Below are 60948 nucleotides of genomic sequence, written 5' to 3'. Positions count from 1 at the left end.
GTACCGGGATATTTTGAGTTTTAAATACCTAAATGACAGTTTTTCTCACTACTCTTTTCCGTTCTATGCTTCAGCTCATGAACTGATCCTGATACTCCTAGCCCAAGAAAGGGACTATCCCAGGGATAGAAGAGGCCAACGTACGCGTGGTGAAATTATTGTTGGCGTCGAATTCATTTTGTTTTGCTTTGTTTTGTTTGTTTTTGTTTTTGTTTTTTGTTTGTTTGTTTTGTTTTTTTTTTTTCAGTCAGTACAGCTACAATCGAGATTCTCATCCCGCATGCCGCCAAACCTACCTTTGACCAACATTGTGCTTGTCAGATTTTCTTTCTTTCTTCCTTTTTTTTCTGCAAACGTCCATAAGAGGGTCCTAAATATATGGTTCTCTACATCGACGCCACGAATCGAAGAAAAGTCGGAAAAATACATGAGAAAATAAGAGAAAAAGAAGACAAGTATCTTACCGCTGGATATTCGTTCTGCCGACCACGGGCTCTGGAAACGGAAATGGACTTTGAACGGCTTAGCAGCCGCTCATCTGTTTGTGACGTCAACGGCACAACGCAAGTAGCTGAAGCTTTCGTTCGAACACGCTGGCAATAGAGGCAAGAAAGATTCTTTGCCTGTATACTTTGCCAGAATGTTGCGTTGTGGATGTCTTAGGTTGTCCCAGGGTGTTGCTAATCTGCCTAAAGGAAAGGCTAGTCAAAGTTTCACGAACTGCTTAAACATTAACCGGTAAGCTTTTAGTGAAAACTTTGGTTGTTATGTAAAGTTTCGATCGAAGTTTTCTGTTTCCGTTCCTGTTAGAATTAGGATTCTGTAAGAAAAAATAGCGAGACCAAGACCAGCTTGAATCGATTATTACATGTATTTGTTGTGTTTAGACCATGTAGAAGACTAGAATTTATCTAAACTAAATGAATTACAAGCGAAACACTTTGTTTACAAGTAAGCTTAAAGCAAATCGTCATAGGTCTTACATAACTTAAATTGCTAAATGCATATGTGAAACTTAATAAGTCTTGATAAGTAGGAGAAGGCGAACTTTTTTCTCTATATAAATGCTGTAACAGCTGATTAATCTTCCGAGAATTACGAACAGTTTTACAATTACGGACAGAATCATCAAGTACGTAAGCTTACATGTATTGTGCGGCAACAGTGGAAAGCTACCTCGATCATGGACACACTCGATGAGTTGGTTTGTTTTTGTCATCCTTTTCTTGCTCCTAATTCCCAACTGTATGAATAGAAATAGTTACTTAAGTGAATTACGACACAGAAACTATTTTTTTTTAACGAAACTAGGCGAAAGGGCCGTTTACGTAATAACCTTATAAATATTTGTGCGAAAAGTAAACTAATTTATACCAATGGTAGAGGTGCGAAATTGAATAAATTAAGATTAAGATAGCTGTTCAATGTTCATGTTCATTCCAATGAGGTGTCAAACACTGGTAATGAGTTCAGTGTCTGTTCAAAGCCTAAACAAATACTTTTGCGCGAATGGAGTCTGACTGTGTGTTAAGGCTCGGTTTCTTCTTGCGAATCCACAACATTTCGTGGATCAAGCAATTGAACTTTCCCTGACATTTCTTTAGGATCTTAAAGTTGTTAGTCAGGTCACCAACTGTATCAACTCGGTGTTCATTTTGAAGGACGTTTCAGTGTCATCCTGGCACCATTTTCAAGTTAAAAAATATTTGTGCGTAAATATTTTAAGATCCTAAAGAAATGTCAGGGAAAGTTCAATTGCTTGATCCACGAAATGTTGTGGATTCGCAAGAAGAAACCGAGCCTTAACACACAGTCAGACTCCATTCGCGCAAAAGTATTTGTTTAGGCTTTGAACAGACACTGAACTCATTACCAGTGTTTGACACCTCATTGGAATGAACATGAACATTGAACAGCTATCTTAATCTTAATTTATTCAATTTCGCACCTCTACCATTGGTATAACCTTATAAATGTAATATTTAATCTGTGTACCTGATGATTGAGGAATGTCTTGTATCCAGTTATATACATCATTTAGTTAGGATCAAAATAATGGATAATTTCTATGTGTATATGTATGTGTATCGTACTGTGCTTTTTGTTACATTGAATCAGACCAAAAACAAACAAACAAACAAACAAAGCAATTCAGTGCCTGAAACAGACAAGGCCAGACATGGCTAGGGCCTGTACATTTGGGCCTGGGCAACCGGGCCAGCCTGGAGGTAACCATGGCCACCTAGTCATAGCTGTCCTCATAAATACTTACATGTGTACATGTACCCCAGGGGAAGGGTAGGTCTGTGCGAAAACTCAGTGGGGAAGACGATAAATAGAGTCCATAAATTCCTTGAACTAATTTTCAAGTCATGTGATCCCCTGATGAGTGGACATAACAACTCGTCTTAATTACTGTCATGTACTTGTCATGTGGAATTTTAATTAAAGTGAAATTTTACTAATTAAGACATGTTATGTTGGTGAACATTACCAGGGCTGTTTTTAAGGGCCGTAACCCATAACACCTGTTACGGCTGAGTATGCTTGATTTTCCCTTGATGCTAGGGGTGAAATCGCCTGTTGTTGATAGAATTCAACCACAAAGTGACAAGTTTGCTACGGGTGCAGAGAACGAGGCCACAGGTGACTCAAAACTTAATGACGGCCCTGATTACCCGTATTAACCTGCAACTTATGTGTGCATTGTTACGTACAGCTGTATATATCTTTTATTTTATTATGTAGGGCTGCAGTCCTCAATAGTTCACCAAGATTTACAAGGCATGGCTATGCTACAGATGCCCAGGTGTGTACATGGATACAGTAATTCTACAGTACAATGTGTGGTTACACAAAACATCCATACTCCCCCCCCCCCCCCCTCCCATCCCCACAGAAGGGTTTTTTCCAAGACCCTTCCCCACCCCTCTGGAAATGCCAATTAAGCTTCATACATTTCGTAAAATTTTTTGGTCTTTTTGATCCCCCCCCACCCCACCAAATATATGGATGCTTTCTGGAATAGAACATAATTTTGATACTTGAAACTCGCAATCTCAAAAGAAAAATGTTAGATGTACATTGTACAATCATGTATCTTCTTTATATCTGTTGTCTGTCATCTTTCTTCTAGTCCACAGAGTCAAAATCCTTTGTCATGGGTTTATTTAAAGGAAATCTTAATGTACATCAAGTGTTTCCATTTCCAGAAGGTATGCAATTTAACCATTTTTGTCCTTTTTCTAGGTACACGTATAAATGTACAATTAAGTCAGAACACACTTGTTTATTTTATGTATATAACAGAGGCATAAAGAAATTTGTGTGTTATGTGTTGAAATCTAGTGTCCTGTACTTTCACTGCAGTACATGACAGTTGCACAAGTGGTCTCTGTGTGAATATAATGACATTAGATTGAATTAACAATAATATTATTTCATGAGTGCACATTGGATATGAGATGGTAGATAGCCTATATGAGGTTCATAGTGTCAAGTCAACCATGTCATATCCAACAAGTGTTAGTGGAATAATTTTAAATTAAAGATACCCCCCAATATAATTGTGTGATTACATGAAACATTTTCCCCTACAGTATTAGATTCAGACCAAGAAAGTACATTACGATCATATGTGGATCCTGTGAGCAAGTTTTTTGAGGTTGGTGTCCTTTTTTTCAATTTTGTCGATCATAATCTTTTTTAGCTAAGTTGCAAGAGCATTGCCATGAATTTACAGAGAAACCCAAAAATGCTCCAGGTGTGCAAACTTCTCTCAGACTTTGCTTCTGTTTAGTACATGCCTAACATAACAAATTTCAGTTTTAAAATAGATACATACATCATTTCTGTACATGTAATAATAAAACACATTGTAAATGTATTTAGACTTAATTAAATAGGTTTCAATATATATATTTTCCTATTTATTGGACTTCATTTTGTTATGTTGTACATAAAATAATTTAACCATTTTTCCATCCAAAGTTAAACTTTAACTTCATTTTTTGCTATCGGACAATATAAAATGCGGGTTAAAACAGTAGAAAAACATTCTGCAAAAAAATTGCATGGCTGCCTAGCATGGCAGTCACTTACGGTATTCCATTTTTAATTAGTACACTGTAGTTGCAAAATACATTAAAATCAAGGGGTACAATTGTTTTAATTTCTTGTTCTAGGAATGCAATGACCCAGCCAAAAATGATGCAGATGAAAAAGTCGCAGATGATACTTTAGAAGGCCTTAAAGAGATGGGTGCCTTTGGCCTGCAGGTTTGTTATTATTTCATAAAATTCAATGTATTTTCATTTTATACATTCATGAATTGTCCATAAAATTATACTTGTACGTGTACAGCTTGTGAATGTATAAATTGAATTAAATATGGTGAGGAATACAGTCACATTTAATGTTGACACAATGCACTTATATTAATTAAACAGTTATTGGTTGTCAGTAAAAGTGTTTGAGTGTTAGCATTTTGTCGTTTTGATTAATGTGTGGGGGGTCGGGCAGAGGATCTGCCGGGACCCTGGTGCCTGGAGCTCTATAGAAGTCGTGAGAAGAAAGTATGTTTGGAAGTGGGAACTTGGGAAAAGGAAACTGCAAAATTGTTTTGACGCTCTTGTCCTAGAAGGAGCATCAAGAAGTGGAATGAATAGCATGTTGGAGTAAGAGTTACTTGAAGCATGCCCATGTGTATGTTGAATTATTTTGCTTCTGTCATCTTATTATGTGTAGGTGTCAACAGACCTTGGTGGACTTGGTCTTACCAACACTCAGGTACTAGACAGTCATTTCATTATAATTACATGTAAATTACTGAATACATGTACATGTAACTCCCAATTAGAGACCTCCTGTAAGGTGTCACTTACATTGTACATGTAGTCATTGACATTACTTATTATGAGTCATCGTGTGATGGTTAAATATAATTAATATTTTGTTAGGAGAGTTTAATTTGATAATGGAGATTGTCAAAGGACAAATAGGTTTTGAAGCGGCCCACAATGAATCTAAAGATGTCCAGCTTCATTACATGTACACATTGTGTGGCTTCCTTGCAGATTTTTGGCTCCCCTCATACTCAGACTGTACATGTACACTGTAATATTTAGATCAGGTGAAAGTAATTTGTATCATTGTTGTCTTCAATTTTAAATTTGTGCTTTGTTGATATGACTTCAGTATGCCCGTCTGGTTGAGATCGTTGGTGCCCATGATCTAGCTATAGGAATAGTTCTGGGTGCTCATCAGTCCATTGGATTTAAAGGAATTCTACTTTATGGAAACAAGGTCAGTAGATTGCAAGAAAGCACACACATAGGGGTAACTCAGTGATGTATTAGCAACCCATCCAGGGAGAGTAGATCTATAGTAATATTCCTAGTCCGTAAGTTCTAGAGAAGCCAGGATAAGCTCTGGTACATGATTGTAGTATAGACCAGTTTGCCTGATGTAGATTAATCTTAGTACTTTTAATAAATAGAATGATGTAGTTTTGAAGTGAGGCAGTTTCAATGGTTCTTTTCTTTTCTTTTTTCTTTTTTAAGGAGCAAAAAGAGAAGTACTTGCCATTGGTAAGCCATGGATTTCTTTTCATTTATAGATAGGACCCTGCACACACTCTGATTGGTCAAAAACCCTTGTTTTATCAGAGTATAAAACATAGAAAAAGCATGTTTTATTGTTTTTCGCCACATTACCTCTATATCATAAAGAAAATGAAGAAGCCTAAGCCACACACTACACTGTGATAAAATACTCTGGACATTATATTGAGAACACTCAAGAAATGTAGAAAACACTTGCCTGAGGCTTGTGTTTTCTACATTTCCCTCATGTTCTCGAATGCCTGTGGTGCTTTATCACAGTGTAATACATGATTTAGGCTTCCTTATTTGTTAAATAAAACATTATTATAAGATATTATGAGAATTGAAAGTCCCATGCATATACATGCCGATAAAATTACCCTGTGGAACTACCGGTATTCATAACTATTATTTACAACTTAGTAGTGAGACTCAATGAGGTGCCAAGACCCTTTGTTTTAAAATATTGATGCCAAGGCTTTCAATTAACAATTTTGGAAAATCTTGGACTACAATGTAATATACTTGTTTTATTTTGCACAGCTTGCACCAGCAGAAAAGATGGCAGCATTTTGTTTAACTGAACCATCCAGTGGATCTGATGCGGGGGTATGAACACAAATGTGAAATGTTGTCTATTTCATTTATAAAGAATTCAAGGAATTTTCTCATCACAATCCTGAGAAAAACCTCTTGGGGAGTTTGACATCCAACACCACCCCTACCCCATGTGTCTGAAAGACCAAGGGCTACATGTACACTTGTACCTTGAGTTAATAAGTGTTAATTTTATTTTGTAGTCCATACGCACCCGAGCTGAGCTAAGCAGTGATGGGAAACATTATATTTTAAATGGAGGCAAGCTATGGTGTGTAAATTGTGTTGTATGGTACTTAAAGTATAAAGCAGCTTACTAGTTGACTAACCTTCTACAAGATTTTTAATGTTTGCAATGGGATACTTGATGAATGCTTTCATATAAATGCGCAGTCAAGCGGCTGAAGCAACCTTCAATGCCAGTATTTTTTAATAATGAAATAATACATACATGTCTATTATTATTATTATAATTATTACTATTACTATTACTATTACTATTACTATTACTATTACTATTACTATTACTATTACTATTACTATTACTATTACTATTACTATTACTATTACTATTACTATTACTATTACTGTACTATTACTATTACTATTACTATTACTATTACTATTACTATTACTATTATTATTACTACTATTATTATTATTATTATTATTATTATTATTATTATTATGCTTTTCTAAAATCAACAGTTTCTATTGCATATACATGAACCCACAGTGCGTGACTTTTAGGAGTGATAATATAATAATTACCTGACTTGTATGAGCAGTGTATGTACTAATTGTATATGCGTAAAGCGCACTTACTTTAGCTAACTAGGGAAAATGTAAATTCTACAATTGGTGTACAATTACTATTTTCAAGTTCATAGACAATAGCAATTGTACGCTTGTTGTAGAATTATAGTCACATACAACCAAAGCTACATGGACTAATTAACTAAAGTGCAAGTTTTACAATAATTAATCTATTAATATAAAATACATCATACTGAGAGTTTTTTTAGACTGTGTGTAATAATTGTACATGTAGGTACGTAAAGTGCACCTACTTGTAGCTAACTGGGGAAAATGTAAATTCTACAATTAGTTTACAAAATTTTACTGTTTTCATGTTTAAGGGAAATAGCATTATATATTCAAGTATTATAACATTGTAGAATCACACAGTCATATATTTAACCAATGCTATGTATAATGTCCAACAGCAACTGTACTTATCAGAAGTGTATTTTCACAACTAGTCACAATTACCAATTTTAATTTTGATTTTAAATAGTAACTGTGAACATATTGTAGAATTATAATTATTATTAATTTAACAGATGTATCCATTTGGAAAGTGTAATCTTGGATATTGTGAACCTAATTATCACATGAAATTGGCCGCCAAGTAATTTAATAGTAAGCTAACATAATGGAATGGTAATTTTACAGTTGCTGTCCAATTATTATTACTGTAAATCCTAAAAATAGCTCTTGGGGCACTTATTTGAGGGAGGGGCTTAACCGAAGGAGGGGTGGCTTATTTAGTTTTTCCCAAATTGTGGTAAGGATCCTGTTTCAATGTAATATAACCCCTTTAGTGGGTCTATACCTGCTGCAGAAGGTTGGTTGGGCTTTAGGCAATGAATCAGCACATCTTCACTGCCATCCCTTTTGACGGTCAATTTGCAGTGCTTGATCGAGTCAATAATCACTTGCTTGTGATTGAACACAACCAAAACTGTACAAATGTACATCCTTTAGTGTCTCAATACTCTTCCATAAAACAGGGAGAAGGGAGGGGGTTGCTTCTTGGGGAGAGGCACTTTTTTTTTTTACATTTTGGTTGATAGGAATTGTGCACACACAATTCTTACATGTATTTTGGGGGAGGTGCTAATTTGAGGGTTTACAGTTTATTCAAAATTTAATTGTTAACTAGGAGTAATTGTAGATTAGGGGGTGCGTTTGATACGTTGTGTGGCCGCAGTCCACTGGGGAATGTTGCAGTCTCCTGTTGCCCACTACACTGTAATTTGCCATTTATTGTAATTTCTTGCATGTTGTACTGATAGTATAATGTATGTCTTCCTCTCTTTTATAGGATCAGTAATGGGGGAGTAGCAGACATTTTTACAGTCTTTGCCAAGGTATAAAATATTCTGCTGCATACGCTGTAGAGAATTTTTTTCAAGATCTGGAACAAATTGAACCTTTTCTCTATCTCTTTCTTGCTTGTACTCTTCGAATCCATCGATTTACCAATTTTAGACTGTGGTTTTGTGCATACCTATTCATGTATATGTAACACAAGGCTTAACCTTGCAAAATATTAAATTTACAGTGTACTTGTGTCACATGTTAGGCTAGTATGTACATCTACAGAGTCTGGTCGTAATTCTTGAAAAGGTTTTGTAATTTGCAAACTAGTTTTCTGGATTTAGAAAGACCATGAAAAGTGCATTTTCTGGCAAAGTCTGGGGGGGAAAATGGAAATTTTTTCCGTTAAGTCCTTAACTGCTATTGTACAGTTGAATTTCAGTAAATTTTGTTTTAGCCAATGTTTAGTGAAATACCAGAATCTCATGAACTGGCACAGAGACCAAAATAATAGAAATAAATCAGTGAATCTGTTGCACAGTTTCTCAAATCAGCCAGCTGGTACATGTAGTTGGCCTGTCAGTTGGTCGATCAATCGATCAATCAACAGACCAATCAATCAATCATCCGACCAATCAATCAGTAAATGGACCAATTGTGCACTGAGTCAGTCAGTAAGTCAGTCAGTCAGTCAGTCAATCAATCAATTAATCATGTATTACTAAGTAAAATTAGGAAAATATTAATGATCTTGCATTGGTTCTCTTGAAGACGCCAGTGAAAGACCCAAACACAGGGGAAACGAAAGACAAAGTGACTGCATTTATTGTAGAGAGAGGCTTTGGAGGAGTAACAAGGTATAACTATATTTGAAAACTCTCTCAAATTTTTAGAGAATTTCCAAATATCACTCATAGTGTAAATCCTAAATATTATAACTGCACTTAGCCTACAATACAATATAATGCAATGATATGCAATGTCACACCAGCTAATTCACAGGTATTCCACATAAATGAAAAGTAAATTTGAAAGTAAATTTTGAAAAGTTTAAGTAAGGTAATGAAATACAATCTACTGGTAAAATAATCACACATTTTGCTAAGAAGTGAAAATGATAATCTTCATGTATGTACAATCAATAATATAACAACAAGTAAAAAGTTAGGTTAAAAGGTCCAAAAATTCAATTTCTTTATACTGTTTTTGAAGGCCTTAAAAGTTCTGATAGTTCTGTCTGACTCCGGTAGCAGGTTCCACAGCTTTGGCGCCAGCTAACGCCACGATTTCAGTCCGTAGGTTGTGGTGTTGACCTTAGGCAGTTTTAAAATGTCGGTTCCCCTCGGATCATATTTAGTGTTTCTAAAAGCTAGTAACTTTTTTATGCTTTTAGGGGCATGATCGTAATTAACAGCTCTTAAAACTGTACAAACTATTTTTGCGAGTTGTTGATTAGTCAATGACGGTAATTTGCTGTGATTTTATGTCATTTACAGTGGTCCCCCTGAGAAGAAAATGGGAATCAAGGCCTCTAACACTGCAGAGGTGTGACCTTGAACCATTAATTTATTTTTTGTTTGTCTGTCTTGTTGCTTGTTTTTTTTTTTGGTTAAAATATTGTATTGATTTAAGTGATATATACAATAATAAATAATTATTCCATGAGCCCACGTCTGATACAAGGTAATAAATAACAAACAAGGCATGTAGCACCTCGCATCCAAGTCAATTTCAGGACAATAGTCAATTCAGTTGACAGGATGATATGAACACTTCAGTTTGATCAAAACAAAGAAAGCGAGCCAGACAGAGTCTTCAAACAGAAATATTCATTGCATAATTACCTCCATAATTGTCTACATTCTTGAAAAATGTGACATTGATAATGTGCCTGTTTTTTGATCCTCCCATGAAATGTTTATTGTGTTTTTTCATCCTCCAGTAGCTTTTGTTAAAATGCTACAGGCTCTTTTGTTTAAATATTTCCTATCAAACTCTAGGTACGTACAGTTGAGTTAACTAATTAAAGTTTGTCATTTTCTGTAGTGTTGCCTGTTACTCCCTGTATTTTAGTGTTAGAAAGCTTATGAAATTAGCCTGTTGACAGGCTCTTGGGGAAGGTGGAAGAAAAAAATTTGGCAAGTGAAGCAAGCGTGAAAAAAAAAGAAGAACTCTGTTAAGCTCGCCGATTTTTTTTCCGCAATCGCTGGGAGCCTGTTTGCCATCTATTACCAAATGCCACTTTTAGCCCAGAGCTTTCCTTACTGGTGGAAAATTTTAAATTAAGTGACACTTGCCGCACGTACTTCCATAATTATGCTGTCAAACACAGGATGGTACTTGTATAATGGCTGGTAACTGAGATTAGGTGAACCAGTCAGAAAACTAGAAATCTGAGGCTTAGAATTACATACATTTATGTACATGTAAATAATGGTACAGTTGTTGAACAAAATTGGTAATGCACCAGGCTGACTTTTGGGAACATACATCTCTCTTTAAATTTAGTTGTAAATACCAATTGTGAATTATTCTATACAATTGTATTATACCAACACAGCTTTCCTTTAATAGCGGAAAATTATAAACTAAGCAACACTTGCCACACTTATTTTCCACATACGGTCAAACACAGGTATAATGACTGGCAATCGAGACTATTTGAGCCAATCAGAAAGCTAGAATTGCTTTATCCGAGGCTTAGAATTACTCATGTTAGAAATAAGCCCTTATGTAGTGTAGTACAGTTGTAGAATAAAATAGGTAACACCTCTAGCTAACTGCTGAAAACATACATTGTGCAGTAATTTACAATTGTTATTTACAATGTAATTGAAGATGGCAATTGTAAATTTACTGTATAATTGTATAATGTTCAAGCCATGGAGATGGTGTTCAGTTGTGTTCTTGGACCAGACAGTTTACTCTCACAGTGCCTCTCTTCACTCAGGTGTATAAATGGGTTCTGCCCAATTACTGTAAATGCTGGGGGATAATCTTTCAATGGACTAGCATCCCATCCAGGGGGGAAGTAGAAATACCCCTAGTCACTTCATGCTACTGAAAAATCGACTTAAATTTGTCACTTTGTTCAAGTACATGTAACATACACTGCATTGCTTAGTTTTATTTTGCAATAAACGTGTCTGATACCCATATCCATTCGACAGGTGAATTTTGACAATGTCAAAGTACCCATGGAAAATATACTTGGAAGTAAGTTGCATAAAGGAGTAGTTCTTCTACGAATTAGGTAGAAAAAGTAAACGCTGGTCGATCGATTTTGATTTTGTGGAATGCGTTTGATGTTAAAAGAAAAATCAATCTTACCTCAATACCTATTGATTCTTCACAACTAAACAACATAATCCGCTGACTCTCAAACACAAAATCCTTGCTTGGTTAGCGACTTAAGTATTGATGTTTATTTATCGCAGTTTAATGGTAAACTACAACAATTATTGTAATGGTTAAAAAAGCCATAAGGATGATTTGTAAAAGAGTTACGCGACCCCATAAAAAAGACAAATCACCTCATGTAATATGATTATGATGTGTTTGTTTCGCAGATGTCGGCGATGGTTTTAAGATTGCCATGCACATTCTTAACAACGGAAGATTTGGAATGGCTGCTGCTCTGTCTGGGACCATGAAGGGACTTATCATGAAGGCTGTAAGTAGCTCTTAAACTCAAGGAAACATACGCAAAGCGTTCGTTCATCACGGCATGCATGAAAGCCTTAAAACATTTAACCACTGACTAAAGGCTGAGGTAGAAAAACGTCAAGGGCACAATCAAGGTTAGTTTAATATGGCGGGCGGTGGATTTGGTCACAAACTCACACATGTTCTCTTGAGTCAAGCTGTCATTACAGATACATCATCTATAAGAATACTTTCTGGAGTTGAGTTTGACTTAAAAATGGTCAAGATTGGGTATGATCGTGATTCACTATTCTAAAACAGTCATTCCTCACAAGAACAACAGTTATCAACAACAGCAGCAACAACAACAACAACAACAACAACAACAACAGCCACAGCAGCAGCAATAAAACAAAGAACTTCTCCCCTCCCCCCCCCCCCCCCCCTTTCCGAGCCAGTGCCAGTTTCATTGGCATGTCTTACACAAGGGGTGAATGAAAATTGAAGGTCAGTGTGAACTTGTAGAATGATTGTCATTTGTTTTGTGCCTATGTCAGGCTGACCATGCTGCTAACAGAGTACAGTTTGGCAGTAAACTGGAGACGTTCGGAGTTATTCAAGAAAAGTTGGCTCGGATGGCAATGTGCCAGTATGTTACTGAGGTAAAAGCTAAAATAGTATTCAAACCATACCGTATATTCTCCATTAACCCCCTCCATCCTTTTTGTAACAAATTCTCCCCCTTGGTACGTTTAAGTGTGACCCTTCCCACATTGAATGTCAGAGTTATGAGTGCATTTTTTTTCTTTTGTTTTTGTTGGTTTGTTTGTTTGTTTTTTGCCCTGTCAATTGGCGTAATGTAGTATTCACAAATTTTTGGGAGATCTTACTGGTACTTGTACTGAAAGGGAATCAAATACATCGCCTTATTTATTTATTTATTTATTTATTTATTTATTTATTTATTTATTTATTTTATTTTTATTATTTTTTTATTTCTTTACAATACTAATCTTACTTACTTTAATAACACTACTGTAGCTACGACAGCAACAATTCTTAAATACTAATGCTACCTACAGTGTTGCTATTACCTTACAAGTTCACAGTAGTGTGAATTACTTAGTATACCGTAACACGAATTATATAGTACTAATGCTACTTACACTACTAACATAACTTACGATACTAGCATAACATTCATCGCCTTACCACGTGTAGATAGATAGGTGAGAATGATAGCTAACATGGATAGACGTGATAAAAGGTACACGGAATTCATTGATAGTTCCTCATTCTCTGAAGGCTAACCGTTCTTTCTCTTTCCAGTCGATGGCGTATATGCTTAGTGCCAACATGGATCAGGGAGCCACAGATTTTCAGCTTGAAGCGGCCATCAGTAAAATTTATGCATCAGTAAGTTTAACTTGTACTCCAAAAGTACTGGTCAGTTGCTTACGAGTGTCATGCGGTGACGGAAAAATATACAATTATACAGTAAATTTACAATTGCCATTGTCAATTGATTTGAACATGCAATTGTAAATTATTGTAAAATGTATGTTTCCAGAAGTCAGCTAGGCGCCTTCCCTATATTATTGTTGTCATGTGCAGATGAGTGATAGTCAACCATGTATCATTGGATTTGAAGAGGGGGTATGAACGAGTGGTCCCTAGAGCACTTCATGTTTTATCGTAAATCAGAAATCGGAAAGTTCACAACATGCGTGAAGTTCTAATATTGAAAATCCAGTGGTACGAGCCCTGCTAGATTGATTTTGCCCAATCCTGTCCAAAACGCCTTGGATAACATTACCTAAATTACGACCATGATGAATTGGGCGTTTGTTCTAATGGAATAGCTAACGTGTGGGGCACTGGAGCTATTCACACGCCAGCTCACAAGACTGTTTCCAGTAGTTGCTCCAACGATGTGCAAATGCTCGAGACCGTCAGCTTTGTGAATGTTATGTTCCACGCTGGTTATTCATGTGTAACGAGAGGAAAACTGTTGTCTTTATTCTGACAATTGACCGTTGCACAATTTCGTGGATAGGTAATTAGGTAATTCTTTATTTAGAGAGACAAACTGGAATTAGCTATACAGCTACTTCGCAGGAGGCCCACAATTAAAATAATGTAAATATACATTGTGGTCTCATGCAATCCCAGGCCACAAAATCAATCTATTTTTCTTATAAATTAATGTTACATAAGTGGAAGGTGCAGCCTAAAAAAGAGTTGCATAAAGATCTAAAATGATTATGATTATTTCAAAATTGTTAGGAATCTGCTTGGTTCGTTGCTGACGAGTGTATTCAGATTCTTGGCGGAATGGGCTACATGAAGGTGAGGAGGGGAATTGTGAAGTATTTCTTAGTTTTGATAACACCAATGACCGTTTGTGCTAGTAGCAAATTTTCTCTAAGGCTTATCTGCGCAACGACTCGTCGTGGGAGGGGCTGGTGGGGGTAACAAGGGTGGGGTACCTTGGGGCGGATCTTCAGGTGTTCGAGACCGAGACGTCACCACGCTCTAGAAATGATAATTGCTACAGTTTATGAACATTTGCACCAACTGTTCTGTACGAAAGTAGGCACATAATGGATCTCATTTCCTATTTCCAAATAGACCAGGGCCGGGTTGTTCAAAGCCCGATTACGCTAACCCAGGATTAGCGAGAATTTTGATTTCAGTTTTGCAACTTTTCGGTGAGGTTTTCTGTTTACATTGTTCGTCCTTCAGTTTTGAGTGTGAATAATCTCAAACTACGAAAAAAATAAGTAGAGCAAAACACATTTACACAAGACAAATAAATACTTCGGTTATCTTTTAATCCTGGGTTAGCGTTAACCGGCTTTCGAACAACCCGGCCCAGAGCTTTCTCTACATCCACAATTTGCTGTTCATTTATTCATGTAATAGAAACTCGTGTCCGCGAATACACCCAGGTGATCAGAAAAATGTAGTTCACTCAGAAGAGTTCTCGCCTATGATATGTAAAAAATAAAGGGACCAAAGAAGCAATTATCTGTAACTCACATTAAATCCAGAACTTTCATGGTACAGTAGAGTTTTAAATTACTTGGGTAGCTCTTTTACATAGTGTTAGAATTTTGCTTATTTACCAGTTTGTTATTTTTTAGTTTGTGTAGAGTCACAAGTTTGTTAGCGCTCTTTACTATTTAGTGCTACCTTCTGTCTCTAGAGTGTACTTACTTTCTGCTAGAGTACATGTAGGTTCGACTGTGCTAACAATTTTTTTCTTTTCTTTTCTTTTTTAATCCTTGAAAGGATTGTGGAGCTGAGCGCGTCATGCGTGATCTTAGAATTTTCAGAATATTCGAAGGGACCAATGACATTTTGAGATTATTCGTCTCTCTGACTGGGCTTCAGGTAAGCTTAAATGAAGTGTCCCTTTGGTGAGTTGAATTCATAAAAACAGGCTTGTGTGGGGCTTTAATTAACTTTACACGAAAAAAACTAAAAGAAAAAAAAAACATACAGTACAAGTTGGTGGAATAACAAAAATGTACGAAAGCAGAGGCTCAAAATTGCTGTGTTCTTTAATTAGATGGAACTTTGAATATTTACAGTCCTTGTTAGTTAGCAAGTTTATTTTGAAGTCATTTTTTGTTTTATTCGTAGAAACTCGCACGATACTGGGAGCCGATCAGTGGTTTTCGTAGTTAATAAGTACTTTTTATTTTTTCGTTATCTTAAGGATGCGGGAAAATTCCTAAGAGCACTTCAGAAGAAGCTAACAAATCCTGCCAATATTGGACTCATTTTGTCAGAGGGAATCAAGAGATCACGCAGGTATTGCCACTTTGGGGTTAAATGTTTTGTTTGTCTTTGTCTTTGTTATTCTGAGTGAGTTTGCAATTACAGTGAAACCTGGGTCCTTGGGAATTGCTTTTTCGTGTATTCGCAAGGTAAAGGTCGTGGCTGCAAAGTGGTATCACTGCTCAATTTGCATTATTCAGGAATGCGAGAGGTAGCTGATATTGCTGTTAAGTGTGCGGTCAAATATTCTTTAGTTCAAAAAGGCATACCACCGACCTATAAAATGCCCTGAGCATGGCAACGATGCTTTCTTTAATCTGAGGAACCGAAGAATCCACTCCCAGGGTGGATTTTTCGGTTCCTTTGACGCACCATGATCCGGGTGATCTTGGATTGATCTGTTTAGCAAAGAAACGCAAAATGCTTTTTTCGGATTCTTTCCAATTTAAGAATCCAATCTTGGATTTTCTTAAAGAAACGCACCCTAAGGATTAAAAACACAGCACTAAAGAAGGGCTAGGCCCAAAACGTCGGCTAAATAATTGATTTTCTTGGCACTGTTTCAATTACTATTGTAACTTTTGAACTATTTACACTGTGCCACGCAGTCACGGATCCATTTTGGACTACTGATATTTATTTTATTTCTGACTAATGCCTCATTATTGTTTGTTTATTTATTTGTTATTTGTTTGTTTTACGATCCAGGGCTGTGGGCATAAAGTCAGGTCCTTCTTTAGCGGAACATGTTCATCCAGATCTGGCATCTTCAGCTAAGCTTGTAAGTAGAGTTGCTACTTGATGTGGGAGGGTACAAGAGAGAGATGCCGGAAGTGAAGGGTGGGTGGGGAGGGGAGCAGTGAGGGATCAAGACACGGATGGATGGTGGTGGGGAGATCGACACAAATGGCGGGAGTGGGAAAGAAAGATAGAGGAGAAGGAGAGGGGAGGCTGAGATTCAGTTTGGGAGGGGCAATGGCAGAGCCAAAGTATAAGGGCGGGGAGAGCGGGTAAGGAGATACGAAGCAGAGTAAAAAAAGGAGGGTAGGCCTGAAAATGCAAGCAAGACCATATGCTGGTACTGGTGTTTAACCCGCCAGAATCCTTGAAATCTGTGTTCTTGGGTAAATGTAACTTGGGTTGCGTTGTTTGACTGTTGTTTAGGCGGCAGAAGCTACAGGCGACTTCGGTGCGACAGTAGAGAAGATACTGATTAGACACGGGAAAGGAATTAGAGGTAACTGCAAGCAAGTATTGTTCGCCGCAAAATTGTTGTAGTTGTTGTTGTTGGTGTTGTTGTTGTTGTTGTTTTTCATGCTAATGGTGCTACATGTACTTTTTTGTTTTGTTTTGTTTGCGAACACTATCACATTGGATTTTGTTGAAAGTCATGTGAACGTTTACTTAGTGTAGATTCATTTAATGTTTCACACTATGTATTACAGACCAGCAGTTCTTACTTAGGAGGCTCGCGGATGCTGCTATTGATATTTATGGCATGGCTGCCGTGCTTTCCAGGTAAAAACAAGTTCAGACCTGTTTTAGTTGAAGTGATGGACTGACCTTCAGACCTTTTCCTTTCTTCTTATTTTTTCTAATTTTCTACATTCAGGGCATCCCGATCTCTCAATACCAACATAGAAAGTGCTCAACACGAAGCAATGATAGCAACCGTCTTCTGCGATGAGGTAAAGTCACCTACTCATGGCATCCTTTCTCTTTCATTCTCTTTCACTACGTTATCTTAATTCTGGTTTATTTGTATTTCTTTTTTTTTTTTAGGCTTTCGACCGAGTAAGACAGAACCTTGGTTCCCTACACGACTCTAACAAGCTCTCCAATGACACTAAGATGTCGAGAATAGCAGCGGAAGTCATCAAGAATATGAACACGGTTCCGCTTCATCCTCTGGGATTCTAAGGGGAAAAAATGGCGGAATTTTATTTTCGTAATTCGTGGCTGATATCTAGAGATCTTTCTTGCAAATAGCTACCAAGAACAAGTTACATCTTGTTAGAAATTGCCAGAAATACGCTTTGGGAAACTGGAAACTATTTCGAACGATGACCACACGTCCAAATGTCTTTATCCTTGTTTTGTTTACTTGTTTCACTTTAACCTGCGCTATAAGATCAACTCCAGGTCCTATGAAAGATAATTTATTGTAAATTGCGATATTTCAGTGCGAATAACATGACGTGTTTAGCAATCCATTTAGAGTAGAGCCAAGGAGATTTTGGACAATCCCGAGACCTGAATGGAAGTCAGAATTTAGCGAGCCGAAATAATGACAGAAATGTTCTGTAGTCAATAGCTCGTTCCACGGCAAGAATTGTACAGAGAAATATCAGAAATGGAAGTAAATATTACCTGATAGTGCAGTGTCTTTTACATATATAACGGCACAGCTCAAATGACGTTATTTATCAGGCTGGTCTTGTGTAATTTAACATCCTACAATAAAATTTGTGTCGACTGGAAAACTAACCCTTTACACGATTTTCTTATATAATACAAGTGTTTAGATGAGAACTGTAATGTCTCGCTTGGTGTGCGTTTATGTATCCTCTAACATGCATTTTACCCAGAAGCAGTTCACGAAGTCCAGCTTCTTAAGGAAAAGAAAAATATGCTCTTCTCGCGGACGATTGGTGATATTGTAAACTGCTCAACAGCACGCCTATTTTGGTACATCAAATTTCAAACCTTGGGTAAATAACAATCATCATACACGAACATTGACCTAGAATACTACAGTCAACCTCCATTAACGGCCACCTCTTATCAACGGCCATGGTCCCGACGGACAGTCCATACATTCACTCTTATTTTTACCTCTCTACAACGGCCACCTTCAAAAAGGCAACAGCCAATAAAACGCGTCCCGACCGATAAAATAGCCTCTCGACAAAAGCCAGTTAACCACTGACTGACGAACGGTGTATACAAAACCCCACTTTTTTCATTGTAAAAGGTGACCAAACTTGATCTGTACCACGCTTCGTTGGTCTCCAGAATAAACATTTTTAAAAGAAAAGTAATGTTGCACCCCCGAAAACACAGCGTCATGTCACACACCTACCTCCCCATAACGGCCCGGCACCTCTCTACAACCACCAATTCCCTGTGTCCCCAAGGGGGCCATAGTGGAGAGGTTCATTTGCATTGTTTTTTCCCTCGACCATTTTACCCCGTTTTTCAGGGCCGAAGTTTGGTGCCAAAATTGAGATTATCTAACAGTGAAGCTAACGACAAGGGTTTCATTAAGAGAGAAGTTACTTAGTTCGTTGGAACTTGAAAGCAAAGGTATACTGTTATAGAGGCGTCGATTTTTGCCGTCTTCGCCAAGTAACATTAAATTTTAAGCGCCTTTTATTTTTGGAGGTGATGTTTATCAACATGGGGAAACAAACTAGGCCCCTTAGGCCCTGACAGTGCTGTTTCAAGTGTTCACTAGATTAACGGATAACAATGCCCAAATCTGGAAGGCTGAAAGGGCCAGAGCCAATCAGAATCTCCGTACAACAAGCATTTTATGTAGAGAATAGAAGTACACCCCGGCCATTTACAGACCGAACTCGAGTTGGAAAGTAGACCACTCTCTGAGAAAGAATTATTGAAAAATGCTTTCCAGTGCTTTATATGTGGCTTTCGTCTTTTGTGGGATACTGTTTATGGCGGAAGCGCTAGCATATCCTGGAAAACGCTACGGTAAGGAAACATCCTTTCTAGAATGTGTATCCATGCAGAAAAATACTACAAAGCACTCGATCTTCGCGCGTGTTTTCGCAATCAACTATTTGCTGATTCAATTAAAGAAATTTAGAGGAATCTGCAATAAATTTGGGGAACAGGGTCGTTTACAAGTTACTTAAGCTGTAGGCTAACAATAGGTGAATTGTTTACTGGCTTGAGTATATTTGTCCTAAGATGTGAAACGAATTTTGTTTGGCGCCCAAACTTAACCAAAATGATTTTCCAAAATGGGTTTCGTGACCCCGTAGATGAACCCGAATTCTAACGTAAATAATTATTTTTAGTTGTATAAGTAAGAGAGTGCTTTATTTGTTATTTGAAGTGATAAGTCGGTGAACAAGCTGATGGAAGCAACGAGTTATACAAACAATTCTACACACGCCATGTTTTCCTTTCTTTCGTTTTTTTTTTTTTTTTTTTTTTCTGTCGTTTTGTTTTGTTTAGTTTGGTTTTGTTTTGTTTTTTTTTTTCAATTCCTAAATAATGAAACAACGCCGGTTATAGCTGGTCACAGCTTAAAAATTCCCCACAAAAATCGTATACCTTAGGCATGTAGTTATAATGAAGTGTAAATAAATTCCAAGCCTTTAGAACTTTTATTTAACTTTTCTTGATAATCTCTATGATCATAACAACTGATCATGAACTATGTAATTTAGCGGGCACAGCCAATTAGCCAGAAATTAATATTTGGCGGCAGGATAAAGAGGCTCGCGTCATTAGATAAGTTACGAACTATATATCAAGAAGTTTGGTGGGAGATTTCAGTCTGACTCAGTGTTGGTCATACCTTTGCGTTCACTTTGTGTTCTGGCGTATCGCAGGTTATAAAATTAATATTTTAGAACAAATAGTTGCAATTTGCAAGGATACGAATTATGTTACTAAGAAGTATTTTGTTTTACTAGTCAACCCATCCTCAACAAACTTGTTGTTAGTATAATCAATATAGGTTAATTTTTCCAAGTTCTGCTAAGGGAAACCAGACTTTTTACTTCTAAAATTTAGTTGGCTAAAGTACATTTTCTTTTCTTTGATAGTGTCCTGTGGTGCCAGCTACTTAAAACTCGGTTGCTACAACGATAAACATGCAAGAGGCCATCGTCCACTGTCGAATCTGCTTTTCACTGACCGCGATCCTAAATCGTACAAATTTAGCGGCAAACGAATTGATTGGGAGAATCTGGACTCGTACATGAAGGATGTTGTGTGCCGTTGTGCCGAACAAGCGAAGGCTCAGGGCTACATGTTTTTTGGACTGCAGTTTTACGGTATGGTTGTGAAGTAAACCTACAAGATCATAAACAGTGAGTTCAGCTAGATCCAGCTCAGAGTTTTTAGTAAAATCGCCAAGTTCTCTAAGATGGTACGTTAAATATGCATGCGTGCATCCCAGAAGACAATATTGCGAATTTGATATGGAACTGAAATAGAACTGGAAAAGAACCGCTGAGACCCATAGTTAGACAAAAACTTTACACCACTCTGCTGCCTACTTTCTGCCACCCACATAAAGCGGCCGGTATATGGATAGGCTTTCCAATTATTCACTGTTCTTTTTATTTAATTTCAGGGGAATGCTGGGCTTCGGAAGAATTCACTTTCAACATCGACGGCTTGGGGGAGGGTTGTATGTCTTCCGACTACGAACCATGCACAGTTTCATCCAGTTTGTGTGTTGGCGAGGGATTTAGCCTCTTCGTGTACAATGTTCGGCAGTGATGAATACAGGCAGCGGCCGGAAAGTTGATATTGAACACAGTAGCGTTAGGGTCTCTTTATCATACTGACATATTTTAGCACTGTTAGGTACCTGAAGACTGCACGAAATAAATTTATTTTCTTGCAATGATTTCTGTAGTATGAACTTTGTTAATAGCTCGGTCAGAGGCGTGGAGCAGCGGGTAGGGGAACCTGAGAGCGGGAACTGACACAGTATTTCTTTTTGTGCGGAGAAAAACATTGAAACCGTTTCCCTTTTTCTCCTTTAACCTTTCCCTCCCCCACTCCCTCCATCCCAGGCTCTCGTGGGCCGCGGCACGAGCAAGGAGAAGCCACGAGAGACGAGTCGGTGACGGAAGCTAGCCCGTGAGGAGCTTGACACGAGAAATGAGAGCCTGCACGGAAAGCATTATTTTTCGAGTACAGCGCGTTCGCCCATGAACGCAGCATTCTGATTGGTTAAAAATGACGGGTCCCATGATGACAAAAATCAGCGTTGACGGCTATCAAACGTAAACATCGCGTCCGGGAATCGATATCATTTCAGAGAGTTTAAGAAAACCACAACGGCTGTAAATCCTTCCTCCCTTCCTATCCGTACGCGAGATGACATGAGCGCATTTCTTATTAATTCCGATCCGTTGGAGTGTTTCCCCAAGCGTCATAGTGTAACTTGGTGTAACTATATAATAAGAAAAACAAAATCACACAAGGACTACAATACACTGAAAGCTTTCATGAAAGCAATGATCCTTTAATTTTACTTTCCAAATCGACTGGCTACAACACTGTACGCGTAAATGGTGTATTTCTCTCCAACACATACTTTGGAGTTCAAGGCACAATCCTCCGCGTCGTAAGTCAAACACTGATCACTTAAACCATTCACATTCACCAGAAATTCTCCTTTTGCGGCCCAGCATTCGCCTATTAAGGAAGAGAACAAAAAAATTTTTTTGTCAAATAATTTTGAGCCGCGCATAGACTAGATGACAGTTAGCGAGTTGACAACCGCTCACACTCCAAGGTTCTAAGGCATGGGCGCGTTGGTCAGCCACGCCTAAGATATGACGGTTTTAATTGACAACATAAGATTCGAGCAAAGTGGATAAAAGGTACATCTAAACACATCCTACGTGCGTCAAAGAGGGGCACATCGACCCCAAAAGCTTCTAATATGGAAAAATAGGAACTATGACCCCCGACCAAACGCAGTGGCGCTACCTTTGGGTTTAAAGTTTATTATACTAACAACAGAATGAAAGATAAATTAGATAGCACTATTTACATAACAAGAACAAAATATAAACCTTATCCGAAGTTGCGAGAGGCAAGCCTGACCGTAAAATGTCACAAGTTTCTCAACTGTCTCTTTTTACAAGCGTACCAACCATGAGCCTTAGCATACTACGCTCTCACCCGGTTCTCTGTCCCGTGTCGGCAAAGTATTTATTTATATTTAAACCAATTGTCACAAATTGTGGGGGTTTTTTTTAATCCTTTAGGGACATTTTGCAGCATCTTTTGTCAATATGCATATGACAACGTTAACTCTTTACATCGGCAATAGTTGATCTAGGAAACAAAGCCAACATTGTCTGCGATATTGTTCAGGTAAACTTCACCCGTGATAGCAGATGTGAAAGAATTAACCACTCGCAATGGACTACGGCTCTGTCGCTGTCGGTTTTTTTCGTGGCGGTTTATTCACGGTTAGGCTCGAGGGACGAAAGAGGGACGACGTTGTACTTGATGTCTAACTCACAACACCACTCTGGATTTCTAAGCTCACCAGACCAATTGATTGAAATTAATTTTGGCCGTCTGCTCCGCGAGAAACAAATTAAAATCATCGACAAAATTCATAGGCGTAGCGTGCGAGATCTCGGTAACTTACCACAATTTTGCACCCCGAAGAAGTTGTACTTCTCTTTCTTTGCCGCCTCAGCACAGCGGCAAACAAATTCATACATGTTGTCGTTCCAGGCTTTCATCAGTGTCTCGTTATTCAGTATCACCTTGAGGTCTCTCAGCTTCAGACATTCTGACTCTTTGGGCGACAATCGATCAGGTAGGGGTCGTTGCCTCATGTGAAAGTCGTTGTAGCAGCCAATGTTACGGTAACGGACATTGCACATATTGTCCAGATCTGGTTCTGGAAGTTATAAGCGTTTATTTAGCCGCTAATTGAGTTAAAATTATGACTGAGGCATGCAAAAATTCTCATCCAAGGTATTGAGGGCGTTTATGATGGCGTTCAAATGTTCAAATATTGTTGCTTATAGTGGTCAATGCGCTTAGCTACACCTAGCTAGTTCACAGGCATGCCACTTTAAATGAAGGAAACAAATATATCAACTAAACGTAATAGGCTTAAAAATCCCAACCGGCGGGAGACAGACCAGTTGGCTACTTACAAGCATGACCAAGGAGTTGAACTAGGGTCTACCGAGAAACAACTCCAGCTAAGTGGTCAGAACGGGACTTGAACCTTCGACCTCCGGATTTCAAGTCCGGCGCCCTAACCACTCGGCCACGCTGCCTCCACGCTGCCTCCACGCTGCCTCCTGCCTCCGGCGTACTAGCTACGGACCCGATAGAGCGAACGGGCAATTGCAATCGTAAAAAATACACATTAACGCATCAAACGTATAAAGAGAAAACGAGCTGTTTATCATGACAAAAACGTACCGCCGTTTGAATTTCGGAAAAGTGTGTGTGTTTTTTTTTAGGGGAGACGCTTATGATGAATGTCACATTGTGACGATATAAAAGATCAGATCAGGCCATCCTATACTCTACACATTTACAGTTAGCTCTTGCTAAGATGCACTAATATCTAAAAGGCGTTGACCATGATTGCAGAATAACCGTCACTGCATCAACACCAAATCTTTCGCGCGCATATTATCGTGAAACGAATTCTGCCTCAAATATCTGTACCTGTGTGTAAGCTCTTACCGTAAGCGAAGCTCACCGCTAAACACATGCCAAGAAGGGTACAGGCAAACGAGAAGTTACGCAGAAATGTCATGACGCTATGGTAAAGCTGCTGAGGTTGTCTTCGATAAGCAGTTTGTTAGTCCGATTACTCTGATGAACTCAAAATGATTATACCTTTGAGACCAATCCTCTTTATACTAAGAAAGAACAATACCCTGTAATCAGCACAATGCGGAGACAGGCATGCTTCGTTACTCAAGCATTGAAACATCAATAATTTTCCCGCCTAGTGAATGTTAATGAACAGTGATTTGTGCTCTGCGCGCATGCATTAGCTATTCAGTATACCGTGTATACTGTGTGTTTAAAAATGTTCGGCCACGACAGCCACGTATGTGTTAAAAGAGAGCACGTAGATTAATTCCGCTCACATCTCAATTCCATCAACCCTCACATCAAATTTACAATCGAGATAGAATCAGAAGGTTCCATTGCCTTTCTCGACACAAAAACAACCAGACAAGAAGATGGCTTGATCGCTGTGTCTGTTTACAGGAAAGCTACTAACACCGACCGTTACCTTGATTTCAAATCACACCACCATCCTCAGCATAAACACTCGGTCGTGCGCACTCTCATGGATCGCGCAAGGAACATTCCTTCCACGGAGGAGGAAGTTTCACGGGAAACTAAACGAGTAACTAAAGCCCTTGCCACTAATAACTACCCTGCAAATTTCATTCACAATGGCCGCCAACTGAGTAGACAACAAGAAACGAATGATACCGACCATCGTGGTTTTGTCATCCTCCCCTACGCCAAAGGTTTTTCCGAAAGAGTCGCCAACGTTCTTCGAGGTTTCAATATCAAGGTCGCCCATAAACCTATTCGTACCATCTCGAACATACTCAAAAAACCTAAAGACAAGATCGAGAAAGAGGCTTCCAGACGCATTGTTTACAAGATCAAATGTAAAGATTGTGACTGTGTTTATGTTGGTCAGTCATCGCGCGCGTTTAAAACACGTATGAAAGAACACGCAAAGGCTATAGCAACATTGGACAAAAACTCTTTATTGGCCAAACACCAGATGCTCAACGGTCACCAAATAGATTTGGAGAACGCTGAAATTGTCGACAGATCATCAGTATGGAAACAAAGACTAATTCTTGAAGCTTGGCATTCCGTGCGAGACAGGAACGCTATACACGAACACATAGCGCTACCGAACGTGTACAATGGCATTAAGGATTTTTACACTCATTAAGAATACTCTAGAGACTATTGCTCATTAAGTTTTATCACACATCTTTTACATATTCTAGCAGGACGCCGTTTAACATTTGCATTTTCCATCTTTTGCTGAAGAAGGCAACAGTAGTGGCCGAAACGTCCGATAACCATATTTTTAGCCAGTGACAACCATTTAATTCCTTTTTTACCAATTTTTTTACTGTGCGTTTGTTCAGTCCGATTACTCTGATGAACCCAATATGATTATACCTTGCGGCTCGGTAAATATCCATCACTTTCACCCACACTGAGGTGAATAATTGTTTTAGTATATACCAGACAGGCTGAATAATTAGCGGACCAAAACTTTATTTTATGTGTGACAAACGGTCGGAAATTTTTAAATCTCTCGCGCCGGCTGCTTGGAGGTGAATAGTACTTGCTAATCACCTCGGAGTTAACCAATCAGAGCGCGCGAAAAGCACTATTCACTTGTGTGGTATATACTAAATGAAAATAGTATTTATTATATATTATATGTGGTTATCAGTGTGATAAAGCCGTGACTAAAAATGATATCCGTGAAGTGATAGGATAGTAATTTCACTGTAATGAGAAATGAAAGCCCGTGAAACAATTACTCGCTTTGACAATCGGTAGTTGCCTACAAGGACTCATTCTAAAACTCATTATCGCAAAACGTTCTCGATTACTCAAGTATGAAGCCTATTTAATTCGTTTCCCACTCAAAGCTCACCTTGTTTACATCACACGCAGTTGTTTGATCACGGTGTTTCTGTAGTTTTTGCTTTGTTTCACAGAAAAAGCCTCTCTTTTGTCGTCAAGTACCAGTTTTTTAGTTATGCCAGAGCTAAGAGATCAGTTCGAAGAAAATACTAAAATTTTATGGCTAGTTTTTAACCTCATCAGTACCGATGTTAGATCGTGTTTTAATGCTGTTTAAAATTTCTTTCGAAAAGAAAGAAAAAAAGGCCCATTTCCATTTCGTTTTATGGATTTACAAAGTTCTTTATCTCAAAACGTTCTGTATTTCCCAGTTGTCGTTAATTAGGAAAGTATTTGATCGATTTATCTGATTCAACACGTTTCGATTGTTTAGAGTTTACAGTCTTTCCCTTGATTACTTGTCGATAGACTCTTCCACAACATACAGGGATAACCTCTTGACTTCCTTTTCTAGAAGCATCTTTCTTTTTTTCCTTATTTCCAGTTTTGAATTTTATGTGTAGTTTGCTTCTGGAATAAATGAAGTATGTTCTATACTCTTTAAGGCCACCATCACTTACCACTTTTATTTGTTGTAATTTTCTTCCATTTTATTTGAGCTTTCCCAATTTATTTTTGTATCCAAATGTTGTTTATTTGATCTTGCCCTCATGTCAGTGGGTGACTTTGCATGAATCCTAATGTAAATGCTACAATGTAAATGTTTACATTCCACGCAAGTTATCCAAACTTTTAGCTGCGTCAAACTGCGAGAGTTGCAATAAGATGGCTTTTGACGAAATCACCATAACTGCGTGTTTGCCTTAATATTTCTAAAATAGACTTAAATGAGGTGTAATAGGGTAGGTAGGGTTAAAATGCTAAAAATTCATATGGCAATAATTATGTTCTCGAAACGGCCTAAAGGCTTATGTCTTCTTTGGAACTACAAGCGACCTTTGCTTGCTTGGCAACAATCTTACATAACAGTCTAAAAAGCATTCTAATGACAAAGAAAAATGCAACAATTAAAAGTTATTGCCCACATTTTTTAACCGAGCTTATTAATTAGGCACAGTTCTCATTCTTGCTTCGAAACCTTATCGCCCTTTGCACGCTTGGTAACAATCTTGCACAACAGTCTAAACAGCATTCTCACCGCGATGCAAAATGCAAAAAGCGCAGTTAAGAGAAGTGCAAGTACATCCAGGAGGTAATATTGGTACCAGTGGAGATTATACACTTCAGGTCTGAGGTGCCTGGCGCCTTTGTGTCTGTGGACATGTTCAATCCAGTCAGCGGCTTGCTGGAGTGAAGTTCGCGGATTGTCACGCAACAATCGCGAGATGCGTGTAGCATTACCCTTGAATCTTAAAAAAGAAATTAAAGTTGCAGAAATATTAGGGGAATGGATGATGATGGATTTGCAATAAGCGGTGTGTTTAAAACTAGAACTGCGTTTTGTTCAGGTATTTTGATATGGAGGCGCAGAGGGGTGAATGATCTCATAACTTCACGGCATCCTCGGCTCTCAAAAAAAGAAGATGGAGGATCATTTTCTAGTACTAGAGCTTGCAAACCTAAAGATTCAGTTGATAAAACTGTAAAATCTTGCCTGGTCTCTATAAGATCTCTAGAGGTTATGAAATGAAATGAAGTGAAATGCAAGGAATGAAATTACCTTGGTTCCTCGAGAATTCGCCTTATTGAACGGTATATTTCATCACCAGTCACAGTTTTTATATCGATACCAATTGCTATGCCGACCGATTGGGCTTGGACGCAGTTACTAAGCTGGTCAGCGAAAATAGGCACGCAAACCAATGGTACACCATAAAACGCTGCTTCATATAAGCTGTTGTGACCTGTGTGTGATATGAAAGCTTTGGTGCTGTTATGGGCCAATAAGTCATTCTGTGGAATCCATGGTAGAGCTTTGATGTTCGAGGAAAGATCGTCTGGAATATATCCTTTAGAAAAGAAAAATATTTTAGAGTCCGAGAAAACTTAAAAAGAGGACAGAGATAAACTCCTTAAAAGGCAAATCCCTCCCCCCCCCCCCCCACCCCCTCGACCTTAAAGAGGGGTGAATGGGGATAAATTTCACTAGTCATATTATCGCCCATCAACGTTTAGAATCTCGTGAAATCTCCAATGACTGAAACCTTGTGTACTCTTTCAATTCAAATACAGGAAACAGAAGACCTTCGTCGCACGATCCAGGACCAAACAATTGTTGAATATAATAGTAAAGTAAGGGTGGAGTGGAGAGGTGGAAAATTCTAGACTGCTGGAAATTCTGCTTCGGTGACAAGCACTGTCCAATTCCTTTCGTGTCTTATGCAAATCAGCAAGTGACGTTTTATGTACTAGAACATGCTTGCCTAGTTTGACAACATCTTTGGTCATTTTGGGGGCAGCGTTATTACATTGGTTTATACAAAAACTATATATAAAGGCAGTAGATTCTCTAGCGACCTTTGTGGCTCTAATGATGTTAATTATGTATTGGGATCCTCAAATTAATGGCTCCAAAGTCATCACTGAAGTCAGTGGGTATAAGAAGATTGAATTGTGTATGGTAGAGGGTGTTATAAGTTTACAAAAAGAGGGAAGAGAGGGAGTTAGGCTGCAATGCAGTGATCACATTTATAAACTTACCCTTCAATCTCCATATGATTCTCTGCTCCAGTCTCCCAAAGGCTTCGGCCAACATGTCTACCTGGTGTTTCTTCAATACTACGTCCCCGAGTGTTCCTAATGCAAACAGGATTATGCCTTTATCTCCTGCTCCGTCGATAAACTGCTCCAGGTCCTTAGGAAGTGGATTTGTGGGTTTGATTGTCAATGGTCCCACTAATTTTGTGGCTGTGATTCAAAACAGAAACGTTGTAGTGTGAATGTGACGGTAATGTTCAATACCTTTGTGCGGCTTGTTAGGTCTCTGGGAATTCTGATATACCTTGTGCGACAGGTCAGCAGAAAAGATCTGGGGGAAAAAAATCGTTAAATATGTTTGTTCACGGAATATAGCTTTGAGGGTCTTAAAAGCAAATAGTCAAAGGATAGATTCCTTACATGAAATTACTCTCCACCGGATTGAGATTGAGTAGACTGCGAGACATTATCCGTCTAGAAAAAAGGATAGGGATTGCTTACGGCCGCGTTTTAGAGGGTACGACCGGTGTCGAAGCCTTCGTCACTCAGTTTAAACAGAGTTGGGGGCTCGGGTGTGTTTTTGACGGTTTGTCATGCGGTCAGTTATTCATTGGCTCTTACCTGGCAAAATTGGCTGAGGATATTCCAGAGCAAAGTGACCCATGATGATGGTCATCTCCGCCATATTAATTGCTTCCTGGAAAGATCTTTCGCCTCCTTCGCCGAATTCTACCGTGAGTGCGTCGTAGCGCGCGTAATAGCTCCAAGATGAGGCTGAAATCAGTGTGTGATAAAACAAGTTTTCAACCCGCTCGAAAAAGTTCATTTGATTACTGTTAGATGAAAATATCCACGGGATATAAGAAACCACACTTAGAACTAGATTAAATCTCATCCCAAAACCTGCAGGTTTGATGTCAATCCTCGGCAGTCGAAGGATTTCAGAGACGACAGCGCCGCATTCTGGAGGTGAATCACAAAACATCAAGTCAAACTTCTTTAGTTCATCCTTGTGCTGTTGAACGTGACTCAGCAGAGCTCTACATGAAATGAAAAAGTAGTCCATCCACTTTTCGTTGTCTTCTGCACCCTCGAAAAAAGATAGATTATGCGATTTCGGAACAAAAGTGTTTACCAAGTGATCCTTGCCGAAAGGAAATTTATAAGTAGAATGCCTAAACGAGGGTGATGGAGTAAACGGCAGGACAGATGGAACAACTATAGAGACCTGGCAATAGAAAACAAAAAAAGGTAAATGTTAAGGTGAAAAACATTATTTGAATAATAATAACAATAATAATAATAATAATAACATTTTTTGTCATTGAAAAACGTCAGATCAAGCAGACGCGAGTCTTTACAGTCAAATCCTGAATGAAAGCAAGATGAATACATGCAATTTATAATCTACAGTCTTATGTATAGCAATAAGATGAACATATTTTGAAGTCAGTCTTGGTTGAATATCCGTATTGGTAGGCTTGTTTACAGAACGAGTTATCAATTCGATTCAGGTACTTCTGGCAAGCAGGTCCTCAGACCTATAGGCCGTACGCGAATAAGGATACGATGAGCGAGTCAAACAACTTTTTGAGTTGAGATTAGGGAGTCATGCAAGGGTGGCTTTGTGCGTCAGTGCATATGTAAGCTTGCGTTAGCTTACTCTACTCCATTGTTTATGACATAAGCGAGGGTTGATGAGTGTTGCAGGCAAATGAAGTGTCTGAAAATCTGGCGACAGGTCACGAAATCGAGCCGATATCGGCGGAATCCTCGTGAGAATATCGGTGACATGTTCCGACTCTCGCGACCCTCTCTCCCTGAGCTTGGTTAATATGAGATATATTGCACGACTAAGTAGCTGTAAAATCGAAAGGTTGTTACCCGGTTCAACATTCACGCACGACTGACTACGGTCATCTCTTTCCCTCTGGAGCAACATGCTTACAGCACTCGATTATGTCAATGAGATTCTCTAGGCTTACTTTATCACGAAACACACGACCTGTAGTGCACCAATCTATCAAATGCTTTTCTATTAAAATTTATGAGGGAATAGTAAGTTATGAGCATTCTTAGCCTGAGCAGCATACAAACTAACCGTACTCGACTGTTACGTAACATTTTCCCAACATGTATCTTACATGTTAAATATGTTTGAAGTTCTCTACGTTTCTCAAGCCTATCAATTCAAATCTTCAGTATTACGGGCACATAAACTGTGGATTACAAACCTCATGACCCCGCGATGCCAATTCATCGGCCACATTCCTAATGTTTAAGTAGTGACTCTTGAATTCTGATACCAGCACACCGAGTATTTTCGCTCCATTGGACGGATAACAAAAAGTAAAGAGCAAGATAACAACGAACAACATGATAGATAATCGTAAATACGTAAAGTACCAGTTTTTTTAGTGAGCCTTGTTAGTTTGTTGAAACAGAATTGCAACCAGTGAATCGGTTGCAGAGCTCAAGCCTCAATTGTTATGTTGAGGTCACACAACGACTCTGCTATTGCATCACGGGTACTTTAATTGGCCTGTAATAAAAGGGCGAAACAGTAGAGCGGTTTTGCGAAAATGCAGTTTTGTTGCATTCTCATACTAGGGCTACTTTTCGTTCCCATTGGATGAAAAGCAGTGTATTTTTTCACTCGTTGTGTGCTCTTACTTCTATTTAGGATCTCCAAATCTCCTTGCATGAAGTGAGATCGCCTTATGATTAAAAGTACATATTTTAATGTACACCTCTGTGCAGCGAAACTCAAATAATCAATGTAATCAAAGACGTTTTTTCGCAGAACAGTCAGCTTATCTTAATTGTCAAGTTTGACGCGCGCCGTTTACGTTCAATGTTGCGCGCGTGCTGCATTCGAATTTATATATCGCAATGGTGCTTATCGCGTCACGCGTTTAACTAAAGCTGCGTAGTTCCGAGAGTTGCCAGTTGTTCGGAAACAACCAAGCTAACCAGTTTTCAGTTATGTCTGCTAGCCAGTTATTTGGTAAGGTTTTTACCCGAACGTTTGCCAAAATGTACGTCAATTACGCGCGGGGTTCTCCCATGTATGGGCTATATAGGTATATGCGGCCCCAAAGGGTGTGGTTTTTCAGCCGTTTTGGTCATAAATAGAGTATCGATTTTGGCCATTTTGGTCATTAAGAGGGTATTGTTTTTGCAATCTAGATTTCAATTGAGTATGTTTTTAGAGGAAGCTGCTTTTTCATCATTATGGATAAGACCATCGACAAAGGCCCTTCATAACTTATGTTTAGGGCAACTGTGTCAACCGCAACGGTCATAAACAGGGTATCAAAATTTTGATCAGGTCATAAATAGGGTAGGGAAAACCGCAGATTTTGGTCATGAAGGTTGTAATTGGATGTTCCTGGATGGATGGTAGAAGCAATAGGACGAGGATGGTAGAAACAATAGGACGAAAAGTAGATTTATACGTAGAATTGGGCGCCAGATGTTTGGGAATCTTTTGTGAACCGTATAACCTCGCGTTGGTTGAGGTCCACTTGGATTGTCAAGCACTCTCCTTTATCAACTGAACCTTATATATCTAAGAATCACAGCGACACTGAATTATGTTTAAAAACGATAATACCTTTATTCGAACAACATTCTAGAGTGGTAGCTTCATCCCTGTTGTAGTATCTTCAGTATTGAAGTCTGGTTTTTTTCTACCAACTAATTAACTAGATGTTACAATCAAATATAGGAAAAAAACTAAATTTAAAAAGGGATAAATTCGTTTAAAACGCGAGGTCAAAAAATGTTAAGCTAGAAAAGGTTAAAACGTAAAATTGCTGAATGCTATGTATGCGTATTGCATTGTCATGGTAGTACGGTCGCGAAACGGCCTAAAGGCTTTTATTGTAAGTCCAGTCTTGGTCCTTGCTTGACAACAATCTTACATAACAGCCTAAACAGCACTCTCATTGCAAAGAAAAATGCAAAAATTGTAGTTAAAAGGAATGCAAGTACATCCAGGAGGTAATATTGGTACCAGTAGAGATTATACACTTCCGGTCTGAGGTGCTTGGCTCCTTTGTGTCTGTGGACATATTCAATCCAGTCAGCGGTTTGCTGGACAGAAGTTCGCGGATTGTCACGCAACAATCGCGAGATGCGAGTAGCGTTACCCTTGAAGCTATGAAGAAAAAGTTAAAACAGATAAAACATTTCATTTGAGGTCCCTAGGATTAAATGGCGATGCCATATGAAATAGTTATTTATTGACGAAGTAGGTGACTATACAAATTAAGTAAAATTACCTTGGTTGTTCGAGTACTCGCCCTATCGAATGGTATATTTCATCACCAGTCGCTGTCTTGATATCAATACCAATTGCCATGCCAACCGATTGAGCCTGCGCGCAGTTACTGAATTGATCAAAGAATATCGGTACGCAAACCAGTGGCACACCGTAGAAAGCTGCTTCATATAAGCTGTTGTGACCTGTGTGCGATATAAAGACTTTGGTGCTGTTATGGGCCAATAAGTCATTCTGTGGAATCCATGGGAGAACTTTCACGTTTGAGGAAAGATCCTTCGGTATGTATCCTTTGGGAAAAAGACATTATAGCGACACAACTGAGTTTAAGATGGATATTTAGGGATATACTCGTGGAAGTACTCATATATGGAAGTACTCATAGATATTCATGGATACACTCATGTACCGAGTGATACATTAGGTAAAGGTTAAGTCTGCATTCGAGCCAAGTGACCCATCAAGCCAGAACTTATCCCGGTTTCTGTAGCATGAAGTGACTAGGAGCATTTCTACTCCCCCCTGGATGGGATGCAGGTCCATCGAAGGGTTACCCACAGTATTAAGGTCGCCGGCACCCATTTATACACCTGGGTGGAGCGAGGCACTGCGAGAGTAAAGTAAACACATTTTCACTCTCCCATGAAGAATATAATGATTTTGCCGGAATCTTTGTATGCTGATATACTTTGATAATCAGTGCAATCATTGAAATATAAATGGCATTAACACTATGTAAAGTGATACATCGGCACGCACGGCCTAGCATACCGACCCGCCTACCAGCCTTAGAAACCAACAATAGCTTTAACATGTTCGCTCCAGCTGAGGTGTTCATCAAAGATAACATCAATATATTTTAACTCAGTAACGCGCTTTATGGCAGACCCATTGATAGTGACCGAGGACAATCTCGGCAAAAGCGCACGCCAAGTTTAACATACATGATTTTGCGTTATGAGACCGAACACTAACAGTTATAATGCTCCTTCTCTCCCTAGATGAGTTAACACCTTATACCTTAACTTACCGTTTAATCTCCATATTATTCCCTGCTCCAGTCTTCCGAATATTTCGGCCAACATGTCCACCTGGTCTTTCGTCATTACTGCATCCCCGAGTGTTCCTAATGAAAACAGTATTATCCCTTTGTCTCCTGCTCCACTAATAAACTGCCGCAGGTCTTGTGGAAGTGGACTTGGGGGTTTCACTGTTAACGGTCCCACTAGTTTGGTGGCTGTGCTTAAAACAGGAGGTAAACTTAAACTATAGTTTCAAATGTAATCATTACGGAAAACACGGAAAGAATGGGCAGCCACTCACGGAGCTGATGTAATTGAGAGAAAAGTGAGTTAGGTAATTCCTGGTCTAACCATAAAAGCCGCTTGAAGTGAGCCAGTCAGCTTGGGCCAGGGGAGAATTTGAATTACTATAAGAATATCAAATCCAATCACTCAAGAAATGGTATTTGACTACACACGCATTACATGCCCCACCTGTTAATAGCTACTTTTGGTCAATTTTAGATCTGAGGTTTTCGTAAGTTCATAGTAATTTTCCTTAATTGTTTTCATTTTTATGTGATATTTTGTCAATTGAAGACCCTTCTGTGAAACACTTTGTGATATAGACTTCCTCAGTAATTGAAGATTAATTATCATCGTTCTGAATCTTTGAGGGGCCTTGCGGCCCTCTACGAAACACCCTGCCCTCAAACAGCACTTGTTAAAATTACAGTTTTGCATGGTTTAGGCCGTATTATGTTAAGATCAACCGTTTGAGTTGTTTTGTGGAAAAGCGCTTTGAGGAGCAGTTTCCAGTCTGGGCTTCTATCCGGCCTCACTATCATCTCGTACCTGGTAAAATTGGTTGAGGATATTCCAATGCAAAGTGACCCATGATTATAACCATCTCCACCTTGTTAATAGAGTCCTGGAAAGATCTCTCCTCTTGTACATCGAATTCTCTCCGAAGTCCGTCACAGAGAGCATAATTGTATATTATTGTAGCAGACATTAGCACGTGATACAACAAGTTTGCAACCCGCTCTACAAAGCTCATTTTATCAGTGTTCCACGACAGAATATCAGGAATGTATGAAACCACGCTTATATCTTTGAAAAATCTCATCGCGCCTGCCAATTTTAAATCGATTCTTGGGAGTCCCAGTATCTCGGAGACGATAGCTCCACATTCTGGAGGGGAATCACAAAACATTAGATTGAAATTTCTCAGTTCTTTCCTGTGTAGCTTAACGTGAATAATCAAAGCTCTACATGGCATGATAAAGTTATCTATCCACATTTTATTATCCTGGAAAATTTCCCAAAGAGGTCGATTATGAGATTTTGGTACTATAGTTTTTTCCAGATGATCCTCTTCGAAAGGGTAGGTGTAGACGGAATGCCTCACTGTGTGCGACGCTGGAAATGGTAAGATGGATGGAACAACTAAAGTGATCTGAAGATATAGAAAGAAAGAAAAAACAAAACTTATTGACTAAAAGTTTAATCTAAATTTCTAGTCAAAAAATAACTGATGCCATGCCATACCACGCGTGTGAATTCTTTTCAAAAGAGAAACGCAACTGACTTTAGCTACCGAGCTCCACAGTTTCCCTTCATTCTTTCAGTCGCCTCTTTTAATCATCTATTTATTTATTTATTTATTTATTTATTTATTTTTGCATTTCCTGTTACCTCTTTAGATTGAAGTTCGCGCAACCTTCTCTTACATTTCGTGTTTGAGTATGGGTTATGATCAAGATGGCTGATGGTGGCCAAGAGCTCTTTTACGTTTATGAACCGTGACACAGTGGAGGTCCATAAACACGCAAGAAAGAAAGAGAACAGTATCTAACCTTAACTGAGTAGACTTAGTCGGTAAAGGGTCATTGCATGAGGTTAACAACAACCAACGAGGGAAACTTCTCGGGGAAACCCGAATGGACAGGACAGTACTTATGGTCCGCGCGTGTACCCAATCACAGCGCAGGACTTAGTTAATCCTGTCAGCTCGCGGAAATATCCATAGCTTGTGATGTTAAGTGCAAAGCAGACTAGTGCAACTTTGAGGCAGAACTTAAAAACATCATTACTTTAATCAGCCATGAATCGTACTCAAGGACTCCTTAGAAAAACATCATTGTTGTCACATATTAGTTTTGATAGATACTAATTGAGAAAGCCACTTAATGGTTGGATGATTTTCTATAAAATTATGCGAAAAATTGCCACATGGTCAAAAATAGCCTTGCATACAAACAACCTACTCAACTGTTACCAAATATTTTATAAATCTGGATGTGACAGCAAAACAACAAAACGTAATATTCAATCATACATCTTGTACAGGTGCTAGGCTGTACACCATGATGAAGCTTATCCATTCAGATCATGGATACTCAATGCACAATCTCAGTAAGTAAGTTCACAAACCTCATGTCCTCGTGATGCTAATTCATCTGCCACATTTCTGAGGTTTGAGTAACGACTCTTCGATTCTGTCATCAACACGCCGAGTATTTTGGCTGCATTAGACGGATAAGACGCAGTACAAAGCAGAATAACAGTGATCCATATACACATGATTAATAATTGTCCGACACCTTCACAGAGCTGCTCAGTTGGGCATGTAAATGGCATGCAGCTCTTGAGAGTAGGCACCGAATATTATATCATCTTTGCCACGTGTATGGCTACGTCGGGGTCTTATGTAAATCACAACTGTTAAGTAGGCCATTTGCCAAGCGACTCAACCACTCCACAAAAAGTCGCACATGATAACCCCGTGACAGCTAAACTTAAACGGGGGAAAGGATGCGATTCTTTAGGATCACCCGGATTAGAACATAGTGCATCAAACAAATCGATGAATCCTTCGCCAGCGTGGATTCATCGGTTCCTTGATCCTGATCTGGATCATCCCAAGGAATGCACCCAAAGTCGTGATATTCACTGTAAGTTTAGCGGGGTAAGGGTGGAAGGGGGTAAAGCAGGCCCGTTTCTGGACGTTAGTAAGCAGCAATTTTACCAAATACAAAATGATCGCAAATCGAACGGCATGCACACAACAAAGCACGATACGTTTAAAGGAAACGCGGAGTGAGTAGATGGAAGTGGAATGCCTTCACTAGTAGGTAAAGGCCGATTGTTTTAAAACATGGCGGCCTTTTGATGCCTTGCACTATACGGACGATTCTGGTTCTCTGTCTTCTACATTGTAGTTCAAAATCAAAAACGTTGATAAGACAAAAAACTAATGTTTAGATGGAACAGTTAAGACAAAGCTTTTTTTTTATTAAGTTTTACCTACTTTTGCAAAGAAATCAATTATGTTGGCCTGTACGCGTGTCACCTACAGTAACGCAACAGTAGCAGCTGCAATGCTTGGACTATTGGCATGGCAGACTCCATGAGGACGTCGAAGAGAGGGAGGAGGGGATGTAACCTAAATGTCTATCTCACGGCTCCCTCATTTGTGTCGTCACGCAACATTTTCAAGGAGAAGCGCTGCGTCAGTTTCCCAAGTAACGAAGGAGAGTATTTCTACCCTGGTGAAAACCATTTCTTAGGGTCAAATGACTCATTATAGGTGCCTCGGAGGTAGATCTAGAGGACGGGAGCAGGGGCTGCGCACCCTCCCCCTCCCCCCCCCCCCCCCACCTCCCTTGAGATGAAGCCCTTTTCTTCGTAGTTGCTTTTGAAATTTGGTTACCTCACCAGTCAGTTACGTCATGCCTTAGTGGTGCACCCCTTACTAAGAAAAATCCCGGATCTGCCCCTGTGCCTACAAATTTAACTTACTGGAAACGGCTCTCGTTCTTGCCTCGAGCTAAGACCGACCTTTGCACGCTTGGAAACAATCCTACACGATGTTCTAAACACCGTCCTCATTACAGTAACAACTTAGTGTCAAACGAAAGTTTTGTCCGCATCTTTTAACTGTGCTCATTAGAAATAGCTCTCATTCTTGCTTTGAAATCTTATCGCCCTTTGCACGCTTGGTAACAATCTTGGACAACAGTTTGAAAAGCATTGTAATTGCGATGCAAAATGCAAAAAGTGTAGTTAGAAGGAATGCAAGTACATCCAATAGATAATATTGGTACCAGTGGAGGTTATACACTTCCGGTCTTAGGTGCTTGGCTCCTTTGTGTCTGTGGACATATTCAATCCAATCGGCGGCTTGCTGGACGGAAGTTCGCGGATTGTCACGCAACAATCGCGAGATGCGTGTAGCATTACCCTTGAAGCTAAAAGGGAATGCACACACAAACATTAGGAGAAAGGATCTGGCCTTAGCCTTCTTAGCCTTGCATAGCTGGTGGTTCTGTTAGGGCAGTGGCAATATCTTGGCTTGAGTCAATGTCAGTCTCTTTCGGATAACCTAGCTGCATCAACGCAGGGGGTGTTAAAGTTATAACTGAAAATACCTTGGTTCTTGAATGATTCGCCTTATGGATTGGTATACTTCATCGCCAGTCACAGTCTTTATGTCAACACCAACTGCCATGCCAACTGATCGAGCTTGGGCGCAGTTGCTAAACTGGTCAAGAAAAAGCGGCATGCAGATCATTGGTACACCATAAAAAGCCGCCTCATATAAGCTGTTGTGACCCGCGTGGGAGATGAAGGCTTTGGTCCTGTTATGGGCTAATAAGTCATTCTGTGGAATCCATGGAAGAACTTTGACGTTTGGGGGAAGACCCTTTGGAACATGGCCTTCAGGAAAGAAGACAGTCTAGAGTTACAAAGCTACAGGAGTAAAGTGTTACAATTATACTGATGCATAATTATATAGAAGATTCGTGTCTCTCAAAAATCTAGATCCTGTTTCTAGGAGGTCGGCTTATCCGGTCAATTCAGTAGCGGGATCTATATCGATGTTCGGGATTCTTGCTCTCGTATTTTAAGAACTCCTCGACATCAGGAAGAGCGAAAGGTATCATTGATGGAGACGGTGGAGTCAGATTACGTGAATAGTAGGTCAGTGAAAAGAACATTTGTTGCTAGGAACTGCCTTCAGTTTTAATATGAAAAAAGAACAAAGCAAAAACAGCAAAACAAAAACTAAAACAAACAAAAAAAAAAAACACAGAAGACCTTCATCCAGCGATCGTTTCAGAGAGCATTACAAGTAAAAGAGGCTTTATAATAATGTTTGTATATAACGCGCGCTCTGATTGGCTGAAAAAGCCTGCTTTATCAGAGAACAGACGCGCGGGTTGATGACGGTAAGCTGGCTTACAAATTTATAAATTATAAATTATACTTAAGGAAGACAACGACAGAAAATAACAATTGAGCTGTCTCTGTTTATGACGGGAAGCTTTATTTTTGCATAAATGCTAAAACAACACAATGACATGCAATGTGGTAACGCCCCTTTGCTTACTAGCGATCTCCGGTAGTCTCAGCGAAGTGAACCTCGACAATTAAAACGCTCACTCGACGAGCGATCAGTTTAAAGCTTGCTCTGATATTCTCTCCTGTACTCAAAGTAGAACCAGTAGAAGTAGTCTAGTCTTTCCAACTTTGAAGTTAGTTCGCGCAATCTCGCTGCAAGTCGTAAAGTAACTGTAGTTCCATTCAATTACAACTCAGCATTTCCCATTTTAATCCGCGGGCTTTGAGCTCCTTGTTTCGTAATTTCCGCTGGAAAAGTGCACGTTTTCATAAGCCCCAATGCGGTCGGATTCCTCTGGACTAGAAACCTTTCGATCCTTATTTAAAAAATCAAGCTAAAAACCGAACTTTGAAGCAATCGTTCTTCTCTCGAAAGCCAGCCGAAACCGAAAGGTTAACTCAATTAAGTTCAGGTTGTGATTGACAACTTTTGTCTCCTTAGCGAAGCAAATTATTTGAACAATCCTAACAATGATTGTGATTGGCGTATTTTCGCGTGCTTTATCAGAGAACAGATGCACAATGACGCCACTTTTCCTCGTTTGGAAAATAAAGTTCGGTTTGAAAATTCAGTCGAATGCTTGGGTAAATTAATGGATTCTTTATAACAAACAAACAAAGAAGCCTCGACTGTGCTCTGTTCTGTTGTAAAGCACTAAGGAAGCGGTAGAGCACTCAAGAAGTAGGGAGAAACGCTCGACTACTTCTCGTGTTTCTCCCTACACTTTCGTGCTCTACCACTTCCTGCGTGCTTTACAACAGAACAGAGCACTGTCCAGGCTTCTTTATTTGTTTGATAAAATACCGAATTAAAAGCTCCTTGATTCATAGATTGCAGTCGACGAGATCGCTAGAATTCATGTGTCCTGAGGATAAAACGTAATCTGCTATTCTTATAATGTCGTAACATACCATTTAATCTCCATATGATTCTTTGCTCCAGTCTCCCGAAAGCTTCGGCCAACATTTCCACCTGGTGTTTCTGCAACACTTCATCCCCGAGTGTTCCCAATGAAAACAGGATTATCCCTTTGTCTCCAGCTCCAATGATAAACTGCTCCAGGTCTCTTGGAAGTGGACTTGGAGTTTTCACTGTCAATGGTCCCACTAGTTTGGTAGCTTTGATTTAAAACAATAGATTAACAAACATTTTTGTGTAGATGTTGTTACAGTAAAATATACAGATTAAAAAAAAAAAAAGTTCCTCAGCATGAGTCGTGCAGCCACCATGGTGGTAAAGGTTATGCTTAAGATCTAGTTATTAAAAGTTGATTTCCTTCTCAGACAATGAAAAAGGTGAAGACTGAACACGAGTAAAAAAAAATTCAACTCGGTGTCAGTGTTGGTTGAGAGCAGATTTTATGGACGACTGGTGTCTCGACGTTAGCGATCATACCACATCAGCCGTCTCCACATCACCAGCGCCAAGTGACAACCTCTAACTGTTTGAATAATAGCTCTTACCTGGTAGAATTGGCTGAGGATATTCCAGAGCAAAATGACCCGTGATTATGACCACCTCTACGTTGTTAAGAGAGTCCTCGAACGATCTTTGTTCCTGTACGCCAAATTCTTTCCTTAGTTCGTCGAAGCGTGCGTAATATTGGTAAATTGTTACCCACGTCAGAGTATGAGAAATCAAGTTAACAACTCGTTCCACAAAGCTCATTCTATCAGAGTTCGAGGAGAACATATCAGGGATATATGACACCACGCTTATATCTTTGTAAAGTCGCATCACCATTCCTGGTCTGATGTCGATTCTTGGAATACCCAGCATCTCGGAGACGATAGCTCCACATTCTGGAGGAGTGTCACGAAACATTAGGTCGAATTTGCTTAGTTCTTCCCTATGAAGCTTAACGTAAGTTATCAAAGCTCTACACGAGGTGATAAAGAAATCCATCCACATTTTGTGATCATCCACAATTTCCGAGAGCGATCGAGAATGCGACATTGGTACTAATGTCTTTTCTACATGTTTCTCGTCGAAAGGGTATTTGTAAACTAAATGCTGCACTGAGATCGACGCTGGAAAAGATATGGTAGATGGGACAACTAAAGTTACCTGAAAAAAAAAATAAAAATGAAACAAAGGGAGTGAGAATAGTGATGATGACTACACACAACTACCACAGTAGAATCCTTCTGGAGCGGGTTGTCCTCGATCCTCATCCTTTTGGCGAACCGCGCTCGGGCCCAGGCCGCGTGGTTATTGACCCTTGAATGACCCTTGAATCAACTTAATTTCTAACGCAGAACATGAAACAAGCCTGGCCTCTAGCGGCCTAGGCAGTCTAATAAAGTAAGGTATTTCGATTAATTCATGAGAACTCCATAATAGCTGTAAAATATATTTTTGTCCCCTAGCCCCGAGCCTTTTATAGCACGCTAATTTTCCAAACGCGGTGATGGAACAGTTACGCCAATTAACATCGCCCTAATATTCAGCATACAAACAACTTACCGAACCCCAAATAAGTGCATGGTCTTACCTACGACACCTTACGATTACAAAAATTGCGTGTTGAGTGATCAGTCTTACATGTAACTCCAATGTTACACATTGATACCAACTCAGTGAGATCACAAACCTCATAACCTCGCGATGCCATTTCGTCTGCCACGTTCCTCAAGTTCGAGTAATGACTCTTGGATTCTGTCATTAGCACGCCGAGTATTTTCGCTCCACTAATTAGAGGAATTGCGATGTAAATTAGGATCACAGTTATCCACATGTCCAACGTTCACCCGTGCGTGGTATGTTCCTAGCAGTGAGCTAAAGTGCAGCTACAGTATTGCGGAAAACTCAGTGTGAAGAAGACAGGCGGGACTATAAATGTGAAGCTTGGTAACGCCCAGTAACGCAATACTTTGAGCACTTATGCACTACAGTATAGGTCAGCATGGTAATCTGTTGAAAAAGAACGCATCGGTTCCGAACTATCACCTAAATCCGATCGAGGCCATCTAACAAATGTTGCAATTCTTCTTGGGGTAAAGTTTCCTTCATTGGTAATGTTTTGCACTCAATAAGTAGGGGTGAAAGAGACCCAAATTCACTTTTATGCTTGGTTACCATATTCGTGTTTTGAATATCAGGGCTCTGATCATATCATGCTCCGGAAACAGGAATCAAGAGCCCTTTACTATCTGGTGTCTGGCTTGTCTGAGCCGATTAAAGCGGCCTTTGATATTTGTCTTGAAATTGAATAATCTTGGTGATAACCTTGTTTTTTTACATCATTTCGAACTTTCACACGAGTATTATGCATTCTCTTTTCACGAATTCTTTCAATTAACTCTAAGTGCTGCAAACCTGTAATTTCATGAAAGGAATAGAACACACATAAAATATCTGTAGTAATGGAAATTGCGCTGGACTATAAAGCATTCAAACATAAACATGGCTCGTGTCAGCGATTCTGATCTGCTAATCTCCTGTGAATGCTGTAGTCGACAATGTGTGAATACAATCAAGAGATCACGCAGATGTGTTAGCAAGATAAATGTTCCGTTTATTTAATAACCCGTCATTTCATCAATTATCACCCAAACACGTATTAGAATTATTGATAGATAACTTCTGATTTTGAGTTCTTTTCTTCTAATCCGTAAATAAAGCACACAAAAATGGAATAACGTCTCCTACTATTCATTACAAATACAAATAGTTTCACTCTACTGTACACACAGCTGAAGAGAGGCGACAACATTTTAATTTTTGCCGTTTGCCGTTTGCTGTAAACGTCATGCTTAACCTCTCTAACGTCGTTATGTTAGACGTTATCTAGTTGTCGAGAGTCGAGAGTCGAGGGTAAAATGTCGAGAGTCGAGCGTAACATATCGAGGGTCGAGGGTAACTTAAAAAATATATTAAAGTAAAGTGAAAAATAAAAAAAATAAAAAATAAATAAAAATATAGTATATATGAAATAAATTGCTGAAGATATCAAGAGAGAATTTTCTTTCTCCAGCTTTTCTTTTTTTTTGAGTAAAGCGTTGCGTGACACATGCACGCCAATTTTCATTTCTCGATATTCACGCTTATTATCTCCATTTAGGACTGTAGAACATTATTATAAACCAGTAACTATCTTTGTTTTCATTGTTTTCATGGCTTGTTCTAATACTCGCCAAGCAAACGAAATTAACGTAAACACAGTGGATTGAAATAGGGTTATGTGAAGTACTAAAGAATAGGGTATGGCATGTCTGTTATCTTATCTTAGCCTTCAATGCCTTCCTGTTTGTTCATTGACTACCCAAGATAACATTGGATACTTTCAAACAGTTCTCTCTAGTTTGTTTGGTATTTATTGGAAACTGGGCAATACTAGACCACTAGCTCTAAAGCAGGGTGTAACTGTAGTCTTCTGAGCGTACGAGTATAGTAAATGCAGTTAATGGAGATCATTTCTATGACCAAAACGTCGCGTGACAAGTGGATAAAACAGACATTGCCATCCCCTTTTCTTTAAAAAAAAAGTTCTGTCTTTATTTCTTCAGCAATTTATTTCATATATACTGTATTTTTATTTTTCACTTTATTTAAATATATTTTTTAAGTTACCCTCGACCCTCGACATGTTACCCTCGACTCTCGACATTTAGATACACTCGTTAGACGTTTGTCTAATAGTATTTACAGATACCCTTATCTACAGTAACACCTCGGTATGCTAATTACCTTGTGTGTGATACCAACTCTAACTGACTCAGCCGTGATTCAGACCAGACATTTTTTTATTTTTTGATCTTCTGAGACGGGTAAGAGCGGGGGTGGGGGGGCGGGGGGGGGGGGGGGGAATAGATTCAGAGACCAATCACCCTGTAACTTGACAGCTTCATAGCACGTCCCACAATCAATAACATAAAATACTGGCGTAATATGTCGTAGAATTGAATGGAATCGTTTCTAACTGGCGCAATCTGCTGTCTTGGATTTCTTCAATTTGAAAAACAAAATCAAAATAAAGTAAAAAAAACAAACAAACAAACAAAATAGCTAAGACCAAGTCTGTGTACGAGCCAAGTGGTCCATTAGGCCGGCATGTATCTCCAATTTCTGGAGCATGAAGCAACCAGGAATATTTCTACTTTCCCCTGGATGGGATGCTAGTCCATCACAGGGCTACCCCAGCATTAAATTCGCAGGTACTTATTTATACCCCTATGTGGCACTGTGAGGGTAAAGTGTCTTGCCCAAGAACACAGCACAATGTCCCCGACCAGGACTCGAACGTGGACGGCTTGATCCGTAGTCAGCGTACTAATCATTAGATCACCGCGCCTTTAACAAACGATAACCAAAGTTGTCTTTAATTATAAAAAAAAAAAAGAAAAGAAAGAAAAGAAAGGATGAAGTTGCATGTCTGCCGAAAAGCGGTTACAATAGGAATTTCAAGTTCCTTGTGCAAAGACACACCTCCCCTTCTCCCCCATTTCAGTCCTCCTTGTCTCAATGGGATTGCATTGTTGACAACAATTTGGAAACAAGCACCAAAGAAGCCATGGTTGTAAAATTAAATCACAACTACTAACAGTGTAATGTTTTGTCTTTGAAGCAGTTCTCATTCTTGCTTCGAGGTCTTATTACCCTTCGCAAGCTTGGTAACAATCTTCCACAACAGTCTAAAAAGCACTCTAATTGCAAAGCAAAATGCAAAAATTGCAGTTAAAAGGAATGCAACTACATCCAAGAGGTAATATTGGCACCAGTGGAGATTATACACTTCCGGTCTGAGGTGCTTGGCTCCTTTGTGTCTGTGGACATATTCAATCCAGTCAGCGGCTTGCTGAACGGAAGTTCGCGGATTGTCACGCATCAATCGCGAGATGCGAGTAGCGTTACCCTTAAAGCTAAAGAGAAAAGGCAAACACATACAGATTAATAAAGAGACCGAAGACTTTCAAGGCTTAAAATTCGAAGTTATTGATTTACAAATCTGACCATAATTGAATATGGACGCGACTGTGGTAGTAGTCGATAACCTGTTGCCAAGGAATCATAGGTCTCCGGGAAAGGGTTCCATTTTGACTCTTAAAAGGCACCAAAACCCGTCTGCGGGCGAAACCTAAATTTATTTTCACTCCAAAAGGTATCATTTCATTATCAGACGTTGTTCCCATCGAAACCTTGCTTAAAACTAAAGCTAAATTGAAACTAATAAAAATAAAATCTTAATAATCTTTTGCAACTTCCAGAATGATGACAAGATGATAAAAAGCTAAACAATATCAAACTAAGAATTTCGATCCCTGAAATACATATAAACGATGATCATCTCTGTCACCTTGTGAGGGAGGTTCTGGCTAAATATTTTTGCATATACGTTCTTCTTTCCAACAATTTCGCAGTATCTAACTCATTTATTGAAATATGGCTCATCGCGTAAAGGATATATACTGATTCTATCTTTAGTTTCTTGAAGGGAAATATATGACAATCGGTTTGTAACAGTTTCCTTAAACAGTGACGGCAAAGAATCAGAATTACCTTGGTTCCTCTAGGATTCGCCATATTGACTGGTACATTTCATCACCAGTCACCGTCTTTAAATCGACACCAATTGCCATGCCAACCGTTTGAGCCTGGATGCAGTTACTAGGTTGGTCACCAAAAATTGGCACACAAACCAGTGGCACACCATAGAAAGCTGCTTCATATAAGCTGTTGTGACCTGTGTGTGATATAAAGGCTTTGGTGCCGTTATGGGCTAATAAGTCATTCTGAGGAATCCATGGGAGAACTTTGATGTTCGAGGAAAGATCTTCTGGAATATGCCCTTCAATGGAAAGAGAATTTATTACGTGGAGTTAGGAAACTACCGTAAATTCACGAATTAGCGCCCGGGGCGCTTATTTGAAATTTGGGAGAAGACTAGGGGCGCTTATTCGAGGGAGGCGCTTAATCGTGGAGGGACGCTTACTTAATTTTTCCCAAATCGTGGTCAGATTTGATCGTTTGTTCTAATATTTGTATTTCCAGGGTCATGGTCTCCTGTATGTGTCAGCCCCTTAGAAGTCTCAGAAGAATCGTGTATTTCTTGACGAACTATGTAATGCGACCCCTTTAGCAGGTCTAGGCCTGCTGCACAAGCTTGGTCGGCTTTTGTTAGGCAGTGAATTAGGAGATCTTCACTACCATCCATTGCGACGGTCAATGCGCAGTGCTTGATGAGTCGATAATCACTTGCTTGTGCTGAAACACAACTAGTGCAATATATCCTTTGTTGTCGATCTTAGTACTCGTTTACTTTAAATTGTGGCAGATAGGAGGGGCTTTTTCAGTGACGGTGATTGTCAGCAGTAAGTATGAACTGGAGAAATAAGTTTGAAACAATTAAAAAAAAAATCTAAATTTTAAGGTGGCTTTAAACCCTTATGACAGAACTGTTTTAATATTTCCTAAGAAGATTCATTTGACCAAACGTATCACATTTCCATAATAAAAATAGTGAGACAATTTCAGATACAGCTGTTAGCTCTGACACAGTAGTCACATACAATGTCACCCCTGCTCGGTTCACTTCCGGTTTGTATTCACCTTGGTGGTCAGATAGGGCAGGGGCAGCAACCTCGATACGACGCAATCTTAATTAGCAGTGTGTATGTTTCATGTGTGTATTTTCATTCAAGGTCCAAATATTACTTACAATAACTGTTTCTCACGACAACTTTTAAATTTTACTCTGGTGTTTTTGATTTTGATTGATTTTGATTGATTTTGATTTGATTTTTTGTTTTGTTTTCAATTTTAAATTCAATAATACGTTGAATTTGCAAACCTGACAATTTCACTTTTCACGCCAACGTTTGTAGCGCGTCGTCAAATGTTTTGTGTTTGTTTACATTGCTCGAATTTCCATCTCTTTTTCACAAATGAAAAAGGTGAATTAACCATTCTGGCCACAAAACACGGCCTTTTGGCGAGTTATACAACACGGAAAGTTTGTTTTCTGACAACCAATTATGGCCACCACGAATTTGCTGAGCTACAGATTGGAAAATTTATTTTCTGACCAGTCCACAACATTTTGACCACTATGATGACGCATATCGTTGTCTATAAGAGTACAGGCAACGCTAAACCACATTCGATATGTCAAATAGCTTTGATGTTATAAGAGAATTGAGGAAGGTGAATCACGTTTTACGTGGTGCACATAGGTACCTATTCCACCCCACCAATCGGCCACAAGGCCAATTGATAAACTGATATTACTAAATTAAACAAGCATTAAAGTTAACGTCTTGGCGAGTAATCGGTTTAGCGGACGCCAGCTCTCAAAACCATCCCAATAGTGCACTCTGAACTAAAAATGGGGAATTCACCGAGCTTGTTTTTGAGTTATGAGCACTTGAAGGTAAAATTAAGTGTGTTTTTAACAGACTTTGCCGATGCTAAGATAACCTGTTACATGAAAGAATGACCAAAACTTGTTTATTAATGATTGGACATGTAAATTCCTGTAATAGCAGTATCGGAGGATCATATCACAAACGAGTGCCAGTATTGATTTGTTAAAGTATAAGTGGTGGAAAGACCTGGAAACTATTGTTATCAACCTCAAAAATCAATACGCCTGGACAAGGTTTGCCAGTGTTTCAACATTGCAACTTGTACACAATGTCAACTTCTCAACTACAGCTTGAAAAACTGTGAGCCGTGTCACAAGCGACATTGCACTGCGTAGCCCTTTGTCATTTTCAAGAATTTTCTTCTTATTTGTTTTTAGAGCAAATTTCTTCCAGGACCTACTTTTTAATCTCCATATTATTCTCTGCTCCAGTCTTCCGAAAACTTCGACCAACATTTCCACTTGGTGTTTCTGCAACACTGCATCCCCGAGTGTTCCTAATGAAAACAGTATTATCCCTTTGTCTCCTGCTCCACTGATAAACTGCTGCAGGTCTTGTGGAAGTGGACTTGGGGGTTTCACTGTTAACGGTCCCACTAGTTTGGTTGCTGTGATTTGAGGCATGATTGAGTAAAAATATCAAACCGTAAATGTGTTACATGTAATAAATAAAATTATATGGCTGAATGGTCTGCAAACTAAAGGAGAAGTCTGGTTGGTTCCCTTATAGCAGTCCAATTTTTGCAATACGGGCCGCTAGGATGAACCGGCTCACAAATTGATTTTGGCGAACCGCTTTCCGATTCATTACAGAAAATAAACAGTTTTTGTTACTAGGTAAAAATCTTTTTACCTTCATGTTTCGAGGAAAATATTCAGTTAAATGTTTACAACAGTGACAAGCGAAACGTGGATAAATTTGCTTACCCTTCGCCCACGTTTACCGAGAATGCATAACAGAAACGTATCAATTTAGCCGTAGATTGACAAGAACTATGATAATAAATGCTTTATTGAACTAGCTTGTTTGGAGACATGCCGGAAATGTTGGAGAAATATTCGCATGCAGCTTGGTCTACCACTGAACCTGCAAATTTGTCCAAACGTCCGATATTTCTCCATTTCCTTGTGGGAATTAAAAGTAATAACATAGGATGGCTGCACTACTTGGTTTCCAGTAGATGACTTACATTATTTGCACACATGTTATTATATATGAAGTAGTAGTTGAGTGTGTGTTGTAATACCTGGTAAAAGTGGTTGAGGATATTCCAGTGCAAAGTGGCCCATGATAATGGTCATCTCCGCCATATGAATGGAGACCTGGAAATGTCTTTCTGGCATAATATTGAATTCTGTTTTAAGCTCCCCGTAACGAGTAGAAAAGTACATTTCTGATCTCTTCATGACTCCAAAAAAAAATAAGTTTTGAAGTCGTTCCATAAAGCTCATTTCAGCACTATTTGAGGATAATAGGCTGGGAATATATGACACTAGACTTAATTCGGGTTTCAGTCTCATTGGAAAGGCTGGTTCGATATCAATTCGGGGAAGGGCGAGAAACTCGGCGATGATCACGTGACAAGCTGGGGGTGAATCACCAAATAACAAATCGAATTCTTTAAGTTCTTCTTGGTGCTTCTTCACGTGTTTTGTAATTGATATACAGAAGCTCACCAAGACATCTATCCACATTTTAGATTGCTGAATAACTTCCCATCGCGATCCAGAAAGACACTTGGGTATAATGTTTTTCTCCGCGTAGTCCATCTCCAAAGAATTGTCGTAAATCGAATGCTTTACTGTGTTGGACGGCGGAAATGGTAAGTTACTGGGAACAATAAGCAAGACCTGAAAAGAATAGAAATGGAAAGCAACATAAAAAATTGTTCGCATTGCGTACGTGTGTGGGCATAGCGCCCTATGGCGTAGTTATTGCTTACTGGAAACGGGCTTCTTTTATGAAATTATAAATATATTTAGAATAATGACAAATTACAGAATATTGGAAAAACCGTCTGAACAACCTTGAGTGTTTACCAATTCAAAATGTCAAGCAATATAATTTCCATGATGTGGCGAAGTATGAAAAGATTTCACCGAAGGAAAGTATAAATACTAAAGAGTTTAGGTCAAAATGAGGAATACATCTGCTTGTCATTAGATGAGATGTTGCCATGGTAACGCCCTTAATCCAAAAATAAGCCTTATTTTAACAGTACCCATACTGGTAAATCTCTATGGGGAAAACTGTAAGAGAAATTAACTGTTTCCTTTTATAACTCGTGTTCTATGGGGAGGGCGGTTCGTAATTACTCTAGGGAGCCACCTTAAGCACTTTTTCACACCTCTTTATTAAACTCCCATTGATAATGACAGCCCAAGATATTTCCTTTAAAGGAACAGAGTCATACAAAGGTTTACCACAGCTTGATTACCAGTATAAATCAATTGACAAGCTTAATTTGGAATATGAGATCCCAAATTTACGATAGTTTCACTTAATTGGTGTGAAGTTAAAAAATGTGATTTTTCTGTTACATCAGCAACTAAAATAGATGCCACCAACCTTATTGACTTTAATACCATACTGAAGAAAAAGCTAGGGTGGTGAAATTCAACCATTTTTACACAGGATAACTAAACATTGAGCTATGAAGACGCAAAACAGAGCAAAAGAGGGGAAATTCTCTGGAACTAACATCAAGGTTTTTAGCGCTGACTGTTATCACACTAACCACAAATAAAACCACTAACAATGGATCAGGCAGGGCATGTATGGCCATATATGGTCAGAATGGGAGCATAGCTGCTAAGCACACTGGAGGAGAATGAAACTTATGGACCTCCGGAGTCCGAGGGAGAAATATTGATTCAGTCAATCAATCATTCCTTTATTTAGTAATGCAGGTTTTGTGAAAAGTAGCCTTCATTCGGTGTCCACTTTGTGGACATTATCCATTGCGAGAAGATAGGAACAGATAATGTCCAAGGACAAATATCGACCATATTTTGAAAGTCAAATGGAAGCTGTTGTGTTTATTATCCTTCAAATATTTTTGGCAATGTGCAGAATCTGCTTGAAGATTTGAAAATAGGGGAATACCACTTCACTGGAGAATATTTCACAGTTGTAGCTGGAGCATTTAGTGACGCTATTAGACAAAGACATGCAAGTGACAATATTTGATGGATTAAGTGGTACATATAGGCTTATGTGGACCTGTGAAGAGCAGGAGATGATTATAAAAGCAGAATAAATAAAAAGAGCTAATAGGCATAAAACTTGTTTAAATTAAAAAAATTAATAAGAATAAATGTCAGATTGTCTTTACGGCATTTCTGCACTCTAACACTTAGCATTTGCTTTCATTTATTTTGAGTGTTATGCAGCAATATCTATTTAGTGACATTTAGTGGAGGGTTGTTTTTTAGTTGGAATATAATGAGAACTTAAAGGGATGAAAAGACTACAATGCAGCCTTGAAATTCTTGGAGGCTTAAGAAATAGGAGCCATTACAACATGGCAATGCAGGACAGTTGCAGCATGATCATTAGCCTGTTCCAAGCTCTCGGTCTCTTTCTCTACAAGAACCCGCTTGTTGCTCGGCCCTTTTTTTCGATCGTGCCCACTGACCGAGAACGTACCCAAAAAAAAGCCAACAAACCTTCACAACAAAAGCCAACAAATAAAGCTGCTGTACGATTAAGGCCCAGTTCAGACGCAGTGCCTCTGTCGCGCCGAACCAAACTCAGGAATTAAGTTCGACAAAAGCACGGCAGAAGCACGGCGTCTGAATCAAACTTTTGAATTAACGTTGTGCCTCTGTCGCGCCAAACAAAATTCATAAATTATATTAATATATTTTGGCGGGATTGCGTTCCCACGGGGAGTTAGGAGGAGAATTGTTACGAGGCATCAGTAAATTCTAAATCTGATTCGACTCTGGCACAACGTCTGAATCAGAGTTGTTTTTCTGCCGTGTCATAGTCGAACTAAATTGCAATTGAGTTCGGCACGGCAGAAGCACGACGTCTGAACTGGGCCTTAATAGCCAACAAATATCACCATAAAGCGGACACAATTAAAACACAAAGAACTGAATTCAAAGGCCTGCTAACTACCACCAAAAGTTCTCCAAAACATACAAAAACCGATCACATCGCAGGGAAATTTTGGTGGAAATCAAGAAATAAACAACATCTCAACACTCAAACGGAGTGATGAGAGGAACGGCTGGTTCAATTGACACAGCGATACACGCGGATTAAACGTATACTATCGACGCATAAAACCTCCTATTAACAAAACTATTGGTACGACATTTAACCCTTTGAATACCAAACTTTCGCCAAAAAATACCGTTTTTAACCGTTTAGTCAGGTTTTTTAGCTGGCATGACGCTAAATAAGCCTAAGTTTTGCTAAGAAAGCTCTTTTTTTTTTACTAAAGGAGAGATTTTTTTGAGGATTAGGTACAAAATTGAGCAAAATTTCAATTCCGGGCATCCGCATAAGCCAAAATTTGGACTCTTTTTTTTTACACTGGCTACCTTTTGCGTTGTATGTTCTTTCTGGCTGCCGTGAAAAGTTGGATGTTAATTACGGGCGAAGCCTAGAAATGGACCTTGATCAATCATAGGCGTTGTGGACCATTTTACCACCGTTTTTGCACCAAAACTGATAACGTTGTTTTTCGATTTGCGACGTCGGAATGTCGTCGATATCTAAACCTGACCATTGTGCGGAAAGGCCTAGCCTAGTACTACTATCGCTTCTCAAGAATATCATTCTGATCGCATTGAAATTGATGACGTCACAAGTGGTACAAATAGCACGACCATTATAATTACGCATGTATGCGTAGTTGGTATTCAAAGGGTTAAGAGAGAAAACGCGAACGTTTTACGTTGACTTCTCTCATCCCCGGGGGGGGGGGGGGTGGGGGTACTCCCTTATATGAGCTATATAGGTATGTCCGGCCCCAAAGGGTATGGTTTTTCAACCGTTTTGGTCATAAATAGGGTATCGATTTTAGCCTATTTCGGCCATTTTGGTCATAAATAGGGTATGGTTTTTGCACTCTAGCCTTGATATGGGTATGTTTTTAAGAAGAAGCCACGTTTTCATCATTATCGAAAAGAAAATTAACAAAAGCCCATCACAAATTATGTTTACGGTAATTCAACATTGGTCTGAAATAGGGAACTTATTATAACGCAGGTCTGAAACAGGGTTTTGATTTACTGGTCGGGTCATAAATTGGGTATTGAATATTTGGTCAGACCATAAATAGGGTAAGGAATATCGCAGATTTTGGTCATAAATAGGGTAAGGGTTTTGGGAAGCGGGCCGCACACCCCCACCCAGCTTTTCTGAGAGTACCCATCCCCCACCCCCCGGGCTCTCATCCCGTTTTCAAGATGGCGGTTCCGTCAGTTACCCGCAACAAAATTCAACAAGGTTACACGATAACGCGCGCACAAAACTAAAACAAATAATGCACACAGACAAAAAGCATTAACAAACTGCACACACCTACACTTAGTTAGCGAACAAAAGCGATATTAGGCCTGTATTTTTGTCTTTCTTAGACTCTGTTGTCCTTCTTAAATGGCGTAATCTGAATAAGCTACTCGAAGCGCTCACTCGTTGCTATGTGACGTCACACTGGTAGCGATGACTCGGTCACGAATAAATACCGGAAAACAACAGAGTCACCCCCTCCCTCCTGCTCCAGACCTTTCGTTCGAATATTGACCGTCGCTCGCGTTCGCAAAAATTACGGCTGTTTTGCATTCTACGCGTTCACAGGTGAGTAAAAACGACCTTCGCCACCTTTGATGTATGCGGCAAAAGTGTATTCAAAGATGATCTTTGATGCGTGTATTCGAAGATCGCGTGCAGAGGTGGCCATATATAGACTTGCCACAAGTCGACCTCATGAATTTCAGGGTAGAATATGTTTGGTCGCGAAGCGGCCGTTTTAAGGTCGCCAAGCGGCCGAGCGAGCGACGAAGTATTGAATAAACTGAATAAGACGAAGGACTTTTCAGAAAGTCTAAAGGTGGCCAGGCTTTAAAATCCTTTCACTGACCACACATTTTGACGCGCGCTATCGTAACTCAGTTATCAGGCTCTCCGAAGTCGTAGTAAAGACTTCTAAATTCATCTTCGCTTCCTCCTTAAGAATAACAAATAACATAACAAACCTCATGCCCACGCGAACACAGTTCATCAGCTAAATTCCTCATGTTCGCATAGCGACTCTTTGAGTCCGTTCCAACCACCCCGAGCATTCTCGCACCGTTTGATGGATACGATACAGCACAAAGTAATATCACAGCAATCCACATCATGATTGATCGCATGTGTAAACACAAGCCCAGCTGCAAGCAAATCTTGACCCGGCGATAGTGCTTAGACTGCTGGCAAGCTTCTTTCTCTGGTCATCACGCACGAATAATAGTCTATCAATCACGGGGTACAGTGTTAACAGAATACAGTATTGTGCAACTTTGGATTCATTTGTATACTAATTCAAAGGTCACGCAACATTACTTTATTCTAATTAAGCATAGAGTGATTCAGTAAAAAAAAAAGGGGCATGTTTATGAAACCCGACAAAGTTCTTTGTGAACAAAACACAATAGCTGTTTACTCTGAGGAACTAATCAATGGAAACGTTCTGGTTACGTAATTCATGCATAGTGTATGAACGCAAAACAAAGAGGCCTTCCAAGGGGGGTAGTCTTGTCGCCTTGTCGCATCCTTCTGCGTACCTTTGTCGCCTAACCAGCGGAGGAAATTGTCGCTGTCGTTTTTCTGTACAAATTCATATGTCGTTGTCGCTACAAAAATTTGTCTCTGACGTTTCTCTAAAATAAGGCCGCTCGTAATCTTAACGTACTAATTTTGACGAGTATACGTGTGACGATGCAGGGTTATTTCGGCGCTATAACCTCCAATTTTAAATAAAATGTTTAACATTTTTGTAAAACTCTATTTTCGATAATAACCATCAACAAAAGTTCAATATTCCAGATGTCTACATCTATGTTAATGGGGCTTGGGGCTAAATGCTATGACGACTTCAACTGTACCCCGCGACCGACACATTTATGAATAAATATATTTTAAGCGGGATGATTATAAAATAAAACACACACGCATGCGCCCCAGTGCTAGATAAGGTCAGGTGTTTGCAAGTATTTCAATTTTGTCTCCATAATTTATTATCAATGACATGCAGCAATGTTAATCATTAATATAGCATTCTGTGTAAACGTATTCGTCAAAAGGCAAAAAAATTAATTTTATCTCCAGCGCACAGTCGGTGTACACTCAGACAGACTGCAGGCTGCGAACTGATCCGAACTCGCTGTTCGCCGTAGATGCTTCATAATTTTATGATGAATCGTCAATAGTATAATGGTCTATGATTGGAAAAATAAACCACCAAACACTGCACCAAGTTAAGGCTGAGAGATCAGTGTGCTAAGAAATAAATAAAGAATATCGAGAAGCAAAAAGACGCTCCAAAATCAATGTCATCTGTCCACGTGTACACAGAGTGCAGTGCAAGTTTCTAGCTCGCTCATGTTCGCTGATCGCCATATAAACTTAATGACTTAATGCTTTATCTATCCGATACAATCATCCATATTATAAAAAAGGACTGCCAAACAATGGTCAACAAAGCTAAATATTTGAGACCGTGAAAACCGATTAACTATGAAAAGCGCCAACTCACCTTTCCTGTCTTTCTTTCCGTAACCCTTTTCCACCCTTTCCTTCTTTCTACTCTTCTTGTTGGTCTTTTTCTTGTCTTTCTTATGTTTGCCCTTGGCAAACAATTGGCCGACTCTCACCCGACCCTAGATCACCTAAAATAACCTGAATACCCTAATAAAGGTAGCCTACGTGTAGCCGTACCCACCCCCCGAGGAAAAACGGGAGGGAGGGAATGAATGATGGTTTGTTTTTGTTAATATTTGTACAACTGATCTACCATGAACGCAATCAATAGAGCTCCAAAAGAGTCACGCTGGCCTTGTTAAGTCATGACAGTCATGTCGCTGTCGAAGAAAAAAAGTGCAGTTGTCGCTTTGTCGAAATGAAAAATGGATTGTCGTTTTCGCAAATTGTCGCCCCTTTCATGTCGACTTCCCTCGGCTGTCGGTACTTTGGTAACAAATTGTCGCCACATTTTGACGCAATGTCGCTTGTCGCTCAAACCCCTTGGAAGGCCTCAACAAAAGATTGTGCACTGTCGTGGACCTTCCAACATAAATCTTGGCATCTTTGTTTGCGCCTTTGATGTTTGCCGGGCTTCGTTTCCCTCTAAAAACTATGGAAGAATTTTAGAATTCAGGCTCTTTTTCGAATTTTTTTTTTTTTTTTCTTTTCTGTGACGGCCAAAGAGGGACTGGGAGGATTTAAGAAGTAAAAAACAATTACTGTGCGATAACAAGTATAAGGCCCAGTTCAGACGTCGTGCTTCTGCCGTGGCGAACTAAATTGCAATTGGGGGGTTCGACTGTAGCACGGCAGGAAAACAACTCTGATTCAGACGTCGTGCCAGAGTCGAACCAAATTTAGGATACACTGATGCCTCGTAGCAATTCTCCTGCTAACTCCCCGTGGGAACGCAATCTCGCCAAAATACATTATTACAATTTATGAATTTTGTTTAGCGCGGCAGAAGCACGACGTTTGAATCGCTGCCGTGCCAGAGTCGTGTAGCGCGGCAGAGCTTGTCGAACTTAATTACTTGCCGAACTTAATTCAAAAGTTTGATTCAGACGCCGTGCTTCTGCCGTGCTTTTGTCGAACTTAATTTCGGAATTTAGTTCGGCACGGCAGAAGTACGACGTTTGAACTAGGCCTAAGTCGCCACTCATGCAGTCGCCGTGAATCTGATTGGTTCTCGCATCGTTTTCTATTTACAATTATTCGCCCAAGGCGAAGTGAACATTTGTGAATATTACCGAGACGAAGTCGACACCTTAACGCCCTTTAGGAAGATTAAGTATCAGAAAGGAGGTCACTAATCGTAATAACTCCCTTAGAAAAAGAAGCGTTTCTGAATAACCGCGAGCTTTTTAATAGTAGCGTTTTTGTTGTTGTTTTTTTAAGCTTATTTTATGTTTATCACTGCGATGGTCATTCATGTCTTTACATGTTTTATTTGTTTTATTTTATTTGTTTTTAAGTTTTGTTAGCCTTCTCTTCTCTCTCTCTCTCTCTTCTAAGCATAACCCAAATCTACGATATCACGTACAAGAAACACTTTAAACAAATATCGTTCACAAGCACGCATAAAATCAAAGATTGTAAACAAGCAGGCCATCGGATTTGCGGACAAGATTCCTTGTGTTATCTCATCTATTTCCCAAAAAGAAGACCTTGATTCGCATGATGTATTCCAAAACTGGAGCATGGACTTCCCTACAGGATTCTGTTTGTACCTTAAAGAAACAAAATCAGACTGAATGTTCGCGAACGTTTATGTGTTTTTGTTTTCTCAGTCTTCTTTCTTTCCTTCTTTCTTTCTTTATTTTTTTTTTCCTTTCCGCCACGGATGAAAAGGGACCTGCAAGAATATTAAGAGGTAAAGAAAAACCGAGAAACTTAACTTAATCATATTCTCGACGTTGTTATATGTTCAAAACCGGTTAAGCATTATAATAAATAACCATTACCTTGAAATTAGCAAAATTGATCTGACTCATAATACGCTACCGAGTTCAGTGGACAACAGAAAACGGTTTGTTACTTACTGTATTTTGTTGACTCCCAAAACGTTCCACCACGCTCATGGTTGTCATGCATATCAAAAACGTGCATATCATAACTAGCCTCATGGAAAAAAAAAGCTAAGAAAGCAAAATACTTAAAAAAAAAAAAAAAAAACGAAACAAGCAACAGCAACAAGGGACAAGTGTTGTTCCCACTAAGCCCTTAACTTTGAAGGTTGAGAGTCTCGCCATTTCTGAAAACCTTGCTTAAACTTTTATCTTTTTGTTATTTTGTTGGTGTTTTCATTTGTTTATTTATCTCCGATCTTTCTTTTATTTTTCCATAAACGTACCCTACTGAATGTGGACTATACGGTAAGTTACAACGTAGGGAGTTCTTCTGTCTTAAACAGATTTTAAAAAAATTAAGGTCATCAGTTAAGTGAAAGAGTAGCCTAGCTAAACATTTTCTTTTTACTTCTGTAGTAATCAGGACTATGAATGCGATAACCAAGCTCTGTTCCCTTGCAGTTTGATTTCCACTGGTATGGGTATGCGTGAGACACGATAATACGAGGACACCTACAAAATATTACCCTCGTTAAAATAGACATATGAGATATTCCATACATTTGGAATAGCTCCCTTAAAAAAAGAAAAACACACACTGACAGTGGGCATAAAGTGATGGCTACCATCATCTTTCGCTTTGAGATTCGAAGCAAAGATCTACCCATTCAGCACATTACTTCATTTATCTGCTTAAATCGGGCTGCCTCATATAATCAGATTTTAGGGCATTGCAATAGTTTGGATAACATGGATACACTATTAAGTACATGACACCAAAGGGGCAGACATGGATGAGTGCCCTTATTATAAGTCGGCCGTAAGGAGAGGTTCGCTTGCACGAAGTGTCGGACCTTTGTCCTAAACATTCAGAATTAAATGCGTGTGCGCCAAAGGGAATCTACAAGAATACAATAAGATACATAAATTATCTAAACTAAAGATAGTAGCACTCCCAAAGTGAGTCAAGTTTAAATCAAAAATTAAACAACGCCAATAGAGGTATATTTGGGAAACAAACTCTCTTGCCCTCCTTTCTCTCTCGATAAAATACAACAAATTCGCTTAGAATGGAACTTTGCATCCATTTTTTTTTGTTCGTTTGTTTTGTTTTTATTTTTTAATGAACTCAACCAGTAGAAGCCCATTCCATTTTTTTTTTTACATCATCTTAACTTCACTTCTTTCGACATGCCTCATTGGCTAAATTTGAGAAGTCGAAGTTACTTGCTAGGCAGGTCTAGAAGCATCCAAAGGGGAGTAAGAGGAGGTACGGGTAGGAGAGGCGGTTAGAGATGAAAGGGTGAGAGTGATGGGGGATTTAACATGATCTCTCCGTTCTCTCAATAATTATAGGGGCGGAGGGGGATTTCGGGAAAGCGGTGGTGCCTGCGGTAATGAAAAACTACCGTAAGGGATTATGAAAACCATTTGTGAACTTTGAAAATAATATACCATCAGGGCACACGTTCCTATGTATGTAACATTTCTGTCATCTAGAACAATTCTAAAAGTTTGGCTCACCTGAAAAAATGCTGTGTAACCAACAAACAAAGGCCTCAAAACATAAGGATTTATACATTTATCCAGGATACAAAATGAAGCTATCTGTTTAGCTCGTTATAGCTGTTGTTGTTGTCGTTGTGTCATTGTTATTTTGGGGGGGGGGGGGAAGTGGGGGAGCGGGTTGGGGGTTGGGCGAGGGAGGGAGATGCTTATTACGTACATACCAGCTGCTGTCATTTCTAAAATTCTGAGGTTCAAAGTCGAACACTAACGTAAATTTGATGACGTCATTTCGCAAGCGATGTCACGTCATGACTAGCACTTAAAAGTAAAAAGGCAACTAGAAAATGTAGAAGACAACTGAAACAAGATGTCGAGAATTTTGAAAAGTAGCATGAAAACAAACAGAATTTCGTTTCCGAAATGAGGAAAAATGCTTAGCTATCTATCCCGACCCTCTTTTAAATTTACCTTCAGTAGTTGCAATTTCGTGAATTTCCTCAATAAATAAATAAATAACAATTTGGTGATATTTTTGTATTCCCGCTGTTTTTTGTGAGCTTAGCGAGCTCCCGTAGGCGGCCATCTTTCTCTTACAACTCTAGTGGCCGCTCACGAGAACCATTCTCGTAAGAGGACAGCTCCAGTACAGTTAAGGACAACTTTTTCGCGTCCCGTGGGTGTCCGCTTACGAGAGCTTCCACTGTACTGGTGTAATTTTCATAACTGATTAAAAATGCTTGGTATGATCCAGAAAAAACACTGTGACGAGACACCTTAAAGCGGCAAGATTCCAAGTGGATGTTAAGAAGATGGGCTCTTCCCGATCACGGTGCGCTGATATAACTATAGCTTGGTCTCCCGCTCATCGTCTAGCGAGAGACCAAACTATCTTCGCGACCGAACTATCTTCGTTACCGAGCTATCTTCGTGACCAAACTATCTTCGTGACCAAACTCTCTTCGTTACCGAACTATCTTCGTTACCGAACTATCTTCGTGACCGAACTATCTTCGTAACCAAACTATCTTCGTTGACAGAACTATCTTCGTGATCAAACTATCTTCGTTACCGAACTATCTTCGTGACCGAACTATCTACGTTACCGAACTATCTTTGTGACCGAACTATCTTCGTGACCAAACTATCTTCGTTGACCGAACTATCTTCGTGACCAAACTATCTTCGTTGACCGAACTATCTTCGTGACCAAACTATCTTCGTTGACCGAACTATCTTCGTGACCAAACTATCTTCGTTACCGAACTATCTTCGTGACCAAACTATCTTCGTGACCGAACTATCTTCGGCCTTCGTGACCAACGAAATATTCTTTTGAAGATTACGGAATAGTTTCTTGTTTTCATAATTCAGTTAGCGCTGTAGGATCTTTTTGAAAGCTCAGTTCCTTAAACTGAGAAAACATTCATTTTAGCTAGAATTGTATTGTGTATTTCCATCCTTCGTTACCAAAGGAAAAGTCCCTTTGTAGACAACGGAATATATAAGTCTTTATTGAACGCGACAGAATCTTTAATACCGAAAGTTTAGCTCTTTTAATTGAAGCACAGGTCATTTTAAGTTAAGTGCTATCGGTGAAGTGGTGCCCCTCGTGACCAAGGGAAAAATCCCTTTAAAGTTTACGGAAGTATTTACTGGCGTTGCTATAAACACTATTGCATTGCTGTACAATGTATAATGAAGCTCGCTTACGTCAATTGGAGCACATGTCATATATTGAGCTACAATTATTTTGTGTTCTCTTGCCTTTGACCTGACAGAGAGATCAGATAAGTTTCAAATAC

General features: G+C 39.2%; 7 protein-coding genes across 7 annotated transcripts; 2 read left to right on the top strand and 5 right to left on the bottom strand.

The window, feature by feature from the left end:
* The first annotated feature begins 224 nt into the window (after nucleotides 1-224).
* Nucleotides 225-18221, top strand: LOC110059190 (very long-chain specific acyl-CoA dehydrogenase, mitochondrial-like). Its single transcript, XM_089293445.1, has 25 exons — nucleotides 225-738; nucleotides 2749-2809; nucleotides 3137-3215; nucleotides 3600-3664; nucleotides 4185-4277; nucleotides 4747-4788; nucleotides 5197-5304; nucleotides 5562-5588; nucleotides 6147-6212; nucleotides 6404-6471; nucleotides 8308-8353; nucleotides 9075-9160; nucleotides 9800-9848; nucleotides 11474-11519; nucleotides 11873-11976; nucleotides 12506-12610; nucleotides 13278-13364; nucleotides 14235-14297; nucleotides 15243-15344; nucleotides 15673-15767; nucleotides 16443-16515; nucleotides 16899-16971; nucleotides 17180-17252; nucleotides 17347-17422; nucleotides 17517-18221. Exons 1-25 carry the CDS (start codon nucleotides 641-643, stop codon nucleotides 17652-17654), a joined length of 1923 nt encoding a protein of 640 aa, XP_089149571.1. The 5' UTR covers nucleotides 225-640; the 3' UTR covers nucleotides 17655-18221.
* Nucleotides 18222-19283: 1062 nt separating this feature from the next.
* LOC110059265 (uncharacterized) lies at nucleotides 19284-21342 on the top strand. The gene is made up of 3 exons (XM_020765968.2): nucleotides 19284-19445; nucleotides 20531-20761; nucleotides 21064-21342. The coding sequence occupies exons 1-3, from the start codon at nucleotides 19358-19360 to the stop codon at nucleotides 21210-21212; spliced, it is 468 nt and encodes a 155-aa protein (XP_020621627.1). The 5' UTR covers nucleotides 19284-19357; the 3' UTR covers nucleotides 21213-21342.
* A 603-nt stretch (nucleotides 21343-21945) lies between these two features.
* Nucleotides 21946-24349, bottom strand: LOC110059325 (uncharacterized). Its single transcript, XM_089293733.1, has 3 exons — nucleotides 24174-24349; nucleotides 23110-23367; nucleotides 21946-22139 (listed from the first exon to the last, which is right to left on the bottom strand). The coding sequence occupies exons 1-3, from the start codon at nucleotides 24244-24246 to the stop codon at nucleotides 21973-21975; spliced, it is 498 nt and encodes a 165-aa protein (XP_089149859.1). The 5' UTR covers nucleotides 24247-24349; the 3' UTR covers nucleotides 21946-21972.
* Nucleotides 24350-25208: 859 nt separating this feature from the next.
* LOC110059301 (UDP-glucuronosyltransferase 2B17-like) lies at nucleotides 25209-31289 on the bottom strand. The gene is made up of 5 exons (XM_089293732.1): nucleotides 31007-31289; nucleotides 29394-30000; nucleotides 28776-28982; nucleotides 27796-28084; nucleotides 25209-27484 (listed from the first exon to the last, which is right to left on the bottom strand). Exons 1-5 carry the CDS (start codon nucleotides 31148-31150, stop codon nucleotides 27196-27198), a joined length of 1536 nt encoding a protein of 511 aa, XP_089149858.1. The 5' UTR covers nucleotides 31151-31289; the 3' UTR covers nucleotides 25209-27195.
* A 1077-nt stretch (nucleotides 31290-32366) lies between these two features.
* Nucleotides 32367-37210, bottom strand: LOC110059231 (UDP-glucuronosyltransferase 2A3-like). Its single transcript, XM_089294073.1, has 5 exons — nucleotides 36495-37210; nucleotides 34914-35517; nucleotides 34088-34294; nucleotides 33059-33347; nucleotides 32367-32934 (listed from the first exon to the last, which is right to left on the bottom strand). Exons 1-5 carry the CDS (start codon nucleotides 36699-36701, stop codon nucleotides 32655-32657), a joined length of 1587 nt encoding a protein of 528 aa, XP_089150199.1. The 5' UTR covers nucleotides 36702-37210; the 3' UTR covers nucleotides 32367-32654.
* A 110-nt stretch (nucleotides 37211-37320) lies between these two features.
* Nucleotides 37321-42416, bottom strand: LOC110059153 (UDP-glucuronosyltransferase 2B10-like). Its single transcript, XM_020765842.2, has 5 exons — nucleotides 42059-42416; nucleotides 40929-41532; nucleotides 40377-40583; nucleotides 38492-38780; nucleotides 37321-38311 (listed from the first exon to the last, which is right to left on the bottom strand). Exons 1-5 carry the CDS (start codon nucleotides 42200-42202, stop codon nucleotides 38023-38025), a joined length of 1533 nt encoding a protein of 510 aa, XP_020621501.1. The 5' UTR covers nucleotides 42203-42416; the 3' UTR covers nucleotides 37321-38022.
* Nucleotides 42417-42959: 543 nt separating this feature from the next.
* On the bottom strand, nucleotides 42960-54373 carry LOC110059142 (UDP-glucuronosyltransferase 2B33-like). Its single transcript, XM_020765826.2, has 5 exons — nucleotides 54041-54373; nucleotides 49075-49678; nucleotides 48229-48435; nucleotides 45964-46252; nucleotides 42960-45326 (listed from the first exon to the last, which is right to left on the bottom strand). The coding sequence occupies exons 1-5, from the start codon at nucleotides 54197-54199 to the stop codon at nucleotides 45038-45040; spliced, it is 1548 nt and encodes a 515-aa protein (XP_020621485.2). The 5' UTR covers nucleotides 54200-54373; the 3' UTR covers nucleotides 42960-45037.
* Between the last annotated feature and the right edge of the window lie 6575 nt (nucleotides 54374-60948).

The sequence above is a fragment of the Orbicella faveolata genome, unplaced genomic scaffold (genome assembly GCF_042242905.1).
Source record: "Orbicella faveolata isolate gen_17 unplaced genomic scaffold, um_ofav_v1 contig_25, whole genome shotgun sequence".
Lineage (NCBI taxonomy): Eukaryota > Metazoa > Cnidaria > Anthozoa > Scleractinia > Merulinidae > Orbicella > Orbicella faveolata.
Note: the sequence above shows the minus strand (reverse complement) of the source record. Positions and strands in the feature narration are given on the sequence as shown.

Excerpts from the sequence above, each read along its gene's own strand:
- LOC110059301 (XM_089293732.1), bottom strand. The coding sequence starts at position 31,150 with ATGTTGTTCGTTGTTATCTTGCTCTTTACTTTTTGTTATCCGTCCAAT. Across the intron at positions 28,983-29,393 it reads TCCTCAGCCAATTTTGCCAG|CCACAAAATTAGTGGGACCA; the intron begins GTAAGAGCCAAT and ends TTTGAATCACAG. Across the intron at positions 27,485-27,795 it reads CGAATTCTCGAGGAACCAAG|ATTCAAGGGTAATGCTACAC; the intron begins GTAATTTCATTC and ends TTCTTTTTTAAG.
- LOC110059265 (XM_020765968.2), top strand. The coding sequence starts at position 19,358 with ATGCTTTCCAGTGCTTTATATGTGGCTTTCGTCTTTTGTGGGATACTG. Across the intron at positions 19,446-20,530 it reads ATATCCTGGAAAACGCTACG|TGTCCTGTGGTGCCAGCTAC; the intron begins GTAAGGAAACAT and ends TTTCTTTGATAG. Across the intron at positions 20,762-21,063 it reads TTTTGGACTGCAGTTTTACG|GGGAATGCTGGGCTTCGGAA; the intron begins GTATGGTTGTGA and ends ATTTAATTTCAG.
- LOC110059231 (XM_089294073.1), bottom strand. The coding sequence starts at position 36,701 with ATGCCATTTACATGCCCAACTGAGCAGCTCTGTGAAGGTGTCGGACAA. Across the intron at positions 34,295-34,913 it reads TCCTCAACCAATTTTACCAG|CCACCAAACTAGTGGGACCG; the intron begins GTACGAGATGAT and ends TTTTAAGCACAG. Across the intron at positions 32,935-33,058 it reads CGAGTACTCGAACAACCAAG|CTTCAAGGGTAACGCTACTC; the intron begins GTAATTTTACTT and ends TTTTCTTCATAG.
- LOC110059142 (XM_020765826.2), bottom strand. The coding sequence starts at position 54,199 with ATGCGATCAATCATGATGTGGATTGCTGTGATATTACTTTGTGCTGTA. Across the intron at positions 49,679-54,040 it reads TGTGTTCGCGTGGGCATGAG|GTCTTGCTTATTGTTCCCAG; the intron begins GTTTGTTATGTT and ends TATTCTTTTCAG. Across the intron at positions 46,253-48,228 it reads AATAATATGGAGATTAAAAA|GGCATATTCCAGAAGATCTT; the intron begins GTAGGTCCTGGA and ends TTTCCATTGAAG.
- LOC110059190 (XM_089293445.1), top strand. The coding sequence starts at position 641 with ATGTTGCGTTGTGGATGTCTTAGGTTGTCCCAGGGTGTTGCTAATCTG. Across the intron at positions 4,278-4,746 it reads TGGGTGCCTTTGGCCTGCAG|GTGTCAACAGACCTTGGTGG; the intron begins GTTTGTTATTAT and ends TATTATGTGTAG. Across the intron at positions 8,354-9,074 it reads TTTTTACAGTCTTTGCCAAG|ACGCCAGTGAAAGACCCAAA; the intron begins GTATAAAATATT and ends GTTCTCTTGAAG.
- LOC110059325 (XM_089293733.1), bottom strand. The coding sequence starts at position 24,246 with ATGACATTTCTGCGTAACTTCTCGTTTGCCTGTACCCTTCTTGGCATG. Across the intron at positions 23,368-24,173 it reads AGCGGTGAGCTTCGCTTACG|AACCAGATCTGGACAATATG; the intron begins GTAAGAGCTTAC and ends TATAACTTCCAG. Across the intron at positions 22,140-23,109 it reads CTTCGGGGTGCAAAATTGTG|GCGAATGCTGGGCCGCAAAA; the intron begins GTAAGTTACCGA and ends CTTCCTTAATAG.
- LOC110059153 (XM_020765842.2), bottom strand. The coding sequence starts at position 42,202 with ATGTGGATAACTGTGATCCTAATTTACATCGCAATTCCTCTAATTAGT. Across the intron at positions 41,533-42,058 it reads TGGCATCGCGAGGTTATGAG|GTAACTTTAGTTGTCCCATC; the intron begins GTTTGTGATCTC and ends TTTTTTTTTCAG. Across the intron at positions 38,781-40,376 it reads AATCATATGGAGATTAAATG|GCCATGTTCCAAAGGGTCTT; the intron begins GTATGTTACGAC and ends TCTTTCCTGAAG.